The sequence below is a fragment of the Papaver somniferum genome, chromosome 7 (assembly GCF_003573695.1).
Source record: "Papaver somniferum cultivar HN1 chromosome 7, ASM357369v1, whole genome shotgun sequence".
Lineage (NCBI taxonomy): Eukaryota > Viridiplantae > Streptophyta > Magnoliopsida > Ranunculales > Papaveraceae > Papaver > Papaver somniferum.
In genome coordinates, this window is record NC_039364.1 from 43,950,113 (window position 1) to 44,022,201 (window position 72,089).

The 72,089-nt window shown below is 37.6% G+C and overlaps 2 protein-coding genes across 5 annotated transcripts; both read right to left on the reverse strand.

Moving 5' to 3' along the window:
* Positions 1-21,096: 21,096 nt before the first annotated feature.
* LOC113297138 (trehalose-phosphate phosphatase A-like) lies at positions 21,097-26,156 on the reverse strand. 4 transcript variants are annotated; one of them, XM_026545551.1, is made up of 14 exons: positions 25,917-26,156; positions 24,541-24,629; positions 24,267-24,457; positions 23,942-24,170; positions 23,698-23,841; positions 23,518-23,589; positions 23,307-23,435; positions 23,127-23,183; positions 22,450-22,551; positions 22,245-22,322; positions 22,058-22,127; positions 21,882-21,952; positions 21,667-21,759; positions 21,097-21,464 (listed from the first exon to the last, which is right to left on the reverse strand). In XM_026545551.1, exons 4-14 carry the CDS (start codon positions 24,125-24,127, stop codon positions 21,411-21,413), a joined length of 1,056 nt encoding a protein of 351 aa, XP_026401336.1. In that variant the 5' UTR covers positions 24,128-24,170; positions 24,267-24,457; positions 24,541-24,629; positions 25,917-26,156; the 3' UTR covers positions 21,097-21,410. The 4 variants fall into 4 exon arrangements, with proteins under 4 accessions (XP_026401336.1, XP_026401333.1, XP_026401335.1 ...); XM_026545548.1 differs by having other exon boundaries at positions 23,942-24,457; positions 25,917-26,155; XM_026545550.1 differs by having other exon boundaries at positions 23,698-23,838; positions 23,942-24,457; positions 25,917-26,152.
* A 2,125-nt stretch (positions 26,157-28,281) lies between these two features.
* On the reverse strand, positions 28,282-33,109 carry LOC113297139 (3-oxoacyl-[acyl-carrier-protein] synthase 3 A, chloroplastic-like). The gene is made up of 8 exons (XM_026545552.1): positions 32,557-33,109; positions 31,604-31,749; positions 31,009-31,145; positions 30,460-30,565; positions 30,251-30,369; positions 29,774-29,838; positions 29,424-29,655; positions 28,282-28,832 (listed from the first exon to the last, which is right to left on the reverse strand). Exons 1-8 carry the CDS (start codon positions 32,745-32,747, stop codon positions 28,611-28,613), a joined length of 1,218 nt encoding a protein of 405 aa, XP_026401337.1. The 5' UTR covers positions 32,748-33,109; the 3' UTR covers positions 28,282-28,610.
* Between the last annotated feature and the right edge of the window lie 38,980 nt (positions 33,110-72,089).

The window sequence follows — 72,089 nt, forward strand, 5'->3', positions numbered from 1 at the left end:
GAAATTCCCGGACCAATACCTTATGCAAGTATGCGTATCAGTATGTTTACTTGGTACACGGAATTTCACAACTTCAAGTACGCATACGGGTATGCATATTTTAGTGCCGGTCATGGATCACATACATGCAAGAATGCACAATATGTTTATAATCCAATGACGGTTAAGTATTCTAAACTCTTATTTCAATCATTGAAACTTTCTTAGAGGATGACAATAGTCGTTTTCACACACTATTAGCATCAAAGCAATTTTCAAGTTGTTGAAACAATCAAAACGAAACATTCCAAGTTTACACTGAATGATTGTATCACACAAACCATGTAAGATGTTACTCGGCGATTTTCACATGATCAGGATGAACTTGATTGAAGCGAAACCTTACCAACACATATTCCGAGAAATATGTAAGCGAGTTAAACTCAGCTCGAAATCTCAAATGTGTATAATAGAAAACTATATCGTAACACGACTTATGTCTAAATATAGGAGATATAGTAGAAATATACTTTCCAAGTGATAGATGCGTTTTAGTCTCCACATACCTTTTGTTGATGAAGTTCCACAAGCTCTCCTTAGTAGTTCTTCGTCTTCAATTGACGAACGACGTGAAGTCTAATGCTCAACTACACAATCTATCCTAGTCCGAGACATCTATAAGTAGACTAGAAATCAAGACTTATAGTTTTGATCACTAACATTGACAAACAAGCTTGAGATAGCAACGCTTGCGAGTTCGACCGAGCAGTGCTCTAACAATCCTCCTACTAAATGGGTGGATGTTAGGATTAAGGAGAAGAAGACGATTGCTTAGATGTCCAAGATGTGCTGGAGTGGGCAACTCAATTAAATTTCAAGGCGTTTAATCTGCTGGGAAACAATATCAACATCACTAGGACCTTGCAAGGGAAAGGAGAAGAACCAGTTGGACCAACTCCAGTATGAACAAACTTATTTTGTGTTTATCTACTTTTGAAAAAGTCATACGTAAGGATATTGAGTCCAAAAACTTTAATGACTTCCAGAACTTGGCTAGAATCGGACGGAGAAACCAAAGTCCTCCACTGTGGGAGGAAACTACTAGACTATCAGTTGTTCTTTTCTTTATCTAATGTAAAAAAAAAAAGGTAGGATGAAGAAGAAGCAAAAAAAAAGTTAATTAGGTAGCCATTTGTACATTTGCCCTCCAAATCCAATACAAGTGTGGCCCTGTGCTTTTCGGTCAGGTCCCCAAGTTTTGTTTTTAACTTTTTAAGCATGGATACGATGTTGGCTAACCTTCTCATGGCCACATTTCACCAGTGTAGCCCACTTTTCTTCTTAGCTAATTCGGAGGTTGAAAGATAGTTGAGTGTCGCTACCTACACCCAATTAACTTATCTTTCGTATTCTTGGTAAAACTAACAATGAAATACTAAAGTACATATCAAAATGATGTTATTACCAAGCAAATTTAGAAATGGAAGTTTCAGCTTCAAGTTTTAATTTACAAAATCCTTGCATCATCATTCTTATTTGTAACTCACCAGTCATGGTACCATTTCGCATTCCGTATCAACTAATCAAATGCGTGAAGTATAAAAAATGAGGAGAAGCGTATATAACATTCTCCACCTTATTATTACCTAGAGGTTAGAAATCTGGTTTAGGTTTGGGAGATTTTTTACTCGTCTCATAGTTTGTTCAAGAGTCAAGACTCATGAGTTTCGTTGAACTAGGCCAACTAGGTCTCCCGAATAACAGTTACCTCAGTTGAAAACATGGCATTTTGGGTTTTACATTGATTAATCTAAAATGAAAGGAACTTTGTTGTATACGGAGTAATATTATTTAAGCAATGGATTTGGCCGTTTTGTGTGCAATCTTCTTTGGTCATTTTTGGCGTAGTGATTAAGCCTCCTCTTTTAACGGTTAGGTTTGCACATTATTCAAACAAATTTAACCTTTTAACTTACTTTTTTAAGATTGTATTTTCCTTGGAAAACATATGATTCACGTTAGTCGCTTCACCTTTTCAAAGGCAGAAGACACCCAAGTACACAACGTTTTACTCGGTTAGTTATTTTAGGCACAAATTACAAAATTTCCAGCCTTTAAATTATATCAACAGTCCGAATTCTAATTATTTGATTAACTGATGAAAAGTAAGTAGTAACTATTAATTTGATATTTCGACAACGGTTAGTGTTATGGATAAGTCATAAGTGAAAAAGCTAACAAGGAGTACTGCGTTGTTTATCGCATGTGATCAATGGTTTTCAGAGGAATTAACAGCTCATGCAGAAAACACAAATTACTAACCAGTAACCGCCAACAAAACAACGCACTAGCCGTCCTTTTTCATCCATTGCTAATTCGACTGGACTAACAACAATACTGATTTTTTGGACTAGCTAATTTTGTGAAAAATCACTAAAATTGTGCATAACAGCAGTGTACTAAAAATTTAATTTGTCAGAGTAAACTAGAAAGAAAACACCTCGAAAAAATCCCTGAAAGGGTATTTTCATTTCCAAGAAGTACCACAAAGCTCCCAGGTTGCAAGTCCCCTCCAGTAGTATACAGATATTAAAATTTTGAGCTCTATCTTACTCGTCCTGTGTTAATTTTCAAAGATACAGTAGTTGAGATATAAGATTATATCTTGGTTTGGTAATTTTTAGTACAATACGTCCAAGACACGTTATTTGCATGCTAGCATTTTCTCCGTCTCTGTTTCTGCTTATTCTAGTCCTGGAAGCCGAATCCAAATCCTAAATTCGAAAAACAGTCATGATAACTGATATCAGTGGGAAAATACTTGTAACGATCCTATCATGACGATCCTAATTTTTTGTTATCTTGCTAATGGAAAAATCGAAATTACATTATCATGACGATCCTATTAAGTCATTGTTTGAAACGACGTGTGCACTACGCTTAGACGGCAGTGAGTCTATTTACTTAATGCCGTCATAATCATAATAACCTAGTATATTATGAGGATAAGATAAGATCGAGAAGTTTCCGATTATTTTTCGTTATGAAAATCGAATTTTATTTATTAAAATTAATCAACATTTTAATTCTTCCGCATAAATAGGGATGGTAATTTGCCCCACTCGTATCTATTCCACGGGATTGCATAAGGTTTTACCTGAGCAAAGGGGGAACATGGCGGGATACGGATAATCCCCAAAATTAGTGATGCGGGGATGAGATGTGGATGGGATTTAAGGTCCCCGTCCCATACCCGTCCATACTTTTCATATCTAGGATTTAGTTATTATTTCATAAAATATTTATTTAGGAATTACTGGTTAATCCAGTTGAGAAGACATGTTTAGTCCAGCACTAAAATTGTTTTAATCGTTAGTCCAAAAACATGTTTTTGGGCCACAAAATTAATCTCCAGATCCTGCACACGTGTGGCATACACTTTTCCTTTTTTCAATTATTCCAAAACTATCCTTCATCTCTTTCCTTTCCAAGCGAGATTTGAAACGAAAATTACTTTGCTTAATTTCAGACCCGTATTTTTTCCTCTGCTGGTGATCGAAAACTCACCTCCATCTCTTTCGTTCCAAAGATCTGTTTAGGTTTTTATAATCATTTTTCATCTCAGTTTCAAAATTTTCCTTTTTCTTTTCACTCTTTTCTCGATCTATTAGTAACTTTACCATATCATTGTTCTTCGACATTGTATGATTATTTATATTTTAATTTTGTTTTTTGTTGATTTTTTTGAATATGTTTTTCTAGTCTTGTTTTTGGTTGATTTTATCATCATATTCTTTTTGTATACATTATGTTTTATCATTGATTTGTCGTTCACTTTGATTTTCTTAAAATCTAGTTCTTTTTTGTTTTAATTTTTATATGATCCTGAAGTACATATTGGTATGTGTTAGGGCATTTCTCGGTTGAATTCACCAAGCGTTGGTATGTCAAGATTGGTTGTCATATTTTAGTATCTAAACTCATCTAGACTCGCTTGATTAAATACTAGAGTCAACTTCGTTTAGGTCAGACTAGAAAGTCCAGGAATGTTGAGACATACAAGTATTACTCCGAAGACCTGAAGAATGAGAAGAAGTAACAAACTACAACGACGACATCATCCTTCCACATGAGGTTAGTAATACTGACTTGAACTTGTTTCAATTCCTAACGTATCTTTCAAGTCGTGCATATTGAAAACACAACTGTTGTACATATTCTATATAATACTCTAGTGATATGACATGATCATAATAGTATGATCATAGTATTAAGAAATTAGCCTACGAAGTATAACGCTTGTCTTTTGAATTCCGTAGATATGACATCGACATAATCTTGTATATAGTTTTATGATTATGTGTATGGGTTATGGGGAAGATTTCATCCTAGGAAACAATGTTTTACATTTGTTTAAAGGAAGTACATTCATGAATCGAAGGGAAATTAATAGTTTTATTGGTCCGGCTATCCATTGTATATTCTTTGGTGACCGATATGTGTGAGTTGGTAGAACCGATATTAACTCAGGTTATGTATCTTGGTATCCGATCACTATACCTAGACTTATAATTGGGTATGACCGGTCATGGTAATTGGTGTAACCGATCCTAAATAATCACCATGAGATGGTATGATCGATCCTTGTAATTGGTGTGACCGATCATAAGAGTTGTGTGACCGATCTTTGTAATTGGTGTAACCGATCCTAGTGACTGGTGTGACCGATCACAAGTAGATACCATGTTTAGGTAGAATTGATCCTAGTGATTGGTATAACCGATCCGAACCCATGTATGTGACTTGGTAGGACCGATCACAACTAACCATTATGACTTGGTGATGAGAAGCCGGAATCTCACAATGAAAATAAATTAAAATTGATAACTTAAAAAGGATAAATAATCAACCAATTTAGTTTCTTCTACCCTTTGAATAAAGGAAGAACCTAATAATGGAGATTCTTCTCAAATAACTTACAATTTCTACCCAATTAAATTGGAAACTATAAGATTATGAGAGGCATCTAGTTGATACTCTAGAATTAGATGATCTAATTCCCCCTAGAGATAACAATTAGGTTTGAAAGAAGAGAACCTCTCATTCTTCACACAATATTCTAAAACCCTAAAAACTTCTTCATTTAGCCTTATCTCTTCTAATTTATACTAGCACCAAGGTCATACTTGGTATATTCAAAGTAATTTTAGGATGAACTATAAATGGTGCTTCAATATCGATATGGGACATCCACAATACATCATCCTCCCCTTCTTTAAACAAATTCGTCCTCGAATTCTTCAAAGCGTATTCTCCATTTGTGCTTGAACTTCTTCCTTGCTTGAACACAATTCTACCTCTCCACCTTCCATTGTAGTTACTCACCAAATGTAGCACTTTGTGGTCATCGTTGAGAGCATCCCCAAGTAGTAAAGACACACCAAGTATTTCTTCATTTGTAAATACATCATCCTCCCCTTGTTTGCACAAATTCATCCACAAATTCTCCAAAGCATATTCTCCATTAGTGCTTGAACTTCTTCCTTGTTTGAAGACAATTCTACCTCTACGCCTTCCATTGTATTTACTCACTAAAGGTAGCACTTTGTGGTCATAGTAGAGAGCATCCCCAAGTAGTAATGACACACCAAGTATTTCTTCGTTTGTAAATACATCATCCTCCCCTTGTTTGAACAAATTGGTCCACGAATTCTTCAAAGCATATTCTCCATTAGTGCTTGAATTTCTTCCTTGATTGAAGACAATGCTACCTCTACACCTTCCATTATAGTTACTCACCAAATATAGCATTTTGAGGTCGTGGTTAAAAGCATCTCCAAGTAGTAAAGAAACACCAAGCATTTCTCCCAACCTTGCACGGTAACGAAATCCATGGAACTTGTCTTTAACGAAAGCCCATATTGGATTAATATATATTGACTTTACATTTTGTTGTAGCTTGAGTGAAGGCTTGCTTCCGGTAATTGTCGGTTCACATACTTGAAATTGTTATCGAGATGCATCTAACATAGCATTTTCCAATTCAATATCATACCTTGGTACACCAAAATCTTTTACTTCATTACCATTAAATACCTCATCAAAAATTGAACACAAAGGATTGTATTCTTCTTTCTCTTGATTCTTACATGATAGCACTTGGTCCATGATAGTAAAATAATCAAATACTTGATCCACATTCATGTCATCTTGATAGATTGGAAGATCACCCACTATTTCACTTTCCCCATGACTCAAATAACTATCAAATTTTGGTGGAGACATTTCATCAAACACCTTGTGGGAATTTTGTTTATCCTCATATCCACCAACCAAAATTGATACATCTAGTTCACTTACATCATCACAATCATTAGGTATAATCCTTTCTTGGTTATGGAGACTTACAAGTTTCCAATAATATTCTTCACAAATTTCTCCCATTCTTAGATACATATCATCAAACACTTCATGTACAATATTCATTAACACATCCTTTGAATGAATCCTACCCAAATTAACTTCACTTTTGTAAACCATAGTGAAATCAATATATGATTGAAAAACCCAATTTGAAAATACTATCAAAGAACATAAAAATCAACCCAAAATACTTGAGAAAGAGATTAGTAGTGTTCACCTCAAGAACAAATATCTTCACCAATCACACCTTTTCCCCTTGAGAATCAAACCAAGGCTCTTGATACCAAATGATGAGAAGTCGGAAGCTTACAATGAAAATAAATTGAAATTCATAACTTAAAAAGGATAAATAATCAACCAATTTAGTTTCTTCTACCCTTTGAATAAAGGAAGAACCTAATAATAGAGATTATTCTCAAATAACTTACAATTTCTACCCAATTAAATTGGAAACTATAAGATTATGAGAGGCATCTAGTTGATACTCTAGAATTAGATGATCTAATTCCCCCTAGAGATAACAATTAGGTTTAAAAGAAGAGAACCTCTCATTCTTCACACAATATTCTAAAACCCTAAAAACTTCTTCCTTTAGCTTTATCTCTTCTAATTTATACTAGCACCAAGGGCATACTTGGCATATTCAAAGTAATTTTAGGATGAACTATAAATGGTGCTTCAATAAAGATATGGGACATCCACAATTCATCACTTGGTATGACCGATCACATAGTAGTCTTGGAATACTGGTAGCACCAATTCTAAACTTATTTGGAAGTGTGGTAGAACTGATTTCAAGAAGCAAATCCATGTAAATATGAAATAAGGATTTGCAGTGAAAAGATGTAAACATACTTTGAACACGAGCAATAACTCTTATCATTTATTGTTCAAAGATATTCCTTGGTACTCAAGGTGATCCTGTGCCGAAATAAATTAAGAATATTTTAATAAAGGTTTTTGGTTTTATATGCTTTAATTACCAGCAATTAATGCATATCTCTAGAGAATAAGAATTAGTAATGTGCATTTACTAATTGGAGCTTTTCTATGAGAGATTTCGGAAATATTGGACCAACATTTATTAGAATTTGGAAAACCGATTTTGGGCATTCGTTGTATCTTGAGAATATTTTCGGTTTGGAAATACCTTGTTGTCCAAACATCCTTGGTCTATAAACACTTAAGTTTGTATTTCTAGAAAACTATCCTAAGAGCCAGGCAAACTTCATTTCTTGTTGTTTCTGGTGGAGCCGTCTATTCGGAGAGGAAAGTATCCTAATTAGGTGAAATCTCTTACGACCGCTCGTTTAAACACTTCTTTGGGATCAAGAAGATCTATGAGTACCGCTGGTGGGAAACTAGATAATTGCAGTGTTATTAGTTTTTGATTTGATTTGATTGACTAACGGTTGTTGAAACTTTGATTGCACCTAGTTGGTTTATTCTTGAGAATCTTCTCTTCTGATATAAGATTCACTCAGACTAAATCAAAGTATCGACGAGATCCTTAGAACTATTTCTGTTTGGTTTTTGTTGTTGGTGAATCATCAGCAGTTTTTCTTCTACTTTTTGATGGTGAAGCACTTTCTTCCATTATTACTTCTGCAATTGTTCGTTTAATTTTTTGATTAGTGACCATTATTTCTCTTCAACGAAAAACAGATCTGATTTTGGTTTTAATTTTGTTTTTAGATTTGAAAATGATTATTGAATAAAGATGATGAAACTGACCTAGATTTAGGAGAAGAAAAACCGACCTAGTTTTTGATTTTGAATAAAGAAGATGAATTTGACCTAGATTTTGATTTTGTTTTTGGATCTGGTTTTGTGGATTTTGTTTTCTCTAAGAAGAATGAAAAGCTAAAGAAAAAGAAGAATGAAAACTGAAAATATGTCAATGAAAACAAGAAGAAACTGAATTAACGCGTGTTTTTTTCTGCTTTTTTTTCTTCTGCGTTTTTTGACACGCGTGTTGTTAGGGTTAGCTTAGTCATTTTACTCTTTTCAAATGTTTTTTGGACCAACAATTAAATATTTTCTCCCGCTGGACTAGAGGATAAGATGGGTCGGGTTTTGCGGACCAACCGACAAATTTCTCAATATTTATAGATATTTATTAGGGATACAGTGCCCATAAGGTATTTGTATAACTCGCTATTACAGGTTGTACTATTAATAATCGATCTTACAATGTTAGTCGTATCGTCTTAAGTCCAAATTTATAATCAAGCTTATTGGACTGTAACTAAGAATAATTGGAAGAAAAAACCTTCGTACTTAATAGATTCATTATCATTAATAATTTTTTTGCACTTTTCATTTCACTGTGGGTATAGTTATAAATAATATAGGATTATGACAAAATCCTAAATATCTCTTCTGGTGTTATGGGTACTCATGGAAAACCCATCCCCTACGGGTGTTTTCCATACCCGTCCCCGCCCCAGTCTTATGGTAGGGGATGAGTTTTTGATTTTTTGAACGGGGAGGGGATGGGATTCAAGGTCCCCGTCCCATTGCCATCTTTACGCATAAATTAAATAATTTGATAAAATATAATATATATGACACCTTAAAAAACCATTGAAGGTGGATGACAATATACTCTAGATCTTAATCGAGCATATGATCACTTTGCAAGAGTTTTAGTGGAAATTAAACTTTTCAGAGAAGCTACATGATGAATGAGAGAGATAGCTTTGCGTTCGTGGCCTATTTTACATACGAAAGACTGCCTTATTTTGCATCGACTGTAAATCGGTTGGACACAGTTTGAAGGAATACAAGCAACATCCTGGAACTGTAAGGACTAAGGTTGTTGAAAATCAATCGAATGGCAGAATGGGATGTAGGAGCAATGGTTTTTTTTCTTTTTATTTTTTTATGTGATAGGTGGCAAAACTTGCATTATATGACGATACTGTGGTGCCCGGATCTTCCATCGAATAAACTGTAAATAACCCAACTGACAAAAATATTTTCGATGTCGCAATTAAAGATCATGCAGTAGTACCCAGCTCATTGGTTCCTCATGAGTTGGCGAATAGCGTATTATTTCTAGTGCATTCTCCTAGAAATACAGGAGATGACGCCAACTAAGAAGAGTTTGTAAAGAAAATAATTATTCAAGCTGCTAACGGAGTTATCAAGGAAATTGCAACGAAAGCCCAGATATTGCCACTAGTCTTGGTAGTAATGATGTTAATGATGTGAGTCCCCTTTTTCGAAAGGAATTTGCTTGGCATATTTATCTGAGGAGGAGGCGAGATTTATTCTCATAGAGCAAGAAACTAAAAAATGGGTCCCCTCTCCGAAATTAGACATGACTTCTAGTAGTGATAAAAATATATTTAGTAGTATGGCCAAGGTGGAGAAGATATTAGATAACATGGTGGTAAAAGATACTCCTTTTCCCCCATCTGATCGTTTTTCAACATGTTTTGTGTGATTTAAAGAAGAAAAATAATAAAGTAATACAGAAGCAAAGCAAGTAAATTGGAAATAGGCTTGCAATGACCTATGCGGAAGTCCAAAACACGCCTTATGCTGCACAAAACTCTGAAATCGGAGATGCGTGCAAAATGCATCAGCATCAACTTTTATGGCGTTGCATCCTTCACAAAATAAAGGTAAATTGGAACGGTGTGAAAGCTGCGTTTAGCGCGTCGAGCTTGCATAGCATGCTTGGAAAGACAAATCGGCGTGCATTTTTCTGGTACGGAGTGAGGCTTTTTCGCCTTGTCACTGAGTTTTTGAGTGGCACATCATAGATTCTCGGCTTGTGCGGCTTGGCATCGAAGGCGAAATTTTTCGATCTATCACATAAACAGACATATTAAGATTGATGCCCTAAAAATTTAGATAGCAGGCATGAGGAATTGATTTTGGGCTAAACTCCCATTCATGGTACTCGTTTCGCTTATTTGATTAAAATCCCAAACATCCATCAACCACTCTTCCATCAAACTGGTCACGAAAGTTAAATTAACTACGAAAAATATCAACCATCTCTCCGTTAGACGTGTAATGTAATCTTGTTGTAAAATTTTGAAGAAATTGATTTCTTTGTTCTTTTAATTTAATGAAATTGATGGGTTAAATACAGATATAAAGATTAGAGAAAGGGAAAGATTTAACACACATCGACGATAACAAAGGGTAACAGAAGTTAAACCATTTATAATGTAGTGGGGTATTTTGGTCTGTGTAAAAAAACCCAAAAACAAAATTTTGGATGTATTCCCAGCTTAAGATATTAAAACAGTATATTTTAGATTCTTGGATATTTAAATAATAATTTTTTCAATCATCTATTACATCCAAAATTCTAAGGGTTAAATGAAAACAATTTTGTGTTTACGTAAATATCGATGAAATGATAAGATAACATTTGGATACCCAAATAAGCTCATCTTTTCTCGTTAAAATTAGGTTCACAAAGGATAAAACTAACTATGATTGCTAAAGAATCCTATTAGTGTGGCTTTGAAGTCAATGGTCTTTTGGGGGGCTTATTTGGGCCATGAAATAGTAAATGAAGTTATCCCTTATCACATCATTTTCCTAATGTCTATTATACCCTTACCTTTTTTTAAGCATTAAATTTATTAGACTATTGAAGGGCCATTACATTATCAATTACAATATCATATTGGAGTACAGTGTGAGTAGCAGTCTTCATATCGGAGTTGCATTGGTGGCGGTTGTTGGAGTCGAAGTCGAAGGTCGAAAGGCCTCCGGTCAATGCTTTCAACAAGAAAAGCTGTATTTTTTATGGACACAACAATGTCATAGGTATTTGGTTGATGGTAGTGTGGTTCGATGCAATTGAATGAAGATACTATCCAGGGATTTGCGTCCAAATGTTGATGAGTATCGCCCCGTCGATATCTGGTTATCTCTTGCTCTTTCCATCTTTTGGAAATATGCCCTTACCTAAATTTCACTATTCATTAAAAAAAAAAATCATAAATCTATAATCTTCTCCTTCTCTTATCATTGACAAATCATGATGAAGATGATGATCATGATTTCATCATAATGAAGATCATAAAAAAAATAAAAATAAAAAATAAATCAATTATCTTCTCCCCATCCTTCTCTTCTCATTCATAAAGTGTGAAAAGATGATGATCATAATTTCATCATGATGAGGATGATGATCATCAAGAAAACCCAAAACTATTTTCTTCTCCTTCTCCTTCTCATTCAAAGATCATGATAAAGATGATTATCATCATAGAGAGGAAAAACTAAGAAACCCCGCCATTTATTTTTGTTTAAAATGGTTAAAATAAATCAAATTCCATGAATTTCGGGTAAAAAAAGAACAGTTTCTGAAAGTATTTATGGCTGTGAGTTCTTAGATTCCCAACCGTGAATCAAGATTACGGCTAGGATAGTTTGTCGACCCAACCGAGAGTCCATGGTTCGGCTTGGTTTTCCCAACCAAAAGTTTTTTCGATTTTTTTTTTTTGGTTTTCAGAACCAGTTACGGCTGGGAAAACATCAAATCCCAGCCGCAACGGACACTTATTCGGTTGGGATAATTTGTCAACCTAACCGTAGAACGCAAAAATGGTTGAGAAATGATGGTGTTCCAAGCCGTATTTTTTATTTACGGAGGGGAAATAAAGAACTCCTAGCCGAAATCATTTTTCTGATTATTTTTGTTTTTAAAACCAGTTAAGGCTGGGTTTTCCTAGCCGTAACAACAGTTTCGGTTGGGTTTTCCCAGCCGTAACTGGTTCTGGAAACAAACAAAAAAATCAGAAAACTGATTTCGGTTGGAAAACCAAGCTGAAACATATACTTTCGGCTGGAAATCTAAGAACTCCCAGCCGTAAACACCTTCAGAAGCTTCTTTTTTTAACCCGAAATTCATAGAAACATATTTTTTAACCATCTAAAAGCAAAATAAATGGTGGGTTTTCTTAATTTTTTCTTTTTATGATGATCACCATCTTTATTATGATCTATGAATGTTAAGGTTAAAGAGAAGATAATAGTTTTGGGTTTTCTTTATGATCATCGTTCTCATCATGATGAAACTATGATCATCATCTTTATCACATTTTATGAATGAGAAGAGAAGGATGGGGATAAGATAATAGATTTAGTTTTTTTTAATGATGTTCATCATGATGAAACTATGATGAAATCATGATCATCATGATTTGTAAATGCGAGGAGAATGAGAAGATTAGAAATTTAGGATTTTTTTTAATGAATAGTGAAATTTAGGTAAGGGTATTTTTGACTTTTTCATATACCTTGAGTCCCCTATCTATTTTTGGCTACAAATAGCATTTTATCCCCCAAAAACTCAGCCCCTACGGACCCAATAATAGGATTCTTGCTAAAAGGAAGTACTGATATCAACGAGCGAATGATCTGCGGATTACTACCCGCCCTAATAACACCAGTACCCTTTAGCAATAACAAAAAACAAGTTTAACGAAGTTGTTTAATGAAACTTGTAAGCTGCAACCATCTATTAAACTTCTCATGTACACACTGCCACATATACAAGCTGTTTTATTCCTTTGTTGTAACAACTGTAATTTGTAGTCTACCTATTCTCTAACTATTTAGTTTTTAGTCTTCCTAGTCATTAGCTGCACCTATTTCTCTGCGTTTGTTGTTGTATAATCTTATCACAATACTCATGTAATCGTATATATACAATTCAATGAAGTAACTCTCAATAAAATTGTATGAGATAAAACTCTAAACCCAGTATTTCTACATGGTACTCTAGAGCTAGGTTATTTTTTTTCTTCCCTCTGCAACTGCTTCATCATGGAAATTGAAGATGAAACTCAAAACCCTCCATCTTCCACCAACCCTCCACCTAGTAAGGATTCCGTTTTATCACCATCTAGCCCTTACTACGTTCACCCTGCTGATAATCCTACTATGGTGATTTTCACTCCTCTCTTAACCAGTGACAACTATTGCATCTGGGAAAGAGGTATCAGGAAAGCTCTCAGTGCAAAAGCTAAACTTGGCTACATTGATGGATCAATTGAAAAACCCACTGATCCATCTGATCTTCCCCATTGGATTCGTGCTGATGACCTAGTTGGTAGCTGGGTTGCTAATTCATTCGATCCAGTAATCAGAAACAGCGTCATGTCCTTCCCATCTGCAAGAGATCAATGGTTTGAAATCAAAAATCGTTTTTCTCATACCAATGCTCCCAAACTTTATGCCTTGAAACAATCAATTTCAACCCTCAAACAAGACAACATGAATGTTGCAATATATTTTAAAAATCTCAAGACACTATGGGATCAGATAGATTCCTTTCGGCCACCAGTAGCATGCATCTGTACAGCAGGCAAAAGTTTTATGGAACATCACAACCAAGATCGATCCATGGAGTTTCTTCAAGGGCTTCATGATAGGTTTTCTGCGCTACGTAGTCAATGCTTGTTGATGGAGCCAATGTCGTCTGCTTTTAAGTTGTATAATCTGGTCAGGCAGGAAGAGGAACAACAAGGTATTAATTCCTCTTCTATTACTTCAATTGAATCTGCTACCCTCAATGTATCTCGCAATGATCCTAACTTCGCAAGATCCAATCCGCGATCTTTTTTTGAATCTTGGCACTGGTCATGGTACTGGCAATGAAACTGGTAATGGTAACAAACGATAATAAACGACCACGACCATTTTGTGATTATTGTAATAAACATGGACACACTCGTCTCACGTGCTGGAAAATCAATGGGTACCCAAAGGATACGCCACGATCCAGAGATAATGGAACTCCAGCATATGCTGCTGCTGTTGTCCCAGTTTCACCTGCTTCTCCAGGAATCACTGCAGCTCAATATGCTCGGTTAATCTCTTTACTTGAACCAGATCAGGCAGGCAATGACACCGCACCGTATGCCAACTTCGCAGGACCGTCTCACGAGCACGGAGATTGGATGGAGTAGGCGTATTGCTGGACTCTATCACTTTTGTTTTAAACCATCAGTTTCATCATTAGCTGCAAATAAGCCAGTGGATACATGGCACTGCCATCTCGGCCATACAAATATGGATTGTTTCAATTTTTTGTCTCGCAATTTTTGCTTATATTCGTTCTTAGTTTAAACACTTATGTGATGTATGCCCAAGGGCAAAACAATCCCGTCTTAAATTTAATAAAAGTGTTTCTTTGTCTACACATCCTTTTCAATTAATTCATGAGGATATTTGGGATCCGTTCTCTACTGCATCTATTACTGGTGCAAAGTACTTTCTTACAATTGTTGATGATTACTCAAGATGTACTTGGGTTTTCTTGATGAAAGTTAAATTTGAAACACTGAAATTTCTCAAGTATTATTTTGCTTTTGTTATCACTCAATTTAAGCATAAAATCACCAGCATCTCCTCTGGTATTAATAGTTTAGTAATTCCACAATTACAGACTTTTAGATCTGACAATGGCTCTGAGTTTAAGTCCAATGAGCTTCAATACTGGTTTCATCAAAATGGGATTTTACATCAAACAAGTTGTGTTTATACCCCACAATAGAATGGTATTGTGGAACGAAAACATTGTCACTTGCTTAATGTAGCAAGATCTCTATGCTTTCAAGCCAACCTTCCATTACATTTTTTGGGGGAATGCATTTTGGCTGCTACGTATATCATCAACAAACTGCCCGCACCAGTTTTGTCTCACAAATCACCCCATGAAATGTTGCTAAAAGCACCTCCGGATTATTCTTCTCTTCGAGTTTTTGGTTGTCTATGCTTTGGTAGAAATACTAAATTGTCTCACAAATTTGATCAACGTGCCAAGCCAGGCATCTTTCTTGGATATACTTATGGCCAAAAATGTTACATTGTGTATGACCTTGAGGCAAAATCTATCTACATATCTCGAGATGTCGTATTTCATGAGAATAGTTTTCCTTTTCATGACTTATCAACTCCTCCATCATTGTATATCCCTACGTCAGATCATCACTCTGACTATACGAACTATGATATTATCTTTAACCCTCTGTCCTTCACACAATCATCCTGTGATACTTCTAAAACCACTCATTCTCCTGATTCTTGTTCAATGCATCATTCTGAACAATCGCATCCTGACAGGCGTCCTCATAATTCCGCTGCACAATCATTTGTCATTTCGTGTGGTTCACAAGATAATTCCCTTATTCATTCCTCTCCATCTCCGTGTGAGCCTCCATTAGCTGTTGCATCTCCAAGACAACCATCTTCCACTGAGCATCGCTCTCATTCTTCACCTGCCATAACCCACTCTATTCGGGCAGTACGTTCAGTGGAAACTGCAGTCCCTGAATCACATTCTCGTCCTATTCGAGATCGACATCCACCATCTTATTTGCAGGATTATTATTGCTCTACAGCTACGAGTAACTCTACCTCCCTTTATTCGATGACAAATTATTTGTCTTTTGACAAATTTACTCCGTCTCATCAAGCTTTTCTCGTTTCTATCATCCTCAATGCAGAACCAAAATCTTTTATAGAGGCTAATAAATGCCCTAAATGGCGTGCTGCCATGGCCAAGAAAATAATGGCTTTAGAAGCCAACAATACTTGGATATATGTTGATTTGCCATCTGGAAAAACAACCATTGGCTGTAAATGGGTTTTCAAAATCAAATTCAATGTGTTGATGGTTCCATTGAGTGGTATAAGGCTCGTCTCATAGCAAAGGGTTACACCCAACAAGAAGTCATCGACTACTACGATACCTTTGCTCATGTGGCTAAATTAGTCATTGTTCGTGTTTTACTCTCCATTGCAGCCATCAAAGGATGGTCTCTCCATCAATTAGATGTCAACAATGCTTTTCTCCAAGGAGACCTAGATGAAGAAATTTATATGAAGGTATCTCCTGGTCTAGCACGCAAAGGTGAGTCTAAGGTTTTTAAACTCAAAAAGTCTCTCTACGGTCTTAAACATGCCTCTCGTCAATGGTTTGCCAAACTATCTTCATTTTTATTATCTGAAGGCTTTACAAATCATTATGTGATAATTCACTTTTCACGTATCAACATGGTACAATCTCAATTTTTGTCCTTGTTTATGTTGATGACATTATCATCACTGGCACGGATGATGACTTCATTAAATTTCTTAAGCTTCGTCTTGCTTCTCATTTTTCGATCAAAGATCTTGGTCGTCTTCAGTATTTCTTGGGGATTGAGGTTCTAGATCTTCCAAAGGAATTTTTACGTGTCAACGGAAATATATCTTTGATATTCTCAAGGACTCTGGAATTACAGGGGCTCGTGTATATGCTTTTCCAATGGATACACATCTCAAACTGCTTCCTACTGACGGTGTGAAATTGACTGATCCAAGTCCTTTTCGCCGTCTCATTGGTCGCTTGTTATATCTCACTGTCACTCGTCCTGACATCACTTACTCAGTAAACTACCTGAGTCAGTTTCTGCAACATCGAAGATCAACTCACATGGATGCTGCTCATCGCATCTTACGCTATCTGAAAGGAACTATTGGACATGGCATATTATTGTCCTCATCCAGTTCTCCATCTCTCCATGGTTACACCGACTCTGATTGGGCAGGCTGTCCAATCACTCGACGTTCTACCACTGGATATTTTATTACCTTAGGTAATAGTCCCATTTCATGGAAATCCAAGAAGCAACCTACTGTGGCTCGCTCGTCGGCTGAAGCTGAATATCGTGCATTAGCCAATCTCACAGCTGAGCTTCAATGGTTGGTTTATCTCTTAAAAGACATGCATTTTTCATGTCCTCTTCCTATCACTGTTTCCTGTGATAATCAAGCCGCAATCCACATTGCTCAAAATCTTGTGTTTCACGAGCGTACTAAACACATTGAGATCGATTGTTACTTTGTTCGTGAAAAGTTATTAAGTGGATTAATTCTACCAAAACGTCTTCCATCCGCTGATCAGTTGGATGATGTTTTCACCAAGCCGTTGGGAGCTCCACAATTTGGTCGTCTAGTTAGCAAGTTGGGCGTTCGTTCAGACTCTACCGCTCCAACTTGAGAGGTATTAAACTTCTCACGTACACACTGCCACATATACAAGTTGTTCTATTCCTTTGCTATTCCTTTGTTGTAACAACTGTAATATGTAGTCTACCTATTCTCTAGGTATTTAGTTTTTAGTCTTCCTAGTCATTAGCTGCACCTATTTCAATGCGTTTGCTGTTTTATAATCTTATCACAATACTCATGTAATCGTGCATATACAATTCAACGAAGTAACTCTCATACAACTCAGATAAAACTCTAAACCCAGTATTTCTACACCATCCATAGATTCCATACTTGAAACGATTACATTTAAACACTACACTCCACCTGTTGGGACGATGGATCAATGTTACCTTTACAATCATTCTGACAATAAACTGCAGCGAAAGCTCTCTAATCAATGTCGCCCCAACAGGAAAAAAAAGGAGGCATTGACCACGACCGTCCAGTAATCCTGGATAGAATTTCTAGCTTGGGACTAGAAGATAAATGCCACCTATGCAAAAGCAAAAAATATCAACTTATGGACCTTATCCATTTTCAAACCACGCAATTGGCAAGCACTCTGTGGTGCTTTTCTAGCTGGACCCTACTCCACCCTGATTGGATAATAAAATGAAATGAACTGTTTGCATCGAGATTATTATGAATTGGTCAGTTATTTTTTACTGGATACAACTGATTTTTCGTAAATTTGTATCCAGTAATTTTTTACTGGAATGACCAAATGGGCATGCTATCGTTCCCCATACGCCAACGAAAATTACCACCTTAAGAATCTAAGAACGTAAAATGCTTTTACTTGTAATCTGGAAGAAGATCTAGAAACAAACCTCACTCACTCCAATAATGTTCACAAGAAAACGGTGAACAGAAAAGATGAATCAACTTGCAAAGAATCTACTTGTGTCAGTGTCACTATGTATTTCGTTTTCTAAATAATTCATGAATAATCATGCACAATTGGAAGGACCAATCTCTTTCAAACACACAGGAACCAAATCACAATAAATAACTAAATTTTTATTTTAAGAATACATGTGGATCGAGTAGAGTTGCACGTTATATTATGGGTCCATTGCATTTTACTAGTCTTTTAATTGATTGATTAATTGGTATATTTATCCAGAATTCCATCTCTCTCTAAATTGAAAAACATTAGCATCGTCTATAACCGTGTTTTATGCATCTCTTCACTCTCTTCTTGTGTCTTTTTGTCCGTAACATGTTTTGATGTGCTGCTAAAACAACTTAGATCTTGTTTTATTGTTTTTGCAGTATCAGTCACATGTAATTAAGCACTAATTATACTTGGTTAACACAGTACACATGCATTAGATTCTGTCTCTATGTATTCGTTTAGTCATCATTCTTATTACACCGATTTGGCAATTGTCAAAATCTCAACATAAGTCTCCATTGCTTCTTGTCATACTATTTCTGATAGTTTGATTTCGTTCATTGAACAACTCTGGTACTACTGTGGTTTCATTCATTGCACGTTCCTGGGAGTACATATGTCGCCTATTACATACATGTCCAAGAATCTTATTCTTTCTTTACGCACTTGCTCAGTACATAAGTTGTCCGTCACCCCACCACACACACAGACCAAAATTTAGTGGATAGTTTTTTTGACACCAATAGTTGGGTGAAAGTATTATTGGTATTTAATTGAACGTTCATTTAATTTGTACCTTGTGTTGCCTCGTCTACGTGGAGGAGGTTACATGGGCTCCTTCGCTTCGCTTTGTCTAATTTCTGCACCTGGGGATGGAACTCTACGGATAAGGGATGAGCAACAAACCAAGCCCACAAACAGACTTGGTGGCTGACATGCTCTGGATATTCTGAACGATTTTCTGGGGACCATGGTTTTTTTGGGGAACCATGGTTTTTTTTGGGAACCATGGTTTTATTTTGGGTAAAGACATTAGAAGTAAATCTAGGTCATCCCTTATCTAGATATTTATATTAATACCTAAATTACCCTTCTGATTAATTTTGGGTGATGATTAGTGAATGATTTAGTTAAAAACAATTAGTGAGATTAAATTAAAAGATGGGTTTATTATTAGTTGAGTAGAATTATTGAGAGAGTAGAGTTAGAGAAGATGAAGGAGAAAAACATGGAAAATAGATTTTTTTTCCAATTCACTAAGTTTGAATATTCAAATGATGAAAACTCATATGATTCTTCATCTCCATCCTCTCGTAGAATATTTGTTAATCTTCAAAATGATCCTGATTTGAACTGGATTTTGAACAGTTCGGTTACTTTATATGAAGAACAAGTAATCGAACTCATCTGAAGCTGTAGTTCGGTTGCCCCGTGAGATGAACAAGTAACCGAACTCATCTGAAAGTGTAGTTCAGTTACTTGTTCCAAACACGCAGGTTACCGAACTCTCTAATAATAGAATTTCTAGGAGTTACAGCGTTATGTTCGGTTGGTTCTCAACTAACCGAACTTTGGTGTACAAAGTTCGGTTGGTTCGCAAACTGCATGCACTTCTGATCTAACCGAGCTTTACGTAATATAAGAGTATATAAGTTTACAAAGTTCTGTTCTTTCGTAAACTTGAACCTAACAGCTAACCAACCGAACTTTGAGTTCGGTTTCTGCGATAAAATTGTGAAGTTACAGAACTTAACAAACAAAAAAAATGTGAAGTTCCAGCATCTATTGGCTAAGTTCGGTTACTTTGTAGTTTTAAAAAATTTTGCGAAAAAACCGAACTTTATTGGCTAAGTTCGGTTATTTTGGAACTCAAGATAGTGGCCTCAACAACACAGTTCGGTTAGACTGGTTTGTTTTTTTTCGGTTCTAAGGGTGGAGTTCGGTTACTTTGTAGTTTTAAATTTTTTTTGCGAAACAACCGAATAGAGAGTTCGGTGACTTAGTTTTAAATCCAATAGAACCGAAATGTTCTTCGTGTTCTTCATTTTCAAGAACTTCGGTTAGTAAACTAGGGTTTTTTGGAAAATCGGCCTAACCGAACATGGATCTGTAACTCCTACTAAAACCCTATTTTGATGATTTCTATTCGATTGAAGCAATCAAAATCAAATTAAAGTGAAGGGTTTGTTGGAAAATACCTCCGGAGTGGTCCCATGGCAGAATCAGGATGCGGCTGGCGTCTTTTATACTCGATAAAATTATCATGTAACAGAACTTAATTGTGATTGCATTGATGTTGTTACATTTCTTAAATAGGCGGTGGTGGTGGTGGTAATCGGTGGTTGGTGGTGATAATCGGAGGTGGTGGTGGTGGTAATCAGCGGTGGTGGGCGGTGGTGGTGGTTATATATATATAGGTGGTTATTAGGTTGGTTTTAAATTAAATTAGGTTAAGGGTAGGTTAGTCATTTCAACGTTTTAGGACATCCCTCATCACTATAGGGAAGGTGGCCTAATAAAACCATGGTCCCCTCGAAAAAAAACCATGGTCCCTAGAAAATCATTCATATTTTAGGAGCGTATTTTAGGAGCGTAGACCACACAGTCAGGCTAGACTGGGCAGTTACCATTCTAAGGAGACGTTCAAAACCAATCCTAGACACGGTCTACAAAAGGCTAGACTGTGCAGTTACCACTTACCACGTTCAGAACCAATCCTAAACACATAAACCTAAACAGCTGAGTAAAACTGAAATATCAACAAAGAGGAAGCAAAATTTGACAAAATCTACCTTTGATATATAGGTTAGATAACACCAGTAACAAAATTGCAGTTGAAAGTAAAAAGAAAACAAGTAAATGAAAAGCTGATTTGTATTTAATAAATGAAAACTACTGCCGGGCCACAAGAGGTGGAAAGAAGCACACAATTCTCTCGACCTTAAGCAGTTCCATAACCTGATATTCATTCCATTTCTTCAATGGCTGCTTGTCCAGCAAAACTGATTTATTTCTTAGGAACCTCAGAACATGATATAGTTATATACATAAAACGTATATTTTCTCCGTATGCCCTATATTAATTTGCAAATTATACCCCTGATGATGCTTTCCATCTCACCAAGGAATTGAGAAACTCCATAACCTACAACCAACCAAATAAAGAACAACATAATCATAACATTCACATACCATTAACTTCGTACAAATAAATGTAATACTGACAAATTAGTGAGTGGAACATGTCTTTTCAGGACCAGCTAGCAGAAGGATAGCAAAGATTTCACATTACAACGACCTATGATCGATGCGCGATCGTCACAAAAATTAATATCAAACATACACACCTCATTTGGTTCCCTCAGGGAGTAGAAGGCTTTGCTATCTTTCAGTTTTGATGACACTAAAATGCCAAAACCACGGTTACCTTCACGCAAAACCTAACAGCACAAATACATAATCAATCAGATAGTTTCTCTATTACCCCATTGTCCATCATAAAATCAAAGCCAGAATGACAACCAAAATAAAATCATAAATAGGTGCAAGGTTAAAAGTTCACCTTAAATGCATCCTCATCCGTTCGGTCATCTCCAATGTATATAGGGAGCACATCATCACAATTACTCAGACCTGCAAAATACATGCTTCGGTTACACTACAGAAGTATCGAAAAGAACATACAAGGAGGTGGAAATTTTGGTATCTTTCTCACACAAGACACACATAAGATCATACCAAGAGATTCAAGTAAAAATTCCACAGCTTTCCCTTTGTCCCAGTCAATCACAGGGCGGACCTCTAAAACCTGCCAAAGGGAAAGAGTGAAATCAAAATACAATTAGAAGTAAGCCAAACGAAGATAACCAAAGTAAAACAAGAAAAAAAAATGGCCCACAATATCCAACTTATCGTGCAAACACACCTTCCGTCCATGAGTCAGTCGTAGACGAGGAAAGCGTTTCAATAAGTCAATCACACGTTGTGCAATTGTCGTCCAATCCTGGAAGAAAAGGCGGATTTTTCAGCATGAAAATTTGATACTAATTCAAAAATCTTTCGTAAGAGATCCGAGGTCCAATAGATGCTCGTCAGTATCATAGTTGACCATAGATAAAAATAGCACTTACCTTCTCATCTACATTTCGGTAATGCACAGAGACGCAAAACTTGTTATTTTCAACAGTAGCACCTTTTATTGCTTTAGTTTTCTTGACAAGGGATCTAAAAACCTGCCCATATAAAAAGAAACACAAATCAGCTGGTTTACATAGCACAGCATAGCATTCTGCTACATCTACACTATCGTTACAATATAGGTTGAGGCTTGCATGGAGTAGTATGGTTGCCCAACATGCAGTACTCCCACACCTAGTGTGTATACCCACAACAAAAGGGAGAAGGTGTCAACTGGTTGTGTTGCGTAAAATGATGAGGCCACTTCTCTCAGATATACTCTCCAGCATAAAATAAAACGAACCAATTTTAAAAGACATGACCTAAAGTCTTCACAGTTTAAGGCTCACCGCTCAGCGATCATATTCCACTTTGTCCATAAACTATGATGATAAATTATGATGTCCCAATTCTGAGGCATCATGTACCTTAGAGATTACCCACAGATCCATAAAGCAGTTTATGTTATTCGTAAATGAAAGGCCTAGCAGTTGGTAACAGTTTGAAAGATCAAATTCTGATCAGACTAAGACAAATTTAAATTCCCAAATCATATTAACATATTTACTACTAGTTACTTGAATCATTAAATTAATGAATACTCAATATAAAGATAAAACAAATTACACACCTCGTCAATCATCGGTAAAAACTCACTTGCAGGCTGGAAAAGATTTACTTCCTTACCCTTCAAGAAAACAAAGTATAATTAAAAAAAAGCGAAGACGGATTATGAAAGCTTAAAGAAGGAATAAAGGATGTGGTATCCAGTTTCACAAAGAAGTAAAAGATGAACAGCATAAATCCATACCTGCTCGTCAGTAGATCTAATACAGTTTAGATGGTCATCAACAGACTCGGGGCTTCTGACAGGGCCCATGATGTCCATCCCATGACTTCCAGCATAGTAAAGTTCAGTTAGTCCTACGAAATCATATACCTGAAGAATGGGAAGTTAAAATTGAAGGCTCAGTCTGAAAAGTTAAGAATAGAGACGGAAATTAGTCATTCACGCTTGATACCTTATCACGACTTCTTCCACTAATTATAGCTGTCGGAAAATGCTTAGCGACCTCTTTTACAGCCAAACGCATCTAAAAAAATTACATAATTAGGGGCAAGCACACAACAAAGAAAAATTCACAAATAACACACGATTTTAAGGTCCATTGGTAGTAAAAATGAAACAGCTCAGTCCTTACAGCATCTGACATAAAAGCACGGTCCGGGTTATCTACAATTGGTGATAGTGTCCCATCATAATCCAGAAACAAGGCAATCCTCTTATCCTTTGCATGAAGAGCAATTCTTTCAAAAGACGCAAGTGCTGATGGATATTTGAGCTGCTAAGAGAAAAGCAAATTAATTAGTTATCGGTCTTGTAGTTAAAAGAAAATCTTAGACGTTGAACCCCACCCGGAAAAAGCAAAGGAAAAGGAAACTTACCAGCCAGGAACTATATTCAACTTCATTTTCATCTGAAACAGTACTAGATTCTTTCGTCATCTTCTTCGGAGGAGGTGATGAGGATTTCATGGCATCCAACCAACCGCCGGAACGAACATCATCAAGTATTCCAAGTATGGGTTTCTTTCTAGGAATTGTTAAATACAGTACAGGAGATAACGACATTCCCGTGGGGGAGCAAGGTAACAGACTGGAGTGAATGCCTAATCTGGACTTGGACATTGGTACGGGATCAGTGAGAACAGATGCCACATGGTTAGACTTCATGTCCATTTAAAGCAGATAAAGTTCGGGTTTATGATACCTAAAAGCGAAAAAATGTAATACTCCCAAGCAACGATTGGTTGGTCAAAGACACTAATATTCACAGGTTTCACTCCTACAAGACTATATTACTGTTTATCCGACCCTTTTATCAATGAAAAACCACTTCTTTAGAGTTTTCTTGTCACTGCAATGGCGTATGCAGTCCATCAAATGAACGATTCCGGAAAACTGACAAACATGAGGGCATGTTAGTGAAACTGAAACCCATTCAGTTTACATAAAGTAAAAGCAGAATGCGCTTAATAATCTACCTTTTCATCTCCAATCCTACACTGCATTTATATGACGTAACCGAACATCATTTATGCAGAAGGAAAAGCTTGAGATTTTGATACACCCACTGCACAAGAAGCGACAGAATATTACTACTCATATTTTCCAGGAGGAAAAAAAAGAAACTAGAGCATGAACGCTGACTACTTAGAACAAGTGTTGGGAAGGGACGAATATGTTAAGTGAACTAGATTAAGTAAAAAAAAAAAAGTGAATTGGATGAACTCAATTTGGATCGCAAGTGCATGTTTCATGAATGGAATCTACAGATTGATGTTCCAGGGAGCAATTTTAACAAGGTTTGACCCCTGGCATCGATATCATCATTATATGGTTTCAAATCTAATGATGCTAACCTTTCCAACAAATATATAACATAATTCACACACATAATTTACAACAAAATACAAACACTAAATATAAATAAAAAGAAAGTAAGAGTTGCCTTAGCTGCGGACATTCCAACTATGTCTATCTAGCAGCCTAAAAACCAAGAGGCCTTCCAAGGGATGTCCAGGGGCTTGATTTCTCATCAGGAGGCAAATCAAAGGTTTATAATAGGCAAGAGCACAAGACTATTTATATCCTCATGGAGGCTCTCTTTAGGAAAACAAAAATGGACCTCCTAGAAAGCAAGGAAACCATTGAGCTGTGGATCTGGGAATCTGGTAGCCTAAATGATAACGCGTAAAAACTAGATCGATAAAACAGATAAAGCTCCTACACATTCTCATCCGCATAAGAAGAAATATCATAAAAAATCCAACACCACTAACATTCAAAACATCATCCTTCACATTGTTAACCAAGATAAAAAGATATTATCACCTAGTGTTGGGAGAACAAAGATACATCAAAAGAAATTAGCAATATCTTAGTGTTGGGAGGATGATACATCCCCCAATTACTGATATTTCTACATCTCTTTTCCTAATGAAAATTGTACAGAGAAACAAATATACAGACCAAAGAACCAATTAGAATGAAAGAGATGACAATGATAACAAACAACATACAAAAGCTGACCCATGTTTATCGAACAAATCCATAACGATTTTCACATTATAACATATAATCATCAATGACAAAGCAATCTATGATTTTCAGATTAACACATTATAGAAGTACAATACCAAATATTGATAATCATAAAAGAAGCCCCTTTCTTTCCTATATCATCATCAATCATAAACGAAATGCATGTGTCATCTCATAAGGAACTAAAAGAAATAACAAGAAACCAAATTAAGATTCTTCCACCAAAGAGAAAAAAAAAGATTCTAATCAATTTCCTAAATGCGATTAAAGATAATTGAACAAAAAAGTAAAAGAAAAAAGGGACAACTTTAGTTACCTAATTTTTATTTATGAATCCCAAAACTCTCTTGAGAATGCAAAGAATAGATTGAACGCCTATGAATCTCCACCAAATGAAAAAAGAGCTTGAAATAGAAGAATATGAGAAAGAAACGGAAGCAATGAGAAAAGGCAGAGCGAAGACAATGGGGAATTGTATATAGAAAGAAACCCTAGAAATCAAAAGGGGAGAAGAAGAAGGCTGAGAATGGAAAGGGTTTAGGTTTTTATAGAGTTTTTCTCGACGTGCGAAACTAAAAATAAATACAAATGGCCACACCCACCACAACTGTTGACGTTGTCCAACCGAATATTTGATACCACCAAGCCTTGTTTTAGTATTCCCAGAAATACCTAATTGTCGGTTTTCTAAATTTGGAATAGTGGTTTTTGTTCAACACACAGTAAATTAGTAAATGGGGTAACAGTTCCCGAATGGAACCGAATTCTTAACAAAAACGTGTTCCGAATCCGTTCCGTACGTTACCATTTAGTAGCAAGTTTGGTAATTACTTGTGTGCTAAGGTTGGAAGTGGAACCTTTATACGCCTGTTGTATTTCATCGTCCTAAACGCAACTCTTTGGTTGTATCAATCGTGTCATCTACAAAAGAATCTAATTTATTTTTTTATTTTGCGTTGAATGAGAGTCGTGTAGAGAAGTTTTCAACATTGAGTTATGGAAGTAAGTTCTTGATGACTCCCAAACTAATTAAATATATGAGAGATTCTAACATGACGTGCTTATTGTTATGTTCTTACTCTATAGTGACATCATTTCTGGGTATTACTTGGTGAAGTTCTGACTTTGAAGGGCAGCTACAGCTAAATATATTTACCAAAATTTAACTCATTGGTTCTGCTTTTTTTCTTTGTTTCTACAGCAAGTTCACACGCTTAGACCAAAGTCAAACTTCCTAGTATTAGATTGCGTGTATCAACCCTGGCAAAGTAAACTTTTGAAAGGAAAAAAGGCAGAAAATAATAATAAAAAGTAAACTTTTGAATGTGTCTGGTTATATCACAGAAAAAGTTCTATGGCCCAAGAGAAATGACAAACGGAAGATTCATCTTATTGTCCTTCGTTCTTTCTCGTGCTTTTACCTCTTTTCTTCTCCTTTTTATAATAGTACTTTTTTTTTAATTTTAATGAAACCGCCAAATATATTTTTGATAAGCTCATCAGTCATCACAACTTTTTTTCTTTCCCCGCTTACGTGGACCCACCTAATACCGTCATTGAGTCAAAACCACGTGTCATTTGGCTTCGTTGTGTCCCACGAAGATGACTCCAGCTGTAAAATACACTCTCTCTTTCCGTCCGCTATACAGTTAGGTGGGTCATCTAGTCAGCACCCTAATTTGGCGCATACTTTCACTTTCTTCACCGAACAACTGTCACAAAGTGGTTAGACTGTGACCCGACATTCATTCACCCACTCGTAACCCGAGTCTAGATAACACACTTGATCGTTTCGCCTCTACTCCCTCATTTTGCCCCTCTTGAACAAGGGTGTCGAGTCAGCAAAAAAAACAAACCCACTCTTTAGGGTCCTACCCACGTTAGAGATTGGTTAACAAGATGTTACTCAAGCTGCTCAACAACTGTTTTCTAAGACATAAGTATTGTAACTTGCGCCGACACAAATCCTCGTGTCAAGCTATTCGGATCTCAGAATGTCACGTGCCTAGTATAAAAAGACTAGGCCTTTGTTGTCAAGGTAATCGTGCGGTGAATCGTTATATTGTAATCCAGCTGTCGACGCGTCTTTTACGTGATCAATAGTTAGGCTCCTCCTCCTCCAAGTTAAACCCACCGAGAGAAACCCGTGCTGCCATAAAGTACTAACGTCACGTCAGCAGTTTGGTTTGTTTCCACACCTCTTTTAACTGAAAAGTCAAGGGCGGTTTTCAGTTTTAACGGGCTCTACTCGATTAAGACTGGAAAGATGAGAAATTAATTTAACCGTATAGAGAAAATGACAACCTAATGCTCAACTGTCGGCTGAAAATATGACTTATGACTTGCTTTTGTCTTGTGATTCTTACTTTTCAACTCATATATGAAACCTGCACCGCCTGTTGCTGGAAAAGTTGCACATCAACAGTGTTGAACAAAAAGGAAATTTGAATGGTTCATTCTACCATCACTATATCACCATCATGTGCTCATCCAACACCTTCAATTCTCAGAACTCCATCTTGGTCCAAGAGTTTTATAGGTTGTGACGTTATTTTCCAAGTTATTTGATTGATGAAGTTGAATCGGAAGTGTACGACTATAAGGAAAAAAGCACCGACTAGCCACAGCAGCATTGACCATTAGGGGAACTCATGAATAAACAAGGAAGGAAATGCAATGAATGAAATAGTGATATGAACATGGTATTATCAAATCATTGATATATCTGTTGGCTACCTCGGCACATGATTAATATCAAAATCCCCTTCCCAATTATTGAAAAGAAAAAGAGCAAAAGAACATTACAGCTAGCATAAATTATAAGGAAGAAAGACAAAAAGAATTAAATTATTGGGTCTCAAAACTTACAAAAGCTAAATTTAAGAAAAAAAAAGGAAGAAAAGAAAAGAAAAAGAGGGAGCTGAAAATACGACTTCTAATCATTCTCTGCATCACATAGGCTGTTAGGAAGTTGTAATTTCATCCTCTTGCTTTGTTTATCGTTTCATGTTTATCCCCATCTTAAAATTGCAGAACCCCATGTAAGGCCAGCGCCAAACCCAGCAGTGGCAATTGTATGACCTGGTTTCACCCTTCCACTTCTTACAGCTTCATCTAATGCTAAGGGGATTGATGCAGCACTGGTGTTACCATAGTTGGCCAAATTCGATATAACTCGGTCTGGTGGGATCTCTAAGCGGGTAGATACTGCATCTATGATTCGCTGGTTTGCCTGCAATAATAGGATTTTTCATTATTATGTTCGTTACATTCATCCACATCTACTGTATACTAGATACAAGATCTTGTACGGTCATTATATTCACAAGAGAGCCGTGTTGCTCATAATGTCATTGGTAACAGAACTTGCTACCAGTAAGTTACATTAGAAAAGGCTAATGACATGGTGGTTTTCCTTCCAGACATTTCAAGTGTAAACCTGTACCTTATTTGGGGCCTATAAGGTTGTTAAGACCATGCTACTTGTCAGCCAACAAAGTCATACTCGGTAACAACCATGTTGTTTGCGTGGGTTGCTCTAAAATCTAAAGATACCCATGTTCTAAAAGAAACCTGATTTGTAGACCCCAAGTGTGTTTCTGTTCACCCACTTTTAGCTTGGATCCAGAATACTATATATGATATTCTTTTTGAACCTAACACTCAAACCCCAGCATCTTATTGAAAAAAGCATTAAATGTGGGCCAAGACAAATAGATGCATCCCATGGACCTTACGGAATGGTGTATACCATTAGTAACTCACTATCCCATGCAATAATGAGTTTTTTTTGTCGAATGATTTTTCTTTTTATGTAAAATACCTGATGAAGAAGCAGCCAATCGATGTCAGAACCTGACAGACCAGATTTTTCCAAAGCAGACACAATTGACTGTGGAACACACCGGCAAGCAAAGCGGAAGACCTCCTTGCCATTCATTTGAATTTCAGAGAAAGAAGAGCGTTTTGGAGGAAAGTCTAACACTGAACCATTTGAACCTAACTTTTCTGTTTCATCGTCTACATTACCATTTTTAATTTGAGCATTTAAGTGCCTGCAAAATTGGACGAGTAAGTGAGCATTCCATCTGATATCCTAGAAAAGAACGGAGAGGACACAAAAATATTAAAGAAAGGAGTTCGATTATGCCATATACAGGAGAGAACACACACTTTTGGCCATCACCATCACTATGCAAGTCAAAACCAAATAAACCATCTTCGTTGCCATCACAAGCCTGCAAAACAATGAATCAAAACTAAGAATCTTCAGTAAAATAATTGGTGGAATAACATTGTAGGATCTTAGCGACCCACATATGCCACATCAGGTGTGGGTGTACAGATAATGCTTAACTTGTGTGGCTTGAATTAGTAAAACAATGCCCACAATAGGACTTTCCCTACCATATTAAACATGAGTCCGCAAAATTTTAAGGACCATAAAGGGCCCATCCACGGGACAACATGCACTGGGAGATTCAATCAAATTGAAAAAACGTAAACCATACTTCATCTCTCAAATAATGCTTGATACAGTCTAACGTAAGATCTTAGCCAGGTGTTAATTTGTTGGTTACTCTTTGAAGTAGAGATACCAACTTATTCACCCATTCACTGATAGAAGAAGAAAAATATAAAGCCAAGTACCTGTACTAATACAGCACCAGCACCATCACCGAAGAGAATACAGGTCCCTCTATCCGTCCAATCAACATATCGGGAAAGAGAATCAGCACCAATTACTAGCACATTTTGAAACCCACCTCCTGATATTTCATCATGTTAGATTGAGTCATATAAATCATGTGCAGAACTCTAAAATGACTTCCTACAATACATTTGGGAAAATTACTTACCTCTAATATGACAAGCAGCCGAGACTAGACCCAAGACAAATCCACTACAGGCAGCAGTTATGTCATAAGCCAACGGATTTTTAGTACAACCTAGAGCTCTCTGGATCTGATATTGGAATCCACAAAATACAAAATCTTCTCAGACTGGAATTACTGTCACGAAGATTATTGGAAAGCTGCTGATATAAAATTTTACGCTTGATTTTATAAACAACCTAGAATGAAATTCTAACTGAGCTGTTAAGTTACTAGGAAACCGAGGCACGTTGTAGCAGACAAATATGTAGAGGGTTAAACTGAGCCAGAAACTTGATCAATATTAAGAAAACTTTAAAGGACGTTGTCGCCAATACTTATTAACTCGGTAACCTTATACCACTGATTCTGAGGTAATACAGAAAGCTTCCTCGGTTTCATTGGATTGAGCATTGAAGCTATTAACATATTATATTTCCTATTTCTGGTAAACTTCTTCTTGTCATTTATTATGAAAGTTAATTCTAACTAATGATGAATATAATCCAATAATCTAGTTCGTATAAAACATACCTGAGGAGCACTGCCAAAAAGATCCTCAGGAGTAGAGGTGCACATGAGAATTAGGTCTACATCATCAGCCTCAACTTGAGCCATCTGAAGAGCTTTAGAAGCAGCCTCAACAGCCAAATTTGTTAATTTTTCATTGCCTACAATCACATAACCAACTAAATTACCAATACGGTTCAATGTTGGCAAAGTAACATGCACTGAGCTGGTAAGCTTAAGTTGCTTATATACCACGGCTGTGATAAAAGAATAGGACAAGAAAATGTTTATGTTCTTAAAAATTGCATGGATGTTAGAGATTCTGAACCACAAGTGGAGAGGATCCTAGGTTATTTGGTTAGACACCAACTTATCCAGAAAACACAAAAGTATGATTGGTTGGGTAGATGGCGAACACCCTAGAGGAGTACATTACTTTGAAGCAAATCATTCTAAGAGGATCGTTTCAACTCAATGCACGAACCACTTGCATGGAATGCAGCATCAAGTCCACCAAAAACTCAAAGGGTAGACGACTTTGTGTACCACATGGCTCCTAATAATAGACATAACGAAGGGGCAAAAAGTAGGTATAACAATGTCAAAGAGGAGAGTCTACCTGCAAGAACTCGTCGATTACGGATTCCTGTACGAACTGATATCCATTCATCAGAAGTTTCAACAACCTTTGAGAGATCGTCATTGGAAATCAGAAGATTGGGTACTGCCGAGCCACATCCAACCAGCTTGCACCCTTGACCAACTCTGCATAACAGTTTTGTCAAAAGGACTGATGAAAACTGAACTTCATATCATGCATACTTTCCATGAATTGCATATTTCAGATTCCATGCATTTATATTCCATGCCTAACATGATGACACATATAGAGAGATGAGAAACCAGTAATTGTAGATATTCTGGAGTCTATTTAGCACAAACAGTTCAAAGGAGACATACATTAGTATCTATTTCTTATCCAATTAAACTATTCCAATGAACCATGCAGCCAAACATGGAATCCTGCCATACGGTTTGAGTCGCTCTTCCAAACCATCACTAAAATCAATTAAATAAACCAACCTTAACCTCTCTATGAAATTAGTAATAACACAATTCTTAACCATCTCAGTTGATAATAACTTAATTGTACATAGTCGAAGATGATTCCGATTATATGAACATTGGGTTGCATCACAGTGTCAAAAACCTACGATATACAAACTCCCCACAACCAACTGATAAGCGACCAAACCCAATTGTCGTAAATAGAAACCAAGCATATGTACATTTGATATCAATACAAAGGGGGTTACGAAATTTGCCAACGAGATCTGAATTCAATACTAACAACAGACTTTGTGTCACTACATGCATAAGCTATTCACCCACATTGTATAGAAAGTAATCCAATTCACATTTCTAGGATTCATCACATTGCACAGGGTATAAGAGAATCTACCAATAAAACTACTCAGCAACTAAGCACAAATTAAGCAACCGAATGCAATAGAACCAAGAAACTTAGCTCACTGAATCAGGTACAAAGTAGATTGAAAGATAATAACTAACCTGGGTAAACGAGATTGGGAAGAGGAAACTCCGGATTCAACTTTACCTACAACAGCGTTACATTGAAATACCCATTTATTAATTCTCTCAAATGGGTAAACCCCAGATCGTGAAATCCGAAAACCAGATGGATTTGTTTGTGTTCTAAGTGTAGGAATTGATGGAGATGCGAAACCAGATGCATTAGCCATTTCAACAAATAAAAACACCACAAATTAATTCCTAAAAGAACCAATCAAAGATTTTACGATCTTTATCTTTATCTCAGAAATGATTGAAGCAAAATTTGAAATGAGTGAAGAGAACCCATACGAAAACACTAACACACAGTTCAAATAAAAAGTGGATTGATAAGAACAAGAAAAGATGAGTGGGAGGGAGGAGAAACAGAGAGCGTTACAAAGTTTTAAGGTTTATAATAAAAGAAGAAATCGATAAATCCTAAAAAACCAAAGAAGTGAATCAGTGAAAACTCCAATGAGCTAAAACTCTTTTCTTGTTCGGGTTTCTCTCTCCAGTTCTTGTCTTGCAGAACTACTTCTCTGTGAAAATGCTGTCATGAACCACTCCTCATAAATCTCACGTGGTACCAAAACTGGGCCCCAGTAATTCATCAACTACTATTTGGTTGTGCTATAAAGCCCCCTTATGTGATTTTCTCTTTTTGGTTTTTCTTTCTTTCAATCCTATCCATACATGGTGAATGAGGTGATTTTGCGTGGGTTTTTTCTCCCCTCTTTTCTCTTTGTGTTTTTTAATTTTCTTGTGATTTTGCGCTTTCATGGCGCAAAATCAAGACAATAATCCACCAGTTTTTGGCAAAAGGATATGGAATCAATCAAGATCAAAAAGTATCTATATCCCTAGGAATAATTCATCAAACACTAATGCTATGAACCCTAACTCATCTGAGTTTGGGAGACAGCACGAAGAATCAAATCCTAACGCGTTTAGGAATCTGATGGAAACCAGCAATCATAACGCGTCTAGGATTGAGATTAGCAATCATGGTGCATCGAGCAACAATCATGGCGCTTCTCAGGTTGAAGATGGAACTCATGGCGCGTTTAGGAATCCACAAGAAGATAGGAATCAGGGCGTGAATATGGAAGGATCTTATGCGGCTATATTAAGGAGAAGAACTCATGTTTTGTCACGAATTGATGCTGAAACTCTTTCCCATCCTCCAATTCGTTCCACAACTAATAATGATGTTTTGATTAAGATCCCACGCGAGACTCATGCAATGATTAAGGCTGTGTGGAGATTTAGTTTGGTTGGTCGTTTGGTTTTTTTCAAAACCCTAAAGTTTGAAGATGTGAAAAGAGAGTTATTGCATCAATGGAAGCTATCTGGTTCGGTCGAATTTATTCCATGGAAGAAGGGTTACTTTGTTATTAAGCTAGACAATGAAGATGATCGTAAACGTGTAAGTTATGATGGTCCGTGGAAGATTAAATCTTCAAACGGAATTCAACAGCTCAAAATTTATCCATGGACGCCTATGTTTGATCCTTGAAAAGGTAAGATTACCAGAGCTGCAGTTTGGGTTCGTTTCACGGCTTTGCCAATGGAGTTTTCGGATGAAGAGACGATTTTTAGGATGGCAAGAGGGCTTGGTAAGCCGGTATCAGTTGATCCGCGTACTTTGCGTCATGAATATGGTTACTTTGCTGCAGCTTTGATCGACATAGATTTTTCCCAACCTTTGGGAAGAATTTTGATTGATGGTGAGGAGAATGATGAAATTTTTGTTCAAGATTATGAAATCCTTAACAGGCCAAGCTTTTGCGACTATTGTAAATCTATCGGCCACAAAAAATCTGATTGTAGAACAAAAAAATATGATGATTTGAAAGACAAGGCTGAAGTTGAAACTTATCCTGAGATTAAAAAAGCAATTGAAGCTGATATGGATGATTTTAAGAATTTCTGGCAAAAAGAACGAATTCCTAAAGGTAAGAAGAATGTGCCGTCTGATGCTCCACTCTTGGAAAAAGAACAACCTAAGCATGGTGAGGAGCCCATAGTGTTGAAGAAGAGGCAATCAATTCTTGAGATGGCAACTGGAACACGTACAATCTTTTCTGAGCATAGCAATAGTGCTGGTGCTACTTTAGAAGATGATGATAATGAATTGGAGGTGCCTACCGATGCTACAGCTTTGTCCGTGCCGCATGATGCTGTAGCTCCAACTGTTGAGGCTCACAACAAGAGTGTTGTTCAGTCCGTGCAGCTTATGGATGGTGGCATATCCGAGCAGTGCGGAGATGATGCAAACGCTGGTGGTGAAGCTACTCCTGGGTTGCATAAAGAAGGTGCGGAATCTGTCCACAATGAAGATGCGGAATCGGTTTTACGGAGTGTTGGTGCTGTGCTTGAGGAGATGGTGCATGATAATTTAACAAAGGAAGATGATATCGATTTGGAGATGCAAGAGATGGAAGCTTATAGGAATTATGAGGCCATGAAGGAAGCAACTAGGCAACGTGAGGCTGATGCCAAAGCTGCCAAAATTCAACAAAATATTGCTAGGACAAAGCTAGAGAATTTGAGGAAGCAGGTTTTGGATTTGCATCATTCTCCGGTTAATACTCCAATTGCTATGGATGCTCATGAGGAAGCTAGTTTTAGTGCAACCACTAAGACTTCAAGAAGATCTACACCAGCTAAATCTTTAGAAAACTTAACTCTTTCTAATAAGTTTGAAGCTGGGACCGAAGACATTGATAAGGTGGTTATTGAGGCTGATGAAGTGATTGAGGCTGTAGTTGCTATCAAAACCTCAAACATAGTTGAAGAGGATGCAAGGAATTTAGAGATCCTTGCTGATAAGGAGCTAGCTGATCGTGAGAAGAAGGAGTTAGATGACAAGAAGAAAAAATCGAAAGCTCCTAAGAAGAAGCCAGTTGCTGTGGTAGCTGTCAGTCAAGTTCAAACACGAGGTGGAAGGTCTTCTAGACAGGGTTCGGCAAGCCCTTCAAAGAGTAGAGTTAATTAATGCGTGTCTTTTATTGGAATGCTCAAGGCTTGGCTAAAGAAGGTGCAAGGGCCAAGTTGGGTGAGCTTTATCGCTTGCACAATCCTGATGTTATTTGTATTGCGGAGCCTCAGGTTCGTTGCACTACACGTTTTATTAGGAAGCTTAATTTGCTTGATTTTTGTGAAGATGTTATCACTAATGAGGTGCATGGTCAAAGAGGTAACATTTGGGTCTTTTGGAGGAATACTCTTGCAAGGCCGATTGTTTTATCTTCTTCTAAACAGGCTATCACTTTGGATTTTTCTGGTAATTTTATCACGGCTGTTCATGCTTCGTCTGATGCGGTAGCTAGGAGATCTCTTTGGCGTCAACTGGGGCTGGGATATATTTCCATTCCGTGGCTGGTGTTAGGTGATTTCAATTGTGTATTGCGTCTAGATGAGAAAAGGGTGGTAGGCCGATCAAAGAAATTTATATGAATGAGTTTCGAAGTTGGATCTCTGACAATGGTTTGGTGGAAGCGGATGCTATTGGGAAGAAATATACTTGGTCTAATTGTCGGAGTGGAGTTCATAGAATTGTTTCTAAGCATGATAGGGCAGTTATCAATGGTGCTTGGCATGATAAGTTTGCTAACTGGAGGTGCAAAGCTATGCCTAGGATCTGCTCGGATCATTCCCCTCTTTTGGGTTTTGATTTTGATAGTCCAAGGCCGAAGAGGGCTCCTTTTAGAATTCAGAAGATGTGGTTTTCTCATCCTTCTTTTTTGGATTTCGTTAAGGACAATTGGAATGTTAGGTTGGATGGTGCGCCTCCTTTTGTTTTTACGTCTAAGTTGAAGCGATTGAAGGATGCATTGAAGATTTGGAATAGAACGGTGTTTGGGGATGTTAATTTCGCTTAAACAAGCGGAATTGAATCTTGATAAGGAGAATGATATTTTGGATCATAATGTTAGTTGTGAGATCCAATTTTTGAAGGTTGCTGATGCCAGGAAAGCTGTTGATGATGTGCGTTCCGAGCTGGCCACTATGCTCAAGCACAAATCGAGAACTAGTTGGTTGGAGGATGGTGATCAAAACACTCGTTTTTTTCACAATGCCATTCGAATGAGGAGGAGCCAAAACACAATTTCAGAACTGAAGATTTCTACTAACTCTACTTTGTTTTTGCAGGATGAAATAAAAGATTACATTGTTGATCACTATCGTGCAAAGTTCAATGGTGGAGCTGTTAATATCGATCCGAGCTTGTTTGATTATGAGCATGAGAGCATCTCAGCTGATGAGAGTACTTTATGGATGCTATTCCATCCTTGGAGGAAGTTAAAGAAGCGGTTTTTGATCTGGGAGCGGATTCTGCACCTGGCCCTGATGGATTTACAGGTTCTTTCTTTCGAATCTGTTGGAACATTATTTCTAGAGATCTTTTTAATGCTATTGCTAACTGTTGGGCGATGAAGAAAATTCCTAATGGCATTAACTCTAGTTTTATTGTTCTAATCCCAAAAAATAATAAGTCTGATGCTATTAAGGACTATAGGCCAATCGGTTTAAGCAACTTCTTCTTCAAAATCATTACAAAGATTATGGCGACCAGGCTTGGCACGGTGTTGAATAAGTTGATTTCTGAAGAACAAGTGGCGTTCATGAAAGGAAGAAATATTCATGAGAACATAGCTTTGGCCTCGGAGCTGATCAATGAGATTAGCGTTGAACGGAAGCATGGTAATGTCGGCCTTAAATTGGATATAGCCCAAGCTTTTGACACGGTTAGTTGGGAGTTTGTTGTTGAAGTTTTTCGTCAATATGGCTTTTCTGAGGCTTGGTGTTCGTGGTTGCTTAGTATTCTTAACTCTGCCCGTATTTCTATTATGATTAATGGTAGCCCTGAAGGTTTTTTCAGTATCACAAGAGGTCTTCGTCAAGGTGATCCTCTTTCCCCTCTGATTTTTGTTCTTATTGAAGATGTTTTGAGCCGCAATCTCAAAGTTGTTTGCTGCTAGAAGTATGCACACATGGTGAGTAAGAAAGGTGTGGCCCCAACTCATTTACTCTTTGCAGATGATATTCTTATTTTCTGTAAAGGCAATCTTCATAGTCTGCAGAATTTGAAGGAGATGCTTGGCATGTATCAACGTGCTTCCGGGCAGTATGTTAGTTATGCCAAAAGCAAATTCTATTATGGTGGAGATAGACATTCTCGTGCTGTTGCTATTGCAAACTTTATGGGCATGGAAAGGGCGTTATTCCCGGATAAGTATTTGGGAATCCAATTGAAACCTGGTATTGTGCGTCATATTCATGTTCGTCAGGTTATGGAAAAGATTATGGATAAGCTGGCTGGTTGGAAGGGTAAGCTCTTGTCTTTTCAAGCCCGGTTAGTTTTGATCAAATCAGTAATCTCTAGTTATTTGCTTCATTCCATGGCTGTGTATAAATGGCCTTGCACAGCCATCAATACGGTGGAGAGGGTCATCCGCAATTTTTTGTGGTCTGGTGATGCTGAGAAGCGCAAACACTTCACCGTCCTTTATGATGATTTATGCCGTTCTAGGCGTGAAGGTGGGCTTGGGCTAAAGAAGTTGAATGATGCTAATAAGGCCATGCTTATGAAGCTGTGGGTCTCGATTCGTGACTCTAATAAGACTTGGGCCAGATTCTTGAAGGCAAAATATTTCAAGGTTAGTGGCAACTTGATTGATTATAAGTTGGGTTCTTCGGTTTTTCCAGGAATCAGATTGGTTCATAACTTTGTGCAACGACATACACGCTCAATTATAGGTAACGGTGCTAATACTTCCTTATTCTTTGATAATTGGTGTGCTGATTTTTCAATTGCAAGCCGCCTTGGCATTACAACAAAGGGGCCTAATGATTTTAAGGCCAAAGTTAGTGATATTATTGTTGATGGCTCTTGGGTTATTCCTCCAAAGACTAAAGATTTGATGATACGTTGCAATATTGATGTTGATAATTTACCTCTTATTGGTGGTGGATATGATTATAAGATTTGGGACTTGGACAGTAAGGGTGCTTTCTCTGTCAAGTCTGCCAAGGCTGCCATCCGTGGGACTATTGAAGTGTCGCCAACTGCAGCTCTTTTCTCTAGAAGTGTTGTGCATCCTACTTTGAGTGTTCAATACTGGAAGTTATTTCATAAACAATGTTGTGCTTCTGATGATAATGTTATGAAGAAGACAGGTAAGGAGATGCCTTCTATGTGTCGTTTATGCAAGGAAGATTGCGAGGATGTTAGCCATATTACTTGGCATTGCAAACTTGCTAAGAGGATTTGGAAGTGGGCAGCGGCTATTTTTAAGCTTCAACCAAATGAGGATCTCGTGGCATCTTACAAGGTGGCAAAAGGATGGAGTAGAATGATAAAAGACCTTTGGCTTGTTGCTAATCTGGCAATAGTCACGGAGTTATGGAAGTTGCGTAACAAAGCTTATTTTGAGAACATGCGGGTTCGTTGGCTGGAATTTAAAGGTAGAGTTCATCAGGTAATTCGTGATAACTCTATTAGAATGAAGGGCCATATGCATAATAATTTGGATGATTTGCGTATTGTTAATTTCTTTCGAGTGAAGCATAGGTCTTGCGATCACTCTGATCCAATTGAAGTTAATTGGTCTCCACCAAATCCTGGTGAACTTATGATCTGTTGTGATGGTGCATCACTTGGAAACCCGGGCCAAGCTGGTTCTGGTGTTGTTTTCCGTGATTCCAACTCGTTAGTCTTGGGTGTTTTATGCGTTGGCCTGGGCTGGCAGACTAACTTCTATGCTGAAGTTTGTGCGGTTATCTATGGTGTTGTTATTGCTCAAAGATGGAATGTGAAGAACTTGTGTATCAGATCAGACTCGATGAGTTGCATATTTGCTCTTCAAAAAGGAGAGTTACCGTGGCAACTAATGCAGAGATGGCGAATAGCGAAGTCTTTTTACAACAATATTAGCTATGTTCATAGCTTCAGAGAGGCTAATTTTTCAGCTGATGTCTCGGCCAAACAAGCATGTTTGTTGGCTGAGGATCATTATGAGTTTTATGAGGGTAGGCCAGGTTTTATTCAATCTGTTGAATGGCCTGGAGAGGTTTACTATCGTTTTTAGGTTGTTTTTGCGTGCGGCCTTTTCGCTTAGCGCTAAATTAGCCTGAACCCTGTACAGTTTCGCTTTTTTATTCTATTTTATTGACCGAGTAAAAAAAAAGAGGTGAAAGAAATCATTTCATTTTTCTTAACAACGCTCAAAAGGTTCACAAAGTAGTTTGGATTAGGAAGGAATTATGTTGTTTTGGTTTTTTTTAGTTAATGGTCAAATCATTTATTTTTGGATTTTATGAAAGCAGATTGGTTGATAACATTTTAGCGAGTGAAGGGGAAAAATGAAATCATACGGCATAGTCTCATAAGATAAAATGGTATATGCCATGAGTAATAGAATGTATGCGTAAATAATGTATACAGAATTCTACCTAGTAGAGAACGTATGCGCAACTACACTACACTCGTATAATTACTGTCTTTCGGTAATCACCAATTCAAGCACATTAAGCTCCTATATCTACCGTCTTTCGGATAATCACGAATGTAAGCAAATTAAGATGGATAACAATTTGAGAAAGTGGATATGTTTGTAACTTAATTCGAGTTTTGAATTAAGATTAGAGCATGAGAGTTGAGTATCAGATATCACTAAATAACCCTCGAAGATTGAAGGCTGAAGAACAAGCGAAGACATTTGAGAGAACTTCATCAACAAAGAGATATGTGACTTATGCTATTATTCATGGCATATACCATTTTATCTTATGAGACTATGTCGTATGATTTTAATAGATTTAATATTACAAAGAAGAAATTTCGAGTTCAAGCTTGTCTTGGTTAAACTCTCGAAATATGATGCAAGCAATAGATGTTCGTAGATCATTAGCGACCTTAGTCAAAATAATTTATCATTTATAAATTATTTTGTTTCCTTTGGAAATTTTCCAAGCAACAACATATATTGTTTACGGCTATTTGAGATGTTTCAAATTTAATTATGAAAGAATTGAACCGCTTCGAGCAAAGTAGTCAATACGAATCTTGCAAAATGTAGAGATTTGCAGACCCGGTTTGCATACCCTTTGCATCTGAGTTCAGGAATATTGGAGGTTTGCATAACCCTAGGATCTGACTTTGGCGAACTATATATGTTTATAAAACTCGTTTGCATACCCTTTACATCTGAGTTCGGGAATGGGGGGAGGTTCGCATACCCCTACGACACGACTTCGCGAACTACTAGTAATTTGCAAACCTATCCAGTTCCAGTTTAGCAGAAGCTCACAAACTATTCTACATGACTATGTTCACTTTTTCTACAACACTCATAGCACTTCTAAGACAACTTTATTCACAAAATCTCTTTGGAATTGTGGATTATCGTTTAGTCTTGAGTGTTATTGAACACCGCTAGTGCTTGTAAGTCCAAAAGGAATATTTATCGCTATGGACTATCACTGTGCACGATTCCAAAACAGTTACATGGTGCATATTCTTCTATGTTATTTGAAAGCGGACTTTTCACATGCTTACATGAATTCCTAAAAACAATTTCATTTCAATTAAGAAAGTTTTTTTACTGAATCTCAAGCAAACTTAGCTCGAATTCAAAGCTATCCGTAGCCTTGAAAATCTATAAATAGAAAGACTCTTGTAATAAGATTTTTTAATCCCTGACACTCTTATATCCAAGTTGCAACTCTAGAGTCGTCCTTTATAACAGAGGGTTCTTCAAGAACCACATTAAGTTACGACTTTGAAGACTTCGCTTAGGAATTCGTGAATCCTTGATAGACAATCTTTTTACCTGATAGTTCTTGTATCTGGATCTTGTTATACTGGTTATTAAAGTTCATGGACCTTAGATCAGGAACAAGATAGATAGTGTTAGAGCATTGCTCGGTCGAACTCGCAAGCGTTGCTATCTCAAGCTTGTTTGTCAAGTTTAGTTGATCAAAACTATAGTCTTGATTTCTAGTCTATCTATTGGAGTTTCGGACTAGGATAGATTGTATAATTGATATTTAGACTTCACGGTGCTTACAACTGAAGACGAAGATATACTGAATAACTCGGAGGAACTTCATCAACAAAAGGTATGTGGAGACTAAAACTTATCTATCCTCAGAAGTCTATTATATTCTTACTTATCTCCTATTGAGAAAAAATTCATATACGATGTAGTCATTCGTATCATACACATTTGATATTTTGCGTTGAGTATAACTCGCTTATCTATTTCTCGAAATATGTATTGTTAGGTTTCTGTCTTAGCTACATTCATCATTATTCTTGACTTTATGTCGAAAGATAATCATGTGCAAATTGCCTTGAAACATCCTACATGATTTTTGTGAGACAGTCATTTGATGTCGACTTGGAAAGTTTCGTATTGATCATTCGATCACTTGAAAATTGCTTATTAGCTAATGGTATGTGTGAGACATCCATTGTCGTCTTCTAAGAATGTTTCAATTATTGAAATGGGAGTTAAGATCTAAAACCCATGTATGGGTACATGATAGACGCATTTATATGTCTATTTTGTTCTCAATGTTCTGTATTGTTAGACTCGATTAAGTACTTATTGTGTTATTTTGTGTTTTTGTAGATGTTTTTACAGAAATAAGCCTTTGCGGCGAAATGAGCTCGAAAAGTAGTGTTTTACACCCCAGGATAATGTACCGGAGGCACCTCAGAAATGCACCGGAAGCGTCCCAGAAATGTACTGGAGAAACCCAGAAAAATTACTATTTCCACCCCAATTGCTAAAGGGACACCCGTACAGGATTAGGGGGAGGACACTTTTCTTCTCATAATTCAAATTTCATTTTTGGCGGGAAAATATATTCTCTCCCTGGCAGATTTTCAAATTGATTTTCGATGGATTTGTGGAGAGACTAAATGGCTGGAATTAATTGGGTCATATCTATTGAGTATAACAAGATTATTCTGAGCGTTGGAATGAGTTAAATTTGGCTAGAGTCCGATAACTTTCAATCGAGAGTTAAACAGGGAAGATACGCTCGAGTTCTCTGTGAGAGGAATTTTTGGGAATTTTTGTGGACTAAATGGGGAAGATATCTGATCTTCTTAAGTGTTTATGCAACTATGGAAGTATTACATCTCATATGCGCAGGCAGAGGGGATGGAGAAGATCATATCTCGGCTGACAGTGAAGAAAATGGAGAATAAATATTTTCCGAGTAATGGAGAATTATATGGAGTGAATGAGCGAGATTCGATGGGTCTGTTGGCTATAAATAGGTAGCTGGGGTTGAGCAGAGGGGGTGTCGAGAGTCTGGGGGGCTGAGGAGAGCCAGAGAAGAAGAAATTTGAGTTTTCCCAAACTCGGTTTCTGCTGCTGCTGCTGCTGATGAACATGAAGAACGCGAAAAACGGACCTGCAACAGCAGTCGTTTTTCTACAGTAGTAACGACTAACACCTGTGGGTCGTAATCAGGCAGTCTTATTTTCCACAGCGTTTGCGACAGAGCTTCAACAGTCTTATTTTATCACTGAGGGTCGTAGTTCTCTGGTTTTATTGTATTTCTCATATTCTCATCATTTGTAAACCATTTTTGAGCCATAATAAATTATTTTGAGAGTATTTTTACTATGATGAGTTAAACCCCAACACTGGGACGACGGAGGAGGCCGAGCTTCATACATGGGTAATTTTATTAATTCTTTTTAAGACTTTTGCATTAAAAATTAATTGAAATATGATTTGATTAAATTGGGTTTTATTTGATTAGATGGCTCATGCTTAGCTTAGGTGATTTGATGTTCCATGCTTAACATTTACAATCAATGTTTTGAGAATCTACTTTGGCAAAATAAGAGTCCATATATGTTTTGAGCGATTATTGTTGAGAATAAATCATTGATCCCTATGTTATGAAGATTGGCCGAATCATTAGTCCCAGTACCTCTCTACCAATTTGTCAATATTTTTGTATATATTTTTACTAAATCTAAAAATTTCATTTCCTTCACAAGTCTGAAATGAATCCTATTTACTACAAACCCCAGAAAATCAATAATCAGTACATTATGGTTTGTGTACTTAGTGTACGAACTGTTTTGACGAAATTCAGGACCGGAAGTTTGCATACCCATTCACAAACTTATTCAACTGATTAAGTCAGGGTACTTAAGTTTGCATACCCGTTCTCAAACTGATTTAACTGTTGAAGTCCGGGAACCAAGTTTGCGTACCCGCTCACAAACGGTTTCAACTGAGTTCAGTCCAGAGCTAAAGTTTGCGTACCTATTTGCAAAGTGTTAGCTTGTGACCAATGTCCAGAACTTAAGTTTGCATACCCGTTCGTAAACTTAAGTGGTTCAAGTTCTTAAATTGGTAAAGTACGAATTCATACTCATGAACAAGTACATTTATATAATAAGGAATGCAATCTTTGCAAACCATGGCTTAAATGTTCATGAATCAATCCGATTTTGCCTCGATCCGTTCATGTATTTTACTATAAGATAATGAACAATGAAAAACTCTATGAAGAACACAATTAGATCCATTGATTATCTTTGATCATCATAGTTGATCTAGATGTGTTAGATGAATGTGAATTAGACAAAAGTGTTCATATGGCTAAACTTGGTTAACTACTATTGAACCAACTAAGTATACACGTTTAGGTACGGTTACCCATATCTAAATGAAGTGTATTTCATTTGTGTGTGACAATCTAAGTCCATCTAACGGTGGAGAGATATTGCTTTGGTTTCAATCAAAACTTAGTTTGCATCTTAAATCAGGATTTCATCTAACGGTGAATAATGAATGCTTTGGTTCTAAGCTAACTAAGCAAACCCTGATTTGAACGCTATATAAGGGAGAACTCTAGCAACTGGGAAACCTAATCCCCACACCGCCCGTGTGATACTAGTTGTTACTAGAGCCGGTTTTCTATTAACTTAGGTTTTTTATAAAACCATTTAGGTTAACGACTTAAAGACTTCATTGGGATTCTGAAGCCAGATCCAACTATTTTCTCTGTAGTTGTGTATTCTGATCTTACTTGTTCTATCTTATTGAGTACTATCTTCTCTAATATTGACTCGAGATTTATCTCTGATAGGTAAGATATAAAAAGTAATCACAAAGCTCTTTGTCTCATTCTTTGTGATTCCACAATAACTTGTTTTACTACCATATAGTTAAGTTATTGTGAGGTGATTGATATTTCTAGGATGTTCTTCGGGAATGTAAGACCGGATTATAAATTGGTTCCTGTGTACCTTGATTTATTATAAGACGGAACAAAACTTTATAGGTACTTCTATGGGAGATAGATTTATCTATCATAATAGACATTTTTGTGGGAGACAGATTTGTTTATAAGTCTTCGACTTTGGGTCGTAGCAACTCTTAGTTGTGGGTGAGATCATATAAGGGAATCAAGTGCTAGAGTCCTGTTGGGATTCAGAGGCGTAAGGAACGCGACTGTACCTTGATCAGTGTGAGATTGGTTAGGGCTCAACTACGTTCCATTCCGAAGTTAATCTTGTAGTACGCTAGTGAATGTAACGTCTTAATACAGTGTGGTGTTCAATCTGGACTAGGTCCCGGGGTTTTTCTGCATTTGCGATTTCCTCGTTAACAAAATTTCTGGTGTCTGTGTTATTTGTTTTCCGCATTATATTTGTTTATATAATTGAAATATCACAGGTTGTGCATAGCTCACTCAATTGGTAAATCCAACCTTTAGTTGTTGATTGAAATTGATTGACACTTGAACATTGGTCATTGGTACCATTCAAGTTGTTTCTCATAATAATCAGGCTCGCAGATTCTATCTGTTCGATTTTTTGATTACATTGGGAAATTGAGATATAACTCTTGGATACTTTTCCGTGATTGAGTCCGACTGTCTAGTTGATTCTCTTGGAATTGTATTGGAGTTGTCCATACAGATTGTCAAACGAAATATTGGGTGTGGTTGGTAGACCCCCGTTTTTGCAATTGGTATAAGAGCAGGCAAACACGTTAAAGACCTTATAAATCTGTGTTTATAGCAATCTGACTCTATGGACAGTAAAGTCTCTATAAACACTTTACCAGAAGTAGATCTACTCAACTCCGAGTGTGTTCTAGAAACCATCGATGAGGTTGAGTGCCTTAATCTAGAAAAAATCATCAAAAATATTTGTCGAGAGAAACAATGATTGATAAGGAAAATTGATGGTCTTCATTGCGAAATTTATATCAAAAACTCTGATCTTCGAGAACGTTCTGAAGAGCTAGTTAATCTCCAGAAGAAGTTGGATGAACAAATCCGGATCAATTTCGATCTTGTTGCAGATATTGCAAAATACAAGGATTTGAAGTCTGTCAAAGTATCTTCAATAGATTTGAAAAACTCTTTTAATTCTTCCATGTAGAATTGTCGTAAGTAAGGAGATAAACGAGGTTTAGGCTTTGTGAAACCTGATGCGACTCAGAACCACTCACATGAGTTTAAAGATGTTGGTACATGTATGTTTTGTGGTTCTCATAATCATTTTCAACATATGTGTACACCTTTCAAGAAAAGTTTAAAGGTTGCTAGTGATCTTCATAAGAAAGCTGAACAACTGTTTACTATTCTCAAAAGGTGTACAATGCTAACAAGAAAACCCAATCGGGATATATAGTAGTGTTAGTACGGGGATTTTGCTCTAAAATCAACATCACCCTTTCGATGGTTCCTTGATAGTGGATGTAGTAGACATATGACTGGAGATATTTCATGGTTTGTGAATTCAAGCGATTTTAAAGGAGGACCAGTAACATTCGGAGATGGGAGTTGTTGCTACATAAGCAAGAAGGGGACAATAAAACTACCAGACGTTCCTGAAATCCATGATGTAGTGTACGTTAAAGGTATGACTGCTAATCTTCTTTCTTTTAGTCAAATTTGTGACAAAGGCCATAAAGTTGTCTTCAATGCGAATGGATGTGACATTCTAGACAAAACTGGAAAATAAATTTTTCAGGGAACTCGTGGTAAAAATAATTGTTATCTCTTAGATACTCAGTTTAACAATTGTTGTTATTTGACTAAGGTGGAATCTACACATCTTTGGCATGAACGTTTTGGTCACATCAATTATCGCCTTCTAACTAAGATCATCAATAAAGAACTTGTAAGAGGTGTTCCCAAAATCAATGCTAAGATTGATGGTGCTTGTGGTGCCTGTCAAAAGGGTAAACAAACGAAAGTTCCACATAAATCATCTCGAGATATCTCACTAAAGCTCCACTTGATTTAATTCATATGGATCTTTTCATCCCTATTCAACAACCTACAGTTTATGGGAAGAAGTATGCTTTAGTTATGGTAGATGATTACACCAGATTCACTTGGGTGGCTTTTTTAGCTCATAAGAATGAAACCCTTGGTGAATTCAATATTATTGTTAATGGAATCCAAAACGAATAAGTTCGCAAGCTAAAGAAAATTAGAAGCGACCGTGGTACTAAATTCAAGGACACTAAGGTGTTTGAATTTTGTGATAAATTGGAGATTATTCACCAATACTCACCACCCATTACTCCACAAGCAAATGGAGTTGCAGAAAGGAAGAATAGGAACATTCAGGAAATGGCAAGGGTAATGCTCCATAACAAAAACTTACTATTAAAGTTTTGGGGGAAGCTGTTTATACAACATGCTACTTGATCGACCGTGTTTATCTACGGTCAAGAACCCTAAATACTCCTTATGAGTTGTGGTACGGTAAGAAGCCCAACTTACACTATCTCATAGTGTTTGGAAGTAAGTGTTACATTATGAAAGATCGAGAACAGAAAGGGAAATTTGATTCTAAAAGTGATGAAGGTATTTTTCTTGGCTATGCATCTGATAGTCGTGGTTTTCGAGTATTTAATCTCAGAACCCAAGTTATGATGGAATCTGCAAATCTCATCATCGATGATCTGAGCAATTTTCGTCTTGATAGCTCTCCCTCTGAATTCCCTCCAACTGAGATAATTGAGAAAGTCAAGGAAATTCATGAATCAGTTGAAGTTGTTCCAACAGTTGATGATCCTGACGTTTCTAGTGACGAGAAGAAAAACACTAATCAGGCTACCCCCTTTGAACAAGAACGTGCTCCTCTAGGTCACCTCTGTGTTCAAAGGAATCATGATACTAACAATATTATTGGAGGAAAATATTCTACGGATAAGACGAGAGGACAACTTCAAAATATTTACAATTTTGGTTGTTATCTATCGCAAGTAGAACCGAAAAATATTGATGAAGCTCTTAGCGATCCATTTTGGGTGAATGTAATGCATGAAGAGTTAAATCAATTTCAAAGACAACATGTATGGGAGCTCGTACCTTGTCCCTCCAATATCAATATTGTTGGCACCAAATGGATATTCAAGAACAAGTCTAATGAATTTGGCACCATTGTCAGAAATAAAGCCAGACTTGTCGCTCAGGAATATTCGCAGATTGAAGGTATCGATTTTGACGAAACGTTTACTCATGTGGCACGCCTTGAGTCCATTCATTTGTTATTAGCTCATGCTTGTTTTCTCAAGGTTAAGTTATTTCAAATGGACATAAAATCCGCGTTCCTAAACGGAAATTTAAAGGAAGAGGTCTATGCACTCAACCTAAATGATTTGAAAATCCAGACTTCCCAGATCATGTCGTTAAGCTCAAAAAGGCATTATATGGATTAAAACAAGCACCTCGCGTCTGGTTCGAGAAACTAACTACTTCTCTTTTTAGGAAAGGTTTTTCAAGAGGTGGTGCTGATAAAACATTGTTTACCAAGTGGAGTGGGAAAGATGTAGTCATTGCTCAAGTTTATATAGATGATATCATTTATGGATCAACATCCGAGAAACTTGTTAAATATTTTCAAGTCTCCCTTGGTAGGGAATTTGAAATGAGCAATGTTGGTGAATTAAAATTCTTTTTAGGATTACAGATTCAACAACACAAGGATATAATTTACTTATCTCAAGAAAAATATGTTAAGGATCTTGTTACAAGGTTCGGTCTTAATAAGTCAACTCCAAAGCTGACTCGTATGCCCACTACTGGTAAACTACATTGAGATGAGAAAGGAGTTAATGTGGATCAAAAACTTTATCGATCTATCATTGGAAGCTTTTTATATCTTACAAATACTAGACCTGACATTGGTTTTAGTGTTGGTTGTTGTGCTAGATTTCAGGCTAATCCAAAGGAATCTCATCTTACAGATGCAAAAAATGGTCATGTGTTATATTCAACACACTATCGGGTATGGTCTATCTTATACTTTTGATACTAACACTGATCTTACTGCCTATTCAGATGCTGATTGGGCAGGATGTGTGGAAGACAGAAAGAGTACATGTGGGGGTTTCTACTATGTAGAATTGAATCTTGTGGTTTGGTATTGCAAGAAAGAAAACTCACAATCCCTTTCAACATGTGAAGCAAAATATATTGTTGCAGGTTCATGTTGTACTCAACTTCTACGGATGAAATAAATGCTTGCTGATTATGGAATTGACATTGGAATAATGAAGTTCTTTTGTGATAACTCTAGCGCGATTCGCATCACTGAGAATCCTGTTGAGCACTCAAGAACTAAGCACATCGACATCAGGTGTCATTTTATTAGAGATCTCTATGAAAATGGTATCATTAACATGGAATTTGTGCCTTCCGAACAACAATTGGCTGATATTCTCACCAAACCTTTAAATACTGCTATGTTTCAACACTTACAGAAGTTTATTGGTGTTGTTTTTGTTCATTAGATTTCCAGCTTTTTCCTTGCCCCTGGATCTATTAATATCTTTTGGGAAATAAAAGCTTGGAGTTTCAGTGAAGTGTTGTTTCAATTTCTCATTTGTTTCTAGTAGTAGTTTGTTTCTGTTTAATATCAAAATGTCCAAAGAAATCCTTCTTTTCTTGTGAAAGTAAGGTCGCTCTTGTTGTTCCTTTTCGGAATGACATTTTATAGGGGAAAGTTCTTAATTGAACTTGCGCATAATTGCCAAATATTTGTGGGGAGGGAGACTGTGGAATATTGTAGGAGTTATCTTGTATCTTTATTAACTCCTTGGTGAATACACTAAGTTTGGACTATATGAAATCATCGTAACAAAGTTGATATGTTCTCTTTTAGTCATGAAGTGTCTCTATGAGAATTTTATTATGATCCCACTAATTGTCGTACCTTTGCCAATTTATATTGACAAAAAGGGGGAGAATTATTTTGTAGGTCACACTACATACATATAGTTTACAGATCATTATGTAAGGGGGAGTGGTGTTCATCGTGAGATGAAGTATTGACTAAGGGGAAGTGATACATATCACCATAGTATTATTTTCAAAGTTGTGGTACAATTGAACTTTGATGTTGTGTAATAATACTATGACACTGTATAACAATATGAAAACAATCTTGTTGATTATTGTTATAACTACGGATCTTCAACAACAATGATGCTGGGTCGAACACATTCAGAGTCACTGGAATACTTGGAGCGGCAAAGAATTCAAGTAATGTTGAAGAACCAAGGAAATCAAGCATGATGGATGAGAAGCTATAAAGTCTTATTTATTTTGTAATCCATATGTATTTATAGTTTGTCACTAAAATTGACAAAGGGAGAGATTGTTAGAGCATTGCTCGGTCGAACTCGCAAGTGTTGCTATCTCAAGCTTGTTTGTCAAGTTTAGTTGATCAAAAATATAGTCTTGATTTCTAGCCTATCTATAGGAGTTTCAGACTATGACAAATTGTATAGTGAGATTTAGACTTCACGGCACTTACAACTGAAGACGAAGATCTACTGAAGAACTCGGAAGAACTTCATCAACAAAAGGTATGTGGAGACTAAAACTTATCTATCCTCAGAAGTATATTTTATTATTACTTATCTCCTATTGAGACAAAAGTCGTATATGATATAGTCTTTCATATCATACACATTTGATATTTCGAGCTGAGTATAACTCGCTTATCTATTTCTCAAAATACGTGTTGGTAAGTTTCTGTCTTAGCTATATTCATCATTATTCTTGACTTTATGTCGAAAGATGATCATGTGGAAATTGCCTTGAAACATCTTAGTGGATTTGTGTGAGACAGTCATTTTATGTCGACTTGGAAAGTTTCATATTGATCATTCAATCACTTGAAAATTGCTTATTAGCTAATGGTATGTGTGAGACATCTATTGTCTTCTTATAAGAATGTTTCAATGATTGAAATGGGAGTTAAGAGCACAACCCGTGTATGGATACATTACGGTTTGTGTACTCAGTGTACGAACTGTTTTGACGAAATTCAGGACCGGAAGTTTGCATACCCATTCGCAAACAACTGTTTAAGTCAGGGTACTTAAGTTTACATACCCGTTTACAAACTGATTTAACTGTTGAAGTCTGGGAACCAAGTTTTCGTACCCGCTCGCAAATGATTTCAACTGAGTTCGGTCCGGAGCTAAAGTTTGCGTACCGTTAGCAAACTGTTAGCTGGTGACCAATGTCCAGAACTTAAGTTTGCATACCCATTCGAAAATTTAACTGGTTCAAGTTATTAAACCAGTAAAGCATGATTTCATACTCATGAACAAATGCATTTATATAATAAGGAATGAAATCTTTGCAAACTGTGGCTTAAATGTTCATGAATTGATTCTTCCGAATCAATCCGATTTTGCTTCGATCCATTCATGTATTTTACTATAAGATACTGAACAATTAAACAACTCTATGAACAACACAATTAGATCCTTTGATTATCTTTGATCATCATAGTTGATCTAGATGTGTTAGATGAATGTGAATTAGACAAAAGTGTTCATATGGCTAACCTTGGTTAACTACTATTGAACCAATTAAGTATACACGTTTAGGTACGGTTACCCATATCTAAATGAAGTATATTTCATTTGTATGTGACAAGCTAAGTCCATCTAATGGTGGAGAGATATTTCTTTGGTTTCAAGCAAAACTTATTTTGCATCTTAAATCAAGATTTCTTCTAACGGTGAATAATGAATGCTTTGGTTCTAAGCTAACTAAGCAAACCCTAATTTGAAAGCTATATAAGGGAGAACTCTAGCAACTAGGAAACATAATCCCCACACCACTTGTATGATACTAGTTGCGTACAAGAGTCGGTTCTCCATTAACCTAGGTTTTTCCTAAAACCATTTAGGTTAACGACTTAAAGACTTCATTGGGATTCTGAAGCCAGATCCAACTATTTTTTCTGTAGTTGCGTATTCTGATCTTACTTGTTCTATCGTATTGAGTACTATCTTCTCTAAGATTGACTCGAGATTTATCTCCGATAGGCAAGATATAAAAAGTAATCACAAAGCTCTTCATCTCATTCTTTGTGATTTCATAATAACTTGTTCTACTACCATATAGTTAATTTATTGTGAGGTGATTGATATTTCTAGGTTGTTCTTCGAGAATATAAGATCGGATTATCAATTGGTTCATGTGCACCTTGATTTATCTTAAGAAATAAAAAAAATTCATAGGTACTTCTATGGAGACAGATTTAACTATCAGAATAGACATTTCTGTGGGAGACATATTTGTTTATAAGTCTTCGATTTTGGGTCGTACCAATTGAAAAAGTAGGGGTACAACAACCACACCCAATATTTCGCTTAGCAAACTCCAATATACTTTCTAGAGAATCAACTAGATAGTCATACTCAATCTAGATAAAAAGTATATCAAAGAGTTTATATCTCAATCTCTCGATTTGATATATACTCAAGCAAATAGAAATCTGCGAGTCTTTGTCAAATACTAGAGAGATAACTTGGATGGTACCAAAGACCAATATCCGAGTGTCAATCAATTTAAATCAACAACCAAAAGGTCGGATATTCTAATTGATTGAACAACCCACAACCTGTGATATTTCAATTATATAACAAAATATAATGCGGAAAAGAAATAACACAGACACCAGAATTTTGTTAACGAGGAAACCGCAAATGCAGAAAACCCCCGGGATCTAGTCCATATTGAACACACACTGTATTAAGCCGCTACAGACACTAGCCTACTCCAAATTAACTTCGGTCTGGACTGTAGTTGAACCCCAATCAATCTCACACTGATCCAAGGTACAATTATGCTCCTACGTCTCTGATCCCAACATGATGTTACGTACTTGATTCCCTTAGCTGATCTCACCCACAACAAAGAGTTTCTACGACCCAAAGTCGAAGACTTTAATAAAAAAATATGTATCATATAGAAAAGTCTACGCTAACAGATAAATCCGTCTCCCACAAATATACCTACGAGTTTTGTTCCGTCTTTTGATAAATCAAGGTGAACAGGAACCAATTGATAAACCGGACTTATATTCCCGAAGAACAACCTAGTATTATCAATCACCTCACAACAATCCTAATCGACACAGCGAAAAAAGATATTGTGGAATCACAAACGATGAGACGAAGCGTTTGTGATTACTTTTATATCTTGCCTATCGAAGATATCAATATCAATCCAATTATTACAATTATACTCGGACGATAGAAACAACAAGATCAGATCATACAACTATGAGAAAGTAGTATCAGTATGGCTTCACAATCCCAATGAAGTCTTGAAGTCGTTAACCTGGTTTAGAAGAAGAAACCAAAGGTTAAAGGAGAATCAACTCTAGCTTAGCACAACTAGTATCACACAGAACGTGTGGGGATTAGGTTTCCCAGTTGCTAGAGTTCTCCCTTATAGAGTCTTTCAAATCAGGGTTTCCAATCAATGTTAGCTTGGTAACAAAGCATTCAATATTCACCGTTAGATGAAAAGCTGATTTAGATTTGTAGATGGGGAAAATCGATTTGCTGGTTTTTAAGGAATTGAGGAGACGACCGTACGGAGGAGACTCCTCGAACCGAGAAAAATGTTAAACCTCACACAGATGCATCGCTGCAAATGGGGTGCTTTAGATTCGAGAGATCAATCTGTAGTACTCCGGCCTAAATCAAGACAATGACCATTCCAGAGTAAATTCGGTCACAAGAGAGGATGGGTTGATCTGTAGGAGGGAAGCTGGGAAATGTGTGGAATCAATGGTAATCAAAGATTGTGGGTGTGCGAATTCTGAATATGATAAGCTCTGAATGATTGAAATTGCTCAATTGATGAGTTGATGATCTCATGTTGTCAGTTTGACGTGAGATTGATGATACTGTTGATGCTTCAATCATGATTCAGAGACTTATTTATATTGCTAGAATTGTAGACACCATGATTCCATGAAGTGTGACAGTTGATGGAATCAAGGAGTGGGGAAGTGGAGATCGTGTTAGAAACCAGTTGCTCAACGTGTGGAGACTTGGTCGAATATTTGATCGTCTGAGCATGTGTTGCTCATCTGATGGATTATTGGCAGCGTACCGAAATATTAATTAGAATACTGGTCGTTGAACCGAGCATAATTAATGAAATTAATGACCATGAGGCCATCGTAAAATTATTAAGGTTGGAATCTAGAATGATGATCCTTGGATTCAGAAACCCTAATTTGATCAATTGATGATCAATTCATGGTTGTCAGAATTTCAACCATGGGACGAAGGAGGGAGCGACTACATGGGACCGTAGATCAACCATGTAGTGTCTATATGCTCACGTGAGCAAATACAAAGAACTCTTGAAGAGTTGACGATTTGTTCGTGGAAGAATGATTAAATGCTGGTTTAATCATTTATTCAAAAAATGCTCGTCTGAGCCTTAGGTGAGAAAACCTAATTAATTATGACGAGGCGAAGGACCGACCATAGAGTCATGAAACCGGCCCTGGGTTATCCCGTGACCACCTGACGATCACTTCATGAAAATCCTAAGTGTTTGGGAGAGTTTTGGACCTAATACGAGCAATTGTGCAAATTAGGTCAAAACTGTGAAAATTGATGGGACCGGCTTCCGTGAGCCAAAGAGCCAATCTTGGTCGATCAAGATAGCATACTCGTGTCCCCAAGGCGTCTGCGTCTCAGTCCTGAGAATTTTGATATTTTCTGGCGTGTAATTGAGCATCCATTCGAGAAAATATGCCAAACTTAGGGTTTCGACGAAACTGAGGAAAAACACCATGAGATGATGAAAAATAATTATAAAATAAGGAATAAGGAGGCGTGGGACCGCCGTGGTCAAGGCATGGTCGTACGGTCGTGACCACAGTCCCGTGGTGCCTTTTTCTTAATTTTATAATATTTTGATGATTTTATGAAAAATTCATGAATTTTGAGAAATTTGATGAATTTAGGGAGTTTCCATGAATTGAAGGAGTTTTCATGAGTTCAAGGAAGCAAAAGATATTAAAATAATAAAACAAGGGCGTGTGGGACCGTGGAAGGCATGACTGGCCGGCCAGGGCCCGGTCCCACAAGTTTCCCTAATTTATAATGATTTTATGAAAAATTCATGAATTTTGAGAAATTTGATGAATTTAGGGAGTTTCCATGAACTGAAGGAGTTTTCATGAGTTCAGGGAAGCAAAAAATATTAAAATAATAAAAACAAGGGCGTGTGGGATCGTGGAGGCATGGCCGGCCGGCTTGGGCCCGGTCCCACGAGTTTTCATAATTTTTTTTTAATATTTTTTAGGTATTTTTGATGATTTGAGGGAATTTTTCCTAATTTGAGAGAAATACCATGAAATCAAGGAATTTGATGAATTCAAGGAAAAATAACAATAAAATAATAAAACAATGGGGCGTGTGGGATCGGCTAGGGCATGGCCGGCCGTCCAAGGCCCGGTCCCACAAGTTTTCATAATTTATATTATTTTATTATTATTTGATGATTTGTGAAAAATACCATGAAATCAAGGAGTTTTTCATGAAATTAGAGAAATAATAATAATAATAATAAAATAATAAGGAACCGTGGGTGTGGGGCCGGTTGGGACCAAGGCATGGCCGGTTGGCCAATGGTCACGCCCCACACTCCTTTACTTAATTTTATATTATTTTTTATGGATTTATGGAAGTACCATGAAACCGAGGAGTTTCCTCGAGATGAAGGAAATTTGATAAAATGAGAGAATTTTCATCAAATCATGAAAAATAATAAAAATGCATTAAAAATATAAAACTGGCATGGGATTGACCACGACACGGTCGGTTGGTCGTGTGTCCGTGCTCCCAGCACCCTGGTCAATATTTTAATTATTTATTATTTTCTTCTCTATTTTGCATAGGTTCATCGTTTCGTTGTATTTTTGAAATACTCGTTCGTGCGGTGACTGTTAGTGTATCATCGTTGAATACACTTTCACCATTTGAATCGGGGCTTACTTAGAGGTAGCTCAGATGCCCGGTTGTTGATTATTTATTATTAATTGTGGAATTCGATGGAGAATAATTCACAAAACTGAGCAATAAGATGTTTATTATTAATTCATAGGATCAGATGAGGATTCGACTACGAATTCAGAATAATAAAGTGAGCATTACCGTTCCATGGGATCGTAGATTCGACCATAGAATCAGAGTAATTAAGATTTATCTATTACCATTTATGAGACCAGTTGTGGATTCGATCATGAAATCGGAGTAATGAGATAATATAGTTATTGCTATTCTATGAGATCAAGCCGTGGATTCGATCATAGAATCAGAATAATTGTTATCGCCATTCCATGGGACCAGTCGTGGATTCGACCATGGAATAGGAGAAATTAAGAATAATTAACTTTGTGGCTCCATACTGTAGAGCAGGCTGTCTAGGAGCATTAATCATCCCGATATGAGCTTGTCGGTAAGTCATATCCTTTATATAGTCAGGGTAAACTTGTTGTTTGTTCCTGAAGACGTTATCGCTCTATACTAGCAGAGCAAGCTGTTTAGGAGCCGTCCATCTCGTGATGCTATATAGAAATAATCACTGAAAGTATTCAGTATTCATGAGATATGCCGTTGTCCAGTCGTGAGACTACATATCTACATGTACTCTGAGAGAAAGTACTCTCCGTTGAGAATTCGATGAGAGACTCGTGTCTTGATACTCACGTCTGATTGCTGAATCAGAGCTTCGTATAATTATGAGTTTACGAATTTAGCCCTTGTTGAAAATCCACCATCTACATTAAGTCCCCTACTTACTGAGGAAGGCTGTGTTCCTCAGTCAGCATTTAATGGTATGAGATGTGAGCTTTCACGATATTTTTTGATATAAACCTTCGTTTTAAAGACAAATAACGACGATACGAAGGAATATTTTTTTTTATATATATGTATATGCACCGTGACATATATTGTGCAAAATATGATGATATATTTTATTTCATGAGTTTTTTTCATTAATAAAATCCTTGAGAATTTATGTATGCAAGTTGCATTAATTGCTGTTTTTTCGAAAAACAGAAACGTGGGTTTTGAGGAACCTTCGAAGATAGACAATATATTTATGATGAAATATTTTATTGTTGTAAACTTCATAGGTCAGTTGTGTGAATGTTCACATTATGAAAATTGTGTCCGTGATTTCATGAAAAATCAGTTTCGAAATTAATAAAGTTTCGTTTTTTGCAGTTTTCGAAGAGACGAACGATTTTGAGGTGTTAACTCTAGTTTACTATCACTATTGTTAGTGGAAGTATAAAAGGTAAGAGTTAAGAGTTACCATTTTTGCTGATGTTGGTTTGTTTACATGTAGTAATCTTTGATCTTCCGGTTCCAGAAAATGTCGACCAACAGTAACAACAATTACGATTACTGGTATTCCTCTTCTTCCTCTGGCTCTTCTGATGAGGATTCCGACGCTCCTGTAGCGAAATCGAAGGCTAGGGTTACCCAGAAGGGGCGAAGCCTAATGTTCCTTTGGGTAGCGAAGAGTCTCTTTTGCTGAACTCGAAAAGAAAAGAGCTGAAGACAAAAGGAGGATGCCCGTCAACGTGAAAAATCGCACCCGGCGTAAGAGACAGAGGGTTGAGGAGAAGCGTCAATTCTTGGATGGGGTGCCTTCTGATTCTGATGCTGATGCTTTGAAGGAGATCACATGGGAACCATCCGAGCGTTACATTAAGCCTGATCGATATGAAAGAGAGCATCGAGGACGATGAAGAAAATTGAAGCTGAAGCTGCAGCAGAAGATAATTCGGATTCATGATGATGTTATCTTCCGTCCACCGGACTTCACCAATGATCCTGACAGTGACTCTGAAGAAGATGATTCCGAGAAGGACAGTGACGATGAAGCTGACAATTCGGATGAGTCCGACGAGTAGTTTTACTTCCATCTTCTTGTAGATGGTAGAGCATTCCCTTTTTAGTCTTCATAGTGGATATCTTTCTTTTGACTGTTTAAACGACTTTACTTCAATTAGACTTTTCTTCTGAATGATGAACATTTTGTTAACGTCGATTTCTTCTAATCCATGACATGGACCAATGTCCATATATCCAAATTCATCATGACTTGTCGATTTTCATGAGAAGTAACATAACACGTGAGAATTCATGACGTGTACAAGGCCGCGTGGCCTATCCTTTGACCCGTGATGTTCAGTCCCCAGTGTGTTATTTTCCTCCGTCTTCGGTATCGATCTTTGAAGCCTAGGGTTTCAGTGAAACTCGTAACTGAGTTGACATACTATCGCCTGATATATATATATATCTCAAGACTCCAAATCTATGATCCACGCAAATATTTCTTCCATTCCTGAGTCAGTTTCATCGTGCAGAGAAGTTTTGATCCTACCCTCTTGCCGTCATGTCGAGCAATACATTTCTTCTCAAGATGATCTTCAGTCGAAGCGTGAAATGCAACGTCTATCTCAGTAAGTTGTACACTTCTTCTTCTTTCCTTTCTTGTCTCTGTTTGATTGTTGATCACAAGAAATGATTTGTCGTAGGACTGTAAGAAGAATGCTACTCCTCATAATGCAAGGCCTAAGCGGACTGTTAGAGCTCCTGCCCGGTATGGATCGGCTCGTGCTGAAGCTGGATCGTCTGTAAGTAAACCTATGACTCTTGAGATTGTACTGAGTCCCGGGATTAACACTCTTCGTTTCATCATAGGCGGATGTCCGTGTCGTCGTCGATGCTAGACGAAGAAAGAGTGGAAAGTCCGTGACCGTGGTTGAGGTTGAGGAAAGCAGCAACCAGGCATGTGAAGATTCTGCAGGATCCGTGGAGACCGGAGACGGTGTCCATGCTCGTGAATACCCAACCGCTGGACTTTTATTCGAAGCCCCATTGATTAATACCTTCCCAGACAATGAAATGGTCGGCGGATTCGTGGTTCCCAAATGTCATGTATCTCTGTACACCAAGATCTGGAAGAAGTATGGTCACATTGCCACCACAGAAGTGTGGAAAGGTTTTCTTCCAACCCTTTTAACCACGGTAGCGGGGTTATTGCCGATCATCGAGGAAATGAATCAGATGCACTTGCGAGACGTCAAAAACCATGAGCACCAATGGGATGAAATGATCTCGAATTGTGAGATATTGCGATTCAATGTAAGCTGGCTCCGTCGTCTTGAGATAATCAAGGTTCATAAGGCGGCAGAGGCTGCTGATGCAATTTCCATGAATGCAGCTTTACTGGATGAGGAGAGGATACTGGCTCTGGAGTCAGCAAGGGTTGAGAAAGCGGTCGAAGACTTGAAGGCAAAGACCAAGATTTTTCAGAAGAAGCTTGACGAGGCTTCTTACAGGGATTATCCGTTGCTGGATGGTTTGCTCTGAGTGAGCATTTGTGGTTGTTTTTTTTGAGTAAATCTGAGTTTCTAGTTAGGTGAAACAGTTGATCATGGTATGAACGAATTTTGCTCATTTTGAAATGTTTAATGAACAAAGGAGCATTCGCATGCTCTTTGGAGGAATGAAATTACATTTTTGAAAATGCTTGAAATGATGAAGAGGTAGTTTGTTTCATGGATCAGGCATAATAAGCTTTGAGCCATTTTCCATTGATGATGTTTCCTTCCTTTCCTCCATTGATTGCTAAAATTTTGTAGTATCCGCTAGACACTGCTTTGATAACAACATATGGCCCTTCCCATTTAGGAGAGAACTTAGGAGCGGACATGTCTTGTTGAATGTGCTTTGCCGTCTTTAATACCAAATCTCCTACTTGAAATGTTCGAGGTCTTACCATTTTGTTGTAGGCTCTGGAGATCCTCTGTTTGTAAGCTTCCACATATTTTTCCACCTTGGTTCTCCTTGATTCCAGCATATCTAGCTCAGCGATTCTTGATCTGGAGATTTCGGCCTCATCCCATTGTACACCACTGGATGCTGCAATCCTGGCTGAGGGAACTTTGATTTCTGCTGGAAGTATGGCATCGGCTCCATAGACAAGGGAATATGGCGAAGTACCGATCGAGCTCCTTGGTGCAGTTCTGTAAGCCCATAGAGCCATGGGTAATTGCTCATGCCATGATCGAGGATTGTCATGAATCGTCCGACTGATAATCCTGACCAAAGTCTTGTTGGTACTTTCTGCTTGACCATTTCCTTGTGGATAGTAAGGCGTGGAGAAGATTTGTTTGATCCCATATTTATTGAGCAGCTTCTCAACATCTTGATTGGCAAAAGGAGTTCCGTTATCTGTGATGATATGCTTAGGAACTCCGAATCTGCATATTATGTGCTCTTTGATGAAGGCGGCAATCGTAACTCCAGTGGTGCTTCGAAGAGGAATAGCTTCGACCCACTTGGTGAAGTACTCTGTCGCAGTGATGATGTATTCATGTTGTTTTGAAGATGCTGGATTGATCTTCCCAATGATATCTAGTCCCCAGCTGTAGAAAGGCCACGGACTATTCACAGAATTCAATGGGAGACAAGGAGTGTGGATGAGATTACCATGGTTTGGCATTGGTGACACCTCTGAACGTGTGCGGCTGCATCATCTTCCATGGTTGGCCAATAATATTTCTCATGAATTTGAAGAAATAGTTTCTTCTCTTTCCTTGATGTTCTCCATCATGTACTTCCTTCAGGATTGTAGGGATTTCATGTTCGGCTAAGCACCTTAGTAAATTTCCACCAAAGCTTTTGCGGTATAAGATCCCATCGAGATGACAATCTCTTAGCTTTCTGAATGAGTTTGACTGCTTGCTTCTTTTCCAGTGGTAGTTCGTTGTCCCAGGTATTTGATGTAAGGCTCCCTCCAGTCCCCAGTGTGGTGGATCGTCAAAACCTCCAAGTGATGAGGAGGTGTTTGGCAATCAGGACAAGATCCTTGTAAAGCTCTCGATGAGTCTCCATGGATGGCCAGTAGTACCCCATTCTTTGAAGCTTTCTGTAAAGTGTTACCACTAACGTTTGCCCACAGACTTCCTCATGTATGCGCTTGAGCTGTTCTTCCGCTTCGTCGCTCCCAAGACATCGTGATAGAGATCCATCAGGGTTTCGATAGTATAGCCCTCCATGAAGCAAGAAGTAGTTTTCAATTCCTTGAGGCTGACTTGGCCTTCTGAAATAGAGCTGCTCAATTCATGAATGATGGGTGCTCGCCAATCGTTCGCTGGAATGTCTTCGATCTGAGTGAGCCAAGTTGATGATACCGTACGTCTTGTACAGTGATCGTTTTTGTGCTCCTTCGAATTGCAGCTTGGAGGCGAGAGTTGCTAGGCAATCAGCATGCCTATTGTTAGTCCGTCCAGTATGGACGATCGTTGCGTCAGCAAAATAGGTCAACAGTCGCTGAGCTTCGGTTCTGAATGGAGCAAGTGTGATTTCTTTGAGAGAATACGTTCCATTCATCTGGTTGACCAATAATTTTGAATCTCCCCTTATCTCGAGGTGTGTTGCTCCTGCTTGCTTGGCCAAGGATAATCCTAATAGGAAGGCTTCATATTCCGCTGAGTTGTTGGTGCAGTGGAAATCCAACTTGAACGAATGTGAGAAAACTTCACCAGATGGAGACACCAACACTATGCCCGCTCCTCCGGTGTCACTACTAGGGGTGGCAGATCCATCAAAGTATAGAAGCCATGTTTCTTCTTGATGACCAAGATGTCTGGGAATTCGCCGGGTACTTCTTCATGTAGTGTTGTTGTGTCTTCCCCTGGAAACAGCGAGCAAGTCTGCGACCGCTTGACCTTTGATGGCTTTAGGTGGCGTGCAAGCTATGTCAAATTCTGACATCTGGAGTAGCCACTTCGCTGGTCTTCCTATCAAGGCTGGCTTTGATAGCAAGAACTTTATGGGATCAGCTTTGGAGATGAGTACGACCCTGTTAGATAGTAAGTAATGTCTGAACTTCTGGATTGCATGTACCAATGCCAGGCATGCCCTTTCGGCCTTTGGATATCGGAGTTGAGCATCTCTCATTGTGCGGCTGAAGTAGTAAATCGGTCGTTCGACGCCTTCGTCGTCTTCCTGAGCGAGGAGTGCGCCGATGGCGACGTCACTGGAGGCTGTGTAAAGAATCAGAGCTCGTCCCTGCACTGGAGACCTCATGACGGCCGGTGACAATAATATCTGTTGTATTTTATGGAAAGCTTCTTGTTGAACATGTCCAGGTGAAGCTTGCTCCTTTCTTCAGCAGAGGTGAACGAAGCAATGAGTTGAGCTAATCCAGGAATGAAGCGTCGAATATAATTTACCTTGCCCATAAAGCTCTGTAGTTCCTTCACGGTACGTGGAGGAGGCATGGTGGTAATAGCTTTTGCCTTGTCGGGTCGACTTTGATCCCTTCAGCCGTGACCAGGAATCCTAAGAATTTTCCGGAAGAAACTCCGAATGCGCACTTTAAAGGATTCATTTTTAATTTGTATTCTCTGCACCTTTCAACACCTGCCTTAGAACTTCGAGATGAGATGCTCGAGTCTTCGATTTTACCACCACATCATCAACATAGTCTTCTACTTGCTTGTGCATCATGTCGTGGAATATGGCAGTCATGGCTCGTTGATAGGTGGCACCAGCATTCTTTAATCCAAAGGGCATCACAGTGTAGTGAAAATTCCCAATGGGAGTACGGAACGCAGTCTTGTTGGCGTCATGTTCATACATCTTGATCTGGTTGTACCCACTATAGCCTTCCATGAATGAGAATATACCGTGACCGCTGGTTGCATCGACGAGCATGTCAATGTTGGGTAGAGGGAAATCATCCTTCGGACAACATTTATTCAAGTTCCTGAAGTCGACACAACATCTGATTTGACCATTTTTCTTCTTAACAGGTACCACGTTTTCTAGCCACGTTGGATGAAGAATAGGTTTGATGAACCCTGCTGCCAACAGTTTCTGGATTTCGACCTTGATTTGCTCCTCGACTTCGTGTCTAAATTGTCTAGGCGGTTATTTGACAGCTTTGGAACCAGGGACGATGTGCAGGTGATGGGTGACGAGTTTGTCATCCATACCCGGCATTTCTTCGTACGTCCAGGCGAAGACATCTTGATATTCTTTTAATAATTTCACCATCTCGGTCCGCTCCTCTGGTGATAGCGCTGAACTGATCAGGATTGGCCTTGGATCGTCTTCATCCCCAATGTTGATTGTTTCAAGATCTTCAGTGGTAGAGTCAGTGTCGTCCTGTAGTTGTTGTGGGGTATCTTGGACTTCTTCAAGTGATTGCTCACTCTGACATGATTCTTCATGGTGGGGAGACTTTTCATCGTTCTCCCCGATTAATTGCTAATCTTTCCGTCGGCGATAAACGACTCTCCCTTCTACGTCTCGATCGGTCGTGAAGTTTGTCCCTAGAGTTGAGACTTGATCATTATGGCGTTTAGTCGGTGTAGTAGGTGACTTGATCACTTTAGCAGCTGAGGATGACGGATCGTTATCATCCTTCTCGATAGTCTTCCAGCTTGGAAGTGGAGTACTGTGAATCCTGCTTGGAGGTTCCGGGATGCTTTTTTGAGATTCAAGGAACTCAGTATCATAGACGGGAGCATAAGGAGATAATGAAGCCGGAATGCGAACGATCTTGTTGTCGAGCAGGGCCTTCATGCATTAATGGTATGTTGAAGGAACCACCTTATTATCATGGAGCCATGGGCGTCCCAGTATTATATGGTAGTCAGGTTCTTGCTCGATCACATGAAACTTCGCTTTCGATCGAATCGGCCCCACCCTCAAGTCTATGTATGCATATCCATATGTATGGCTTTGACTTCCTTCAAATCCTGTCATTAGGATGGGATAGCGAACGATTTTACCTTGTGGGAACCTGGCCATCCTGAGAGTCTTCATGGTGATAATGTTGGTAGAAGCACCGGTATCAACAAGAGCTCTTCTAAATTCGGTGCCTTTGATGAAACCAGTGACATACAATGCTCGATTGTGTCCTTCATCCTTCATGCAATCTTCTTCTCCAAAAGAGATGTTGTCGGTCGAATGCTCAGGCACTAGGGAGACTTCTTCAACTGATGGTGTTGGTGGCGTTATTTGCACGCTGGATGATATCTGGTTGAGTGCTGAAAATGTGTCTGTGCGCTGATCCCTGGAGAAGTGCAGGAGTTCACATATATTTTCGATCAAATGTGTGACCTCTTGTTCCACCGGCTTCTCGTATGTGGTGAAGCTGTTGATTCGAGGGTCAAATGACGCTTCAATCCCCGGTGATGAGACTTCTGGAGCGGAGGTACCGCCTAACTCGGATGTTAATTTGATGATAAAGTCGAGGATGTGGTATATCGTTTCCTTCATCAGGTCCATGTTCCTGGTATGGACCTCTAGGATTTGAGCCAACTCTGCCAAAGTCGGGACCCCTCTGCCTTCCATGCCTCCAGGTGTAACATGAGGAATGTTGCCGTTTGAAATATTCTGATCTGAATTAGTTGAATTATTCCTAAGACCAACCATCTTGTGAGATTGTTAGATTGCAACCGAGAGATTAATCTCCCACTGTGGTCGCCAATCTGTAGATGAGGAAAAACGATTTGCTGGTTTTTAAGGAATTGAGGAGACGACCGTACGGAGGAGACTCCACGAACCGAGCGAATTGTTAAACCTCACACAGATGGACCGCTGCAAAGGGGGTGCTTTAGATTCGAGAGATCAATTTGTAGTACTCCATCCTAAATCAAGACAATGACCGTTCCAGAGTAAATTCGGTCACAAGAGAGGATGGGTTGATCTGTAGGAGGGAAGCTGGGAAATGTGTGGAATCAATGGTAATCAAAGATTGTCGGTGTGTAAATTCTGAATATGATAAGCTCTGAATGATTGAAATTGCTCAATCGAGAGTAGTTGCTCAATTGATGAGTTGATGATCTCGTGTTGTCAGTTTGACGTGAGATTGATGATACTGTTGATGCTTCAATCATGATTCAGAGACTTATTTATATTGCTGGAATTGTAGACACCATGATTCCATGAAGTGTGACAGTTGATGGAACGGAAGTGGAGATCGTGTTTGAAACCAGTTGCTCAACGTGCGGAGACTTGGTCAATTTTCCACCCACTACCTCGTGAATTCCTTCAACTGATTGCACGACTTGCTCACATTCCATCGTGTGTCTGAACACACGTGCCGTAGACCTCCATGCCAAAAACCCTAAGTGATATCCCCCCAAGTGACACGATTGACGTCTCGTGGTTTGTTAGTTAATTGATGACTTCGTGGTTTGATGGGACGATGAGTCCATGTAATCGTTGAGTCGAACATGATGTTCTGAAACTCATGAATTGAACATGTCATGAGACAGAGGTATAGTTCTTATGATGAAGTGAGCAAGTATTGCTCATTCGATGGATCGTTGGATATTGATTGTTGAACCAATATTGAGCAAATATTCCTCATCTGAGCAAGTGCTGCTCATGTGATGAATTGTTGAATATTTGATTGTCTGAGCATGTGTTGCTCATCTGATGGATTATTGGCAGCGTACCAAAATATTAATTAGAATACTGATCGTTGAACCGAGCATAATTAATGAAATTAATGACCATGAGGCCGTCGTAAAATTATTAAGGTTGGAATCTGGAATGATGATCCTTGGATTCAGAAACCCTAATTTGATCAATTGATGATCAATTCATGGTTGTCAGAATTTCAACCATGGGACGAAGGAGGGAGCGATTACATGGGACCGTGGATCAACCATGTAGTTTCCATATGCTCACGTGAGCAAATACAAAGAACTCTTGAAGAGTTGACGATTTGTTGGTGGAAGAATGATTAAATGCTGGTTTAATCATTTATTCAAAAAATGCTCGTCTGAGCCTTAGGTGAGAAAACCTAATTAATTATGACGAGGCGAGGGACCGACCATAGAGTCATGAAACCGGCCCTGGGTTATCCCGTGACCGCCTGACGATCACTTCATGAAAATCCAAAGTATTTGGGAGAGTTTTGGACCTAATACGAGCAATTGTGCAAATTAGGTCAAAACTGTGAAAATTGATGGGACCGGCTTCCGTGAGCCAAAGAGCCAATCTTGGTCGGTCAAGATAGCATGCTCGTGTCCCCAAGGCGTCCGCGTCTCAGTCCTTAGAATTTTGATATTTTCTGGCGTGTAATTGAGCATCCATTCGAGAAAATATGCCAAAATTAGGGTTTCGACGAAACTGAGGTAAAACACCATGAGATGATGAAAAATAATTATAAAATAAGGAATAAGGAGGCGTGGGACCGTCGTGGTCAAGGCATGGTCGTCCGGTCGTGACCACAGTCCCGTGGTGCCTTTTCCTTAATTTTATAATATTTTGATGATTTTATGAAAAATTCATGAATTTTGAGAAATTTGATGAATTTTGGGAGTTTCCATGAATTGAAGAAGTTTTCATGAGTTCAAGGAAGCAAAAGATATTAAAATAATAAAACAAGGGCGTGTGGGACCGTGGAAGGCATGACTGGCCGGTCATGGCCCGGTCCCACAAGTTTCCCTAATTTTATAATGATTTTATGAAAAATTCATGAATTTTGAGAAATTTGATGAATTTAGGGAGTTTCCATGAACTGAAGGAGTTTTCATGAGTTCAGGGAAGCAAAAAATATTAAAATAATAAAAACAAGGGCGTGTGGGACCGTGGAGGCATGGTCGGCCGGCTTGGGCCCGGTCCCACGAGTTTTCATAATTTTTTTAATATTTTTTAGGTATTTTTGATGATTTGAGTGAATTTTTCCTAATTTGAGAGAAATACCATGAAATCAAGGAATTTGATGAATTCAAGGAAAACTAACAATAAAATAATAAAACAAAGGGGCGTGTGGGACCGTCTAGGGCATGGTCGTCCGGCCAAGGCCCGGTCCCACAAGTTTTCATAATTTATATTATTTGATGATTTGTGCAAAAATACCATGAAATCAAGGAGTTTTTTCATGAAATTAGAGAAATAATAATAATAAAATAATAAGGAACCGTGGGTGTGGGGCCGGTTGGAACCAAGGCATGGCCGGTTGGCCAATGGTCATGCCCCACACTCCTTTCCTTAATTTTATATTATTTTTTATGGATTTATGGAAGTACCATGAAACCGAGGAGTTTCCTCGAGACGAAGGAAATTTGATAAAATGAGAGAATTTTCATCAAATCATGAAAAATAATAAAAATGCATTAAAAATATAAAACTGGCGTGGGATTGACCACGACATGGTCGGTTGGTCGTGTGTCCGTGCTCCCAGCACCCTGGTCAATATTTTAATTATTTATTATTTTCTTCTCTATTTTGCATAGGTTCATCGTTTCGTTGTATTTTTGAAATACTCGTTCGTGCGGTGACTGTTAGTGTATCATCGTTGAATACACTTTCACCATTTGAATCGGGGCTTACTTAGAGGTAGCTCAGATGCCCGGTTGTTGATTATTTATTACTAATTGTGGAATTCGATGGAGAATAATTCACAAAACTGAGAAATATGATGTTTATTATTAATTCATAGGATCAGCTGAGGATTCGACTACGAATTCAAAATAATAAAGTGAGCATTACCGTTCCATGGGATCGTAGATTCGACCATAGAATCAGAGTAATTAAGATTTATCTATTACCATTTATGAGACCAGTTGTGGATTCGATCATGAAATCGGAGTAATGAGATAATATAGTTATTGTTATTCTATGAGATCAAGCCGTGGATTCGATCATAAAATCAGAACAATTGTTATCGCCATCCATGGGACCAGTCGTGGATTCGACCATGGAATAGGAGCAATTAGGAATGATTAAATTTGTGGCTCCATACTGTAGAGCAAGCTGTCTAGGAGCATTAATCATCCCGATATGAGCTTGTCGGTGAGTCATATCCTTTATATAGTCAGGGTAAACTTGTTATTTGTTCCTGAAGACGTTATCGCTCTATACTAGCAGAGCAAGCTGTCTAGGAGCCGTCCATCTCGTGATGCTATATAGAAATAATCACTGAAAGTATTCAGTATTCATGAGATATGTCGTTGTCCAGTCGTGAGACTACATATCTACATGTACTCTGAGAGAAAGTACTCTCCGTTGAGAATTCGATGAGAGACCCGTGTCTCGATACTCACGTCTGATTGCTGTATCAGAGCTTCGTATAATTATGAGTTTACGAATTTAGCCCTTGTTGAAAATCCATCATCTACAAGATTCAAGCTAATATCTTTCAACCGTTAGATCGAAAACTAGCTTGTTACACACAAATGAAATGCACGTTTCTAGGCTTGTGTAACCGTACCCAAACTTTTACATTTGTTGGTTCAACAATAGTCAACCAAATGGTAGCCATATGATCACTTTCATATCAACCAAATTCTTCTTCACCATAACTAGTTCAAGTGACTCAAATGAACTAGTTAGAGAGTTTTTCAATTGCAAGGAAATCTTATGCAACTACACAAGACACAGTCGAAGCAAAAACGATTTGGTTCACTCGAATCAGTTCATGAACTATATAGACACGGTTTGCAATTTGCATTCCTTAGTTTATATAAGAATAAGTTCACAAGCATCGTTTTTAGATATAACCTACTCAAGTTCACGGACTGGGTTCGCGGACTTAAGTTCCCGGACGGAGTTCACAAACTCCAACAGAAATTCTCGGGACGAGAACTTCCGCCAGTTCGCGGACTGAGTTCGCGGACTTGGCTCACGCCACCACGCCGGTTCTCTTTATCAACAAAGTTCGCAAACTTCGGTTCAAGGAATAAAGACTTATACATATATGTGTTTCCAAAACAATGCTTATATCCTCCAATGGTTATATAATCTAAACTCTCATTTCAATCATTGAAACACTCTTAGAGGACGTTGATATTCTATAGTTGTTATTCACAAACTATTTTTCGTCAAAGTAAGCAATTTTCAAAGTGATTGAAACTTGTCATGACTTTCGTCACTAGGTAAAGATGAACTTGGCTAAAGAGAAAGCTTACCAACATATATTTCGAGAAATAGATAGGCGAGATAAACTCGGCTCGAAATAGCAAATGTGTATAATCTAAGTCTATATAGCAAAACGACTTTTATCTCAAGATAGGAGATAAATAGACTTTTGAGTGATAGATAAGTTCAAGTATCCACATACCTTTTAGTCGATGAAGATCCACCGGTTCCTTGAGTAGTCCTTCGTCTTGTATGATGATTTCCATGGAGTTCTTGAGCTCAACTACATTTTATATCCTAGTCCGAGACCTTAGCTATAGTAGACTAGAAATAAAGACTTATAGTTTTGATCACTAACATTGACAAACATGCTTGAGATAGCAACGCATGCGAGTTCGACCGAGCAATGCTCTAACAGCAATATCGGGTGAGATCAGCTAAGGGAATCAAGTGTGTAGAGTCCTGCTGGGATTCAGAGGCGTAAGGAACGCGACTGTACCTTGATCAGTGTGAGATTGGTTAGGGCTCAAATACATTCCAGTCCGAAGTTAATATTGTAGTAGGCTGGTGTATGTAGCGGCTTAATACAGTGTGGTGTTCAATCTGGACTAGGTCCCGGGGTTTTTCTGCATTTGTGGTTTCCTCGTTAACAAAATTTCTGGTGTCTATATTATTTCTTTTCCGTATTATATTTTTTTATATAATTGAAATATCACAGGTTGTGCGTAGTTCAATCAATTCGTAAATTCAACCTTTGGTTGTTGATTGAAATTGATTGACACTTGAACATTGGTCTTTGGTACCGTTCAAGTTGTTTCTCATAATACTCAGGCTTGCGGATTCTCTCTGTTTGATTTGCTGATTACATTGAGAAATTGAGATATAACTCTTGGATACTTTTCCGTGATTGAGTCTGACTGTCTAGTTGATTCTCTTGGAATTGTATTGGAGTTCTCCATACAGGTTGCCGAAAAAAATATTGGGTGTGGTTGTTAGACCCCCGCTTTGTCAGATAGAAATCATAAAGTTATTTTCATCTCAGACCTTATGACTCCTCAAGATGAATATCTAAAATCCTCTTTGATTTGTTTGGATTATTCTTGAACGGTGGTTATAATCTAGAATTCGCTGCTAACAGAGTGTAAGTGTTTTTTATCTGTGAGCTTTGCTGGACATTGTCTATTGCAGACAAATTTCCAAACCTATATTTTAAACATATCAAAAGGGAAATCAACTAGGTTTGTCTATTAAAGGCAGATAGGTACCAAAAATCTTCACTGAGGTTGAACCATATTTTAGGATGTAAAGGACGTTAGCTAAGGAATTCAAGTGCATAGAATCTTGCGGGGTTCAAGAGACGTACGGAGAATGACTGCAGCTGAATTGCTTGGAGGGTTAACTCGGTCTCATCTATATTTTAGTCTGAAGTCTGATAGTAGGCTAGTATATGTATCAGTTCAAAGCTGGACGAGGTCCCGAGATTTTTCTTCCAGTGTACTTTTCCTCGTTAACAAAATTCTTGTGTGTGTGGTTTTTACTTTTCTGGTTATTCTTTTGATTGTTAAAAGTATTATACAGGTTCATACTCTTACGAAACGAAAAATTTGATAGTGTACTTGGTACCCTCTCATTTTTGTAAATTCTTTGAGTACGTGAACTTGTAATGGTGAGTTTATGAACCTACTGTACATACTTTCTCCAAGAACTTTTGTCTTTTGAGTTTATGAACCTATTTCGGTGGTTCGGAAACCTAAAAAGAAAAACTTCTCCAGGGCTTTGAATTTATTTGATTTCGTGAATTTATATGGTAAGTTCATGAGCCTATTCAAGAGAATTCTCCTAAGACTTATAGAACATTTGAGTTCACAAACCTAATATAGTGAATTCGCGAATCTAACAAGTAAACAATGCTCTTGAGACTTATTTGCATGTGAGTTCGCGAACCTAACAAGCTTTTGATTTCTCCTCTAATTTTATTTGTGTTTGGGCTCATGAACATGCCTACTTTTAGCGAACCAACATGGCTAATAAGTTATATTTTCCATCATTTGCTCCCAATACTCAACCATGAGTTCATGGACCTAAAAGCTTAATGATCCAAACCCACAATGTCGATATTTGTGGACTCATTCACTCTTCTTTGAATTTCAAGGAAAATTTTCCATAATCTTACAAATTGCTATTACTTGGTTAATTTTATTGATTGGAAAGTATAACTCTTTTACTTGAAAGATTGAAGTTATCTTTGGTTGTAATTCTTTCAGTGAATTTATTTGGGCTAATCATTTTCAACGAAATAATTTTAGGAAACGACTTTGATTTAACAATTGAAAATTAACTTTGGTTGCAACATGTTCATTACTTACGTCCAAAGCAACCCATCCTTGATTGAGCACTATAAATTGGGGTTACTAGCAACACGAAAAACTAAATCTCTACATTCATGTGTACCTTATTGCAAAGTTTTCTCAACAACATAAGGATCTTCGGGATCTAAGGTTCGAATTTAAAATAATTCACCTGCGAGTTTTTAAGCGCATGTTTACCTACCTTGAAAGAAAGATAATTTCAAAACTTATATTTGTATTTGGGTTGTTTAGGCCAAATACAATGGTGAAGCATTTCGCTTCGTTATAGCTTAGTTAAAGCTAAGTGAAATACGTATGAGGTGCACCTTACTATGGGTGAGGGACATCCTTTAGCTTAATCACACAGGAAACTGAGTATCCATTTATTTTTTTTACAAATTTTATTTCAACCTATTTAGACAGATATTATTTACAGGTCAAAAAAAAAAATAAGAGAAAAAAATGGAGATATAATAGGAAAAAAAGAGGTTTAGTTAAATAAAAGAGTTCAAAGTGAAAAATTAACAGTAAAGTTGAAAATTTGGAAACGAAGACTAAGTATCGGTTCAAAATCACACGGAAACTCAGTTTCCATAAAGTAACTTTTGTGATTTAGCTTAAAGGTGGATCATATCTGATCAATTCTTTAGAGTGGTGAATGGATTTCACCACATTAAAGCGAAATGAAAGACTATATTTAGTTGGATTTCGCTACAATTAAGTTAGAGTGAAGCGATATCCAACACCATTGTACTTGGCCTTATAGTTATTGTCTATCTTAATGTCATTATCTTCTAATATAAGGTCATTTAAGAATTAACAATGAAATTCAGATGTGATAGAAAACCAAACACAATTAAGTATAACTATTATCTATTGAATTTTTTTTTTTTTGTGAGTTTTCCACGAAAATACATCT

Coding starts and splice junctions, on each gene's coding strand:
- LOC113297139 (XM_026545552.1), bottom strand. CDS start 32,747: ATGGCTAATGCATCTGGTTTCGCATCTCCATCAATTCCTACACTTAGA. Junction 30,370..30,459: donor GGCTGCTTGTCATATTAGAG/GTAAGTAATTTT, acceptor ATGAAATATCAG/GAGGTGGGTTTCAAAATGTG. Junction 28,833..29,423: donor ATTGGCTGCTTCTTCATCAG/GTATTTTACATA, acceptor CTATTATTGCAG/GCAAACCAGCGAATCATAGA.
- LOC113297138 (XM_026545548.1), bottom strand. CDS start 24,235: ATGGACATGAAGTCTAACCATGTGGCATCTGTTCTCACTGATCCCGTA. Junction 23,590..23,697: donor GTGCTTTTATGTCAGATGCT/GTAAGGACTGAG, acceptor TAATTTTTTTAG/ATGCGTTTGGCTGTAAAAGA. Junction 21,953..22,057: donor ATTTTTACTTGAATCTCTTG/GTATGATCTTAT, acceptor TGTATTTTGCAG/GTCTGAGTAATTGTGATGAT.